At 48.4% G+C, this 71241-nt stretch overlaps 1 protein-coding gene and 1 long non-coding RNA gene across 2 annotated transcripts; both read left to right on the top strand.

The window, feature by feature from the left end:
• Window positions 1–19258: 19258 nt before the first annotated feature.
• ZNF217 (zinc finger protein 217) lies at window positions 19259–29741 on the top strand (the record flags this gene model as incomplete). Its single annotated transcript, XM_061125723.1, has 4 exons — window positions 19259–19283; window positions 22300–23892; window positions 27503–27619; window positions 28495–29741. Coding segments are annotated over exons 1-4 (2982 nt in total), but the record flags the coding sequence as incomplete, so codon positions are not given.
• A 31-nt stretch (window positions 29742–29772) lies between these two features.
• LOC133045230 (uncharacterized) lies at window positions 29773–35232 on the top strand. The gene is made up of 3 exons (XR_009690152.1): window positions 29773–29862; window positions 31036–31167; window positions 33036–35232. It is a non-coding gene; the product is annotated as an uncharacterized LOC133045230 (long non-coding RNA).
• Window positions 35233–71241: the final 36009 nt, after the last annotated feature.

Raw genomic sequence — 71241 nt, 5'->3', positions numbered from 1 at the left:
ATCGAGCTAAATATCCTGTGTGCCAGCAACTTCGACATGGAGGAGAGCGGCCTTCCCTCCGAGGGGCCTGCAGTTTACACAGGTGGGCTCAGCCCGGTCCAGCCGGTGTCACAAAGGAGGGGCTGAAGGGTGACGGAACAAAGAGGGCGGAGGCCTCTGCAGCGGCCTTGGGGGGCGGGCAGCGTGGCTCCGGAGGGCCTTGTGCACGCGGATGGCATGTGCGTTTGGAGACATTCAGGCTGACGGCTGCCGGAGCAGGGAGGCGGGTAAGCAGAGTGCTGCACCTCCTGTACTAAACATTTTATTGCCTGTTTTTTTTTTTTTTTTTTAATTTCTGAGGTTATTCCACACAGTTTGGAATTTCTTGTTAGTAGGCATATGTGTATGCTTTACATGTAAAGAGATTAAAATTTTAGCTATCACCAAAATGCCCTGGATCCTTGCCCATTTTTGAGAATTAGCCAAATTTGGTGTATTTGCATACGTATATATATATTTATTTGTTTATTGAGATATAATGACGTGTAACATTATATTAGTTTCAAGTGGTACAAGATAATGATTTGGTTATGTATGTTGAGAAGTGATCAGCATGGATATATCTTACGATGTGTGTGTTCATAAATATATTTACATTACACATACATACAAATATACGTGTATATGTATACACATGTGTACACATACACAATGTAATACATATAAATACATTATTAAATATATACTATATATGTAAATATATTTATATGTAAATATATGTGTAAATATAAATATATATTTACTTATATAATACACACATAAATATCAATATACATGTATTTCCTTTGGAAAATACATTAATGTGTACATGTTTTTAAACAAAAGCATGGCATTACTTTTTGCAGGTTTTTAAACAAATTCACTTTTTAATTGAAGAATAGTTGCTGTACAGAATGTTGTTTTCTCAGACATCAGCGGAACTCAGCCATAGGCAGCAGCTTTGTTCTCTTGTTCCACCACGTCTCCATGATCTAGCCATACGACTTCATTCTTTCCAGCTGCTGTCTGCATTCTTCAGTTTGGATATAGCACTGTGTATGCGGCCATTTCCTTTTGATGAAGACCTAGGTTGTTGCCAGTTTCTCACTCTTATAAACAATACTGCAGTGAACATCCTTGTACATGCTTCTTTATGTAACTGAGCGATTATTTCTCTAGAGTAGGTATTCTAATTACATGCTTTTCTGCTTATGTCTTAATTTGTTTATGATTTCTCCTGTTAAAATATAAGCTCCACCAGGGTAGGAATCCAGTCCGTTTTGTGTCTCACCGCTTAAGTACTATCTAGCTGGGAGTGCTAGAGTGCCTGGGACAGAGGAGTGTGCCCACATAAACACTTGTGGAATGCATCTGGCCGAAAGGTCGGCTGGGCCGTGTGTAGTGTTGTTCCTTGAGAGAGGGAACTATGGTTTATTTTGGTAAAACTGGAGATTTTACCGAATCTCCACTGCACAGGGCGGTGGCAGGGGGTTATTTGCGGGGCTCAGCAAAAAGTGTTCTGGCTTAAGAAGACAGGGACAAGAGGATCGGTTATGAGATTGTTACACAGATCAGAATGAAACAAGAACCAAGGGCTCTGGAAATGAAAAAGGGTGCATTTGAGAGATTCTGAGATGGCAGGAGCTGTAAGACTTGTGAACTGATCAGCTCTGACAAGCAGGGTAAAAGGGAGGCATGGAAGTTTTTGAGACTTCATCTTACAAACATATACTGCCTCCCAGCTCTGAGAAAAGCACTCTGCTAATTGCTATTGGGACATAATTTGCATGACCTTTTCTCCTTAGCTTCAGTACCTTCACAGGAGACTAGCAGACTGCTAGGGAAGCTGGCCGGGACACCGGAACGCCAGGCAGTGACTGCGCTGGGAGGGGAGCAGCCCCTGGGCAGCCAGGGGCAGCCAGCGAAAGAAGGCTGTTCCAGAACGGGGGAGGGGAGGCTGGCTGGGCGAGGAGGTTTCAACCTTGCCCCAGAGCCGCGCAGGACTGAACATTCAGGAAATAAGTGTCAACAGTGTGCATCAGGGTTCATTTTTAGAAGAGCTTTAGGTTGGTGACAGAGCTGGGGTTTGACGTTGGGTTCAAATGGTCCACTGACCTTCATCTGGAAGATGGGGAATCAGACTGTTAGCTGTGTGACCTCAGGCAGCCTGCTCAAGGCTCCTGAGCCTCGGTTTCCTCTTTTTTAAAAGAGAGGCATAAGATGGTTAAGTAACAAGGACTTACTGTGTCATACAGGGAACTCTGCTCAGTGTTATGTAAAAATAAAATTTTATTTTTATAAATAGAGCATCTATCTGATAGTAAAAAAAAAAAAGGCAGGGGGGGTAGAAAAAAGGAAAGGCAGTAATAACTCAAGGGGTGAAGATTGATCAGATTACAGCTGGTGCCAGGTGTGGTAATCAGGGAGGCAGGGCTGATTCTGAGATCTTACCCTCAAGGGGAGGAGAATGTGGTCTTGAAGTAAGAGGACTGTAGTAACTTCTTCGCTTTTTGCCACACTTCTTTAAGTGGGATGAAATCCTTTAGGAGACAATCTCTCGAGGAAGAAACACTTGAAGTTCTATAGTTCTTCCAGTCTTACGTTTTTTTTTTTGGTGGCAGACTAGTGCTCTAGAACAAAGTCCAAAGTCTTCAGAGGGCCCACTAGGCCTTACCAGAAATTCTGTCTGTCTTCTCAGAGACACTGGAATTTCAGGGCAGGCCCTGATATGATCAGACTTGACTTTTTTTAAAAAATAATATTTATTTATTTATTTGGCTGTCTTGGGTCTCGTTGTGGTGTGCCAACTCTTTGTTGCAGTATGCGCGATTTAGTTCCCCGACCAGGGATTGAAGCTGGGCCCCCTGCACTGGGAGCCACTGGACCACCCGGGGAGTCCCCAGATTGGACTTTTGAATCGTAAGGAGCTTGGGGTGTGGCAGAGACGTGCTTGTCGGCGCCCACTTCCCTTACAGTTGTTTCCCCAGCACATGGGGAGCACGCCCGGCTCACAGTAGGTGTGCGTGCCATTGGCTGGATACCTGTTAAATGTCTGCGCTGAAACCCACGCCGAGGACAGCCGTTTCATCGTGTTACCAGGAGAACGTCCTGAGACAGTAGATGGCACGTGCCTGGCACCCAGCATTCATCCTCAGTCTGCATCTAGTATTTAATGAGCATCTTCTGTGTGCTAGCAGTACATAGGGTCTGGCAGTACATCCGCAGGGTCCCGGGGAGATACCATGAGGTGCTGGGGTGAGGCCTTGCTGGTGTCTGCACAGGAAAAAGAGGCCATAGTGATGAAGGTCACTGGGGTGAGGGGGAGGGGAGAGAGGCGCTGAGGGGAGACCTAGGCAGGGGACCCCACTGTGAGGGAGGCTCTGTGTATGTAGACGGGGACAGAGGCCCTAGAGGCAGCTGCTGAATTTAGACACCTGGCTCTGCTGCTTATTACCAGCTATTTAATCTCTTGGTGCCCAGGTTCTTTGTCTATAAAAATGGGAAAACACAGGCTGTGCCTTGCAGGACTGTTAGGTGGATTAAGTGAGTTACCAAGTGAAAAGCACACGTGGACCCAGCTAACGTCCATGCTTCTCGGCAGGTTGGCCCGTTTCTGGCATGGAAGCTTTTTAAGTCTTGGTGGTTTAGTCCACACAGCCCATCCCAAGGCAGAGACATGCAGGAGGCTCTGCTGGCAGTGAGCTTAGGCAAGTCCCTATTTTGATGGAGTTAACAGTCTGATTCAGACCAAAAAAATAAAATAAAATTCATAACTAGCCAACTATATAAGCCATTCCTACACCGATCATCTCATCCAAACCAGAGAAAAGTGAGTTCAGAGCCTCTGAATACTCTTCTAGCAAAGTATAGGACCTGTTGGGTTTCAGGTCAAATGGACATGAATTTGAGCAAACTCCTGGAGACAGTGGAGGCCAGAGGAACCTGATGTGCTGCAGTCCACCAGGTCGCAAAGAGTAGGACAGGACTTAGCGACCGAACAACAAAAGGTCATCAAGGGGGCCGAGTTCCAAGAATATTCAGAGTTGAGTCCAGACAAAAGTGGAGCCCCCTGCCGAGTTGATACTCAGTAGTCAAGACAAGAGTTACGGTAACAATCCTTTGCTGTTACAGGTTCCCTCTGGTATGACACAGGGCAACCCAACCATCCAACTAGGCAGGTCGAATAGCGGTTAGAAGCCCCCTTGTACATATGAGGAAACAGCCCAGACCCCTATGAGTGGCCTAAATGCTCAAACTTCAGGTCCCTTTTGGCTGGATCTCACTGCGGCTGAGTTCTGCTGTTCGGTCCCAAGTCCTGTCCCACTCTGCGACCCCATGGACTGCAGCATACCAGGCTCCCCCGTCTTTCATTGTCTCCTGGAGTTTTGTTCAAACTCACATCCACTGAGTAGGTGATGCCATCCAGCCATCTCATCCTCTGTCACACCCCCTTCCCCTCCTGCCTTCAATCTTTCTCATCATCAGGGTCTTTTCCAATGAGTCATCTCTTTGAATCATGTGAGTTCTGTACATTAATGTTATTTCTATATTCATTTGTCTGGAACACATTTATTGATTTCCGCTGTAGACAGACATCATACTAAGACTTAGATGTCAGCGAGAACAAATCACAGTGTCATGTATTTTTACGGAGTTTAGGCTCTAGTGGGAAGGGGCGAGGAAGGGATAATTGCTATAATGGTGAGTGTGAGGGCATTGGTTTGAGCTGGGGGGTACCTGGCAGGGATGCGTGATCCAGAGTCGGTGTCAGTGGCTGACCCATCTCTCTACCGGATCTTTCTTCTCCATCTGAATTCCCTTCCCGGAGAGCCTCATACGATTCTATGGTCTTACGGATCTGTTAGTGGTGGGGGATTGTGGGAGAAGGTCTGAGAGTTGAAATCCAGAAATAATTTCTGGACATCTAAATGGAGCTGGAGTGGACAGCTGGAAATATATTTTGGGCTTTGAGGGGAGAAGTCTGGGTGGGAAATACACAAATTTAGGCGCCTTGTAGATGGTATTTTGAGCCATTGGCCAGGATGAAATACTTGGAGAATGCGTAGGAAAAAGACCAGTCTCCCGTGTTGGACCCTGGAGCACGTCAGAATCTGGAGTCAGGGGAACAGAGCTAGCGAAGGCATGGAGAAGGGGCAGCCAGTGAGGACTGGTGGGAATCAGGAGGTGAGGCGGTGTCCCGAATCAGGAGAGAAAGTGTTTTGAGGAAGGGGTTGACTCTGTCAAGGGCTGCAGATGAGAGAAAATAAAGCGAGAGCAGAGAACTGACCATCTTTGATCTCCTGCTACCAGTTTCAAAAACCAGGCCTTGCGACTTCCCCGGTGGTCCAGTGGTTAGGACTCTGCATTTCCACTGCAGGGGGCACAAGTTCCATCCCTGGTCCAGGAACTAAGATCCTGCATGCTACCCAGTGCCACCAAAAAACCCAGAAAAAGCCAGTCCTTGCCTCTGACTCATTATTTCCTTGCTTCCCAGTTCTCACTCACTGGGCCCCTTGCAGTGGCCTCCCCAGGGCAGCCTGTCCTCCGCCCTGAGCCTTTTCACCTTCTGCGCCTCATCTTAGACAGCTTTCCTGGCGGGGTCTGCTCCTCAAGGAGCCCCAGTCCAAAAAACAGCAGGCTCTTCCCGTCTCCACGGAGCCGGGAGCTCCAAAAGGGGCAAGAGCTTCGTTTGCTTTGTTTACTGTAAGCTAGGCTCCAGCGCCTACAACAGTGCCAGGCCCGCCAGACTGTGGGCTTACAAGCTTCATGCAGTGTCTCAATTCTCTCGTCTTATGTAAACAGAAATACTTATATAAATAATTATATTATTACATAGTTCTTCCAGTTTTATTGAGCTATGATTACCATATGTGCTCAGGAGCAGTTGTGTCTGACGCTCTGCAACCCCATGGACCTTAGCCCGCCGGGCTCCTCTGTCCATGGGATTCTCCAGGCAAGAGTACTGGAGTGGGATGCCATTTCCTTTTCCAGAGGATCTTCCTGACCCAGGGATCGAACCCATGCCTCTTGCATTGGCAGGAGGGTTTTTTTTTTTTTTTTACCCCTGAACCACCCGGAAAGCCCAAATTATTACCATTATAGCATTGTATAAGCCTAAATTGTACAATATAGTAATTTGATATATGTACATATTTCAGAAATGATGACCACAATAAGTTTAATGAACAGAGTTACAAATATTTTTTCCTTGTGATGAGAAAGGTCTGCTTCTACAAGAATATACAGAGAATATAGCCAACGTTTCAAAACTTTAAATGAAGTAGACATGACTGACTAGGCACACACATAACCTATAAAAATGTTGAATCGCTGTGCCGTGTACCTGAAACTCACATACTATTGTAAATCAGTTATACTTTTTGGGGGGAAGGTCTTAGTTCCCCAACCAGGGATTGAACCCTGGGGCCACTATAGTGAAAGCTCTGGCTCCTAACCACTGCGCTGCCAGGGAATTCCTTAACTACAATTAAAAAAAATTTTTTTTTAAGATTTACTTCCCTCTCTCTCCCTCCATCACACCATTTTATGGATCAGGAATGGAAACCCATGGAGATGAAATAGTATTCTAGGATTAATGCAACTGTCTAGAGGTTGAAACGGGAATATTTGAGCCCAAGATTGGATTACTGGAGAGAAGACATTCCAACATCTTGCCACGGCTCCCTGCCCAGAGAGAGTTTAAACCTCTCAGGAGGAACAGAAGCTGATTTTTTGAAAGGCTCGGAAGAGAGAGCTAGGCGAAGGGAACCCAGGGCTGGAGCCTCTGGGTCAGAGAGAAGGCTGCGGCTTAGAGCTCTGAGTGACGGGCTTGCCAAGACTTGAGGCTGGAGAGTCAGGCAGGGCCCAGATCGGCAGGCAGGCAGGCAGGCCCTGGAGTTTGTTCTTTTTTCCTGAGGCAATAGGAAGCCATTAAGCAGGGTGGTGACACCATCTGATTTACACTGTAAAAAGATCTCTTGGGCTATGGGTGGAGAACATATTAAGGCAAACCTAGAAAGGAAGAAGTTTGCAGACACCGTGGTATATTGGCAGGAGTGAGAGCTCACGGTGCTGTGGGGTAAAGGCTACCCTTGTGTTGGAGATGAAGGTCCGTGGGCAGGTTTGAGATATATTAAGATAGAAGCTACAGGCCCTGCTGATGGATAAAGGCGGGGGGGGGGGGGGGGGTGCGTGTGTGTAGGGGGATGGAGATGAAATACCAGTTTGATTTCTAGATTTTGGCATAAGTGGGTGGATGGAAGATGGTTCCCTGTTTTGAGATGATGATGAAAACTGGATTTCAGGACACACCAGTTACTTTCCTCTCCTATCGTCACCCCCTCCTCACCCCTTGGGTCCCCATCTAGAATATTCGACGAGGACAAATGCTTTAAAGAGGTGCTCCAAAAGTTATATGACCCATTTAATTTATTTTTCTTCTAGTTTTATTGTGATATATTCCATGCACGGTATTGCGAAAGGTTAAGGTGTATAGCCTAATGGTTGACTTAAAAAACAATCATGAAGTGATCACAGTAAGTTTAGTGAACACCCATCATCTCATACCGACACACACACACACAAATTTTCTCTTGTGATGAGTACTCAGGATTTACTGTTTCGCTTTCATAGATAACATTAACTACATCAATCATGTTAATTATATCAATCGTGTTAATTAGATCAATCATGGTGCATACTACATGCCTAGTACTTGTTTTTTTATATATATATATGTTTGAGGTATAGTTGATGTATAGTATTACGTCTCAGGTATACAAAGTGACTCAGAACTTGTAAGGGTCCATTTCTGGTGGCTCGAGAATATGGCTCTGTCCCCTTACTTGCACATACATCCTGGTAGCTTGTTTACTTCCCTGCGGAGTAGTTTGCAGCCTTCATCTTCCTCCCCCCGTCTTGCCCCTCCCCCCTCCCCGTCCCGCACTGATAACCGCCAGTTTGTTGTCTATATCTGAGTGTTTCTTTTTTTTTTTTTTTTTTGCTATATCCTCTAGTTTGTTTTATTTGTGACCCGTGTAATTTTGTCAAGAACGTTTAATTGACATCCTGAGTGGAGACCTCCTTGGGCCAATCGTGCAGGATAGTGGAGGGGGGTGTGAATAAGTTGTGCTTGTAGGGTGGGGGAGGGTCCTCAGCCGAGTTACCAGTCATGATTGGTTAGTCAAGTCGGGATTGCATCTAAACCTCTATTTATATTGAGCCTTATTCTTGGCTCCTCCCTTTTTTGGTTTGCTTATAAAAACCAGCAATCACATCTCTTCCAGTATTGTTCAGAGTCAGGTGGACCGGCCAACTCAGGGAGAGAGAGGCCCCCCTGGTTCCAGACCCTGTCTACCCTTCTCAAAGGTAATTTCTGCTATTTGTTTTCTATCATGTACTGTTGTGAAGTTTTACAGGGCATTTAAAATTGTGAGATGACTGAAGGGGATCAGGAAACTTCATAGAAAAGAGAAGTTTCGTGTTCCCTGGAGTGGTTGGTGATCCCTGCTTCCTTCAGTGCATTCAGTCTTGTTAAAGAGCTGCCCCGGCTTCCTTCTCAAATGTCCCTTGTAGTTTGCAGAGCTGGCAAAGGGTTTGCCTAACTTTTTCATTTTCTTTTCCTGCTAACTCCTCACTGCAGTTTTTCAGGTTTTCCTGCTCTGAACACTGAATTCTTTTAAGTCTGTCTTGGCACCGTTTCAGCCCCTGGATTTACATAGTTTCCAAATCGCTTCTCTATAATAGTTCCACAGTAAAACAAATACTTGCGAAAGTAAGAAGATAGTACCGGCATTCTCTTCTTCTCATTAAGGCTAACTCTCAAATGGTGATTCCAATGGATGTTAAACATAGCAAATCAGAAGGGGTTTGGTTTTGTTTTGTTAGAAAGCTGAGAATGCGGTGGCAGGCAGGAGGAGCTGGAGAGAAAATCAGAAGTTAGCTAGAGGCAGAGGGCTCCTATCACGAGGATTAGATCGGAGATAATGGTGCGATTTTATAAGCATACACTGGGAAATAGATCTTAAGGAAGGCTGCTCTGTTTGGATAACTGTGAAAAATGAGGTGTAGCTGATGTGTGCGGCATTAGGAAGGGGTGAAGTGGGGTCTTTCCCTCTCTCCCCGAATAACGTGTGACCAGGAGCATCAGCTCACGTTGGAAGGGACATTTCTGGCTCCATTGTTTGTGTCGCCTGCGTCTCTGCAGCACCTGACTCGTTTAGAGAGAGTCTAGCTGGGGGGTGGCGATGGCAAAACAGGATTACGCGTGGGCGGAGCTAAGTATATGGAGCCCAACGTTCGATTTTCGATTTTCATTTCATAAGATAATAATGAGTTCTTAGCTTTACTACAAAACCGAGTGTTCCCAGTGCCCTCCTGTTGCTTCTGGAGTTTTCATTCGTAATTGTTTTAACCATACATGCTTTCTAAGGAAATCTGAAGTGTGGGTCTCCACCATCTATAAGGGACGAATGTGGCTCACGAGACGCCCTTACGGCGCATTCAGCTCACTCTGTGTCCATTTAAAAACACAGTACGTGTTTGCAACCCAGCTCTCAGACACTGGCAGAATTTTGCAACGACTTCCCAGTTTTGTTGGCACGTCTCCAGGAACAAGGTTCTTTGTAATTCTTTGCTCAAACATAAGGGTCGCCTATAAAACTCTTAGCGGACAGTTTAGTTAATACAATTATCTTTCAGTTTTAAAAGCCACAGCATAATAAGGTTGTTTTTTGTTGTTGTTACTGTTTTGGCCAGGCTGGGGGGGGGGGGGCGGAGGAGAAAGAAACAGTAACTAACAAACCATATGATGCTATTAGGCTCCCAAAGTAGTAACTTTGTGAGGGCATAGGGAAAAGCTCCATTTTTTTTTTTTTTTTTTTTTTTGCTCAGAAAATAATTCAGCAGCAACAAGGTCTGAGAGCCGGGAGCCTCATTGTTCTTACTGAAACGATTATTTGTCAAACATTTTGATTGTTTCCCTATTCCTACTGAAAAGTCTGGACTTTTCTTTTTGCTCCATTTTGACACTAGGAGTTTTAACTATCAGTTCTATTGTGTTTACAGCATTCAAGGTTTCAGAGTTCAAAGGTTATCTATTAACATGTAGAGTGAGGCTACGCTTAGGTGAAGACTCAATTTGGTTTCACTTGTTCATCGTTTCTTTGTTTTGTAGTTTTGCCCAGAGTCATTTATTTTGATAAGTTAAATGAAGTTTCTTGTTTAGGAAGAGTGTGTGTCTTTGGACTGTGTTTGGGATGTGACTATAAAGACTTTAAAAAATATTTTAAAGAAGGATATTCATCTTTCCTGAGAAAAGGAACTTTAGTACTAGAAGTGATGAAGTGATCAATATCAGTGTACTTGAGTGAAAAAAAAGTTTTAGCTTAAGACTCTACTTCTGGCACTGCTAATTAATTAAGTGTGAGTAAGTAATTGGTTCACTTCCTTTTTAAAAAAGACTAACCAGACCGTATGTGGGGTTAGTAGTTATATATAAAATGACAGCAAAACATCACACTTGGGCAAATTCTTCCCCTTTGCTAAGAAACTGTCTCTCAAATTCCATTTCCTATTTTATTTAAGGATTGCATTGCTCACCAATGGAGCATTTAGGTAGAGCTTTTGGGGGTACTGATTTATTAAATATATACTTGAAGGGCCTTTCTTGATACTTTTTAAGTTTTTCCATTTTGGATACATTGAAGGCCAATAAAAATTAAAAAAACAAAACCAAAACACATAGCTATTCGTTTGTGGCGACTTGCATAGCTTTTATTTTTGCATTCGTTTGCATCTTGAGGCAGAGAACTTGGTGGATGTGATTATTGCTTCTGTGGTTCCTCCTTGGGATTTACGTAAACTGGGGGGGGAATATCCCTGGCCTTCGGAATCATAACCTTTGTGCGTCTGTGTGAACAAATAAAAAGAATAGTTGGGAAACGCTTTCAGTTAAGGAGAGGGAGGAGGCTTATTTTGTTTTTTTGATCCCCAGCTTTACGTCTGATTTCACCCATGTGGATTTCTTTTTTTTTTTCCCATGTGGATTTCTATCAAAGCCAAGATGATTCTTGGAACCTAGGCCAAGTTTAGACATTTCAAGTTGGAGCAGCGCAAGCTCAAGCCCTTTCAGAAAAACAGTGACAGTTAAAAGATAGTTTTGTGCAGACGCACATTTGAGAGACATTTTAATCATCTCATCTCATGGACCTTTCTCATGCCTGAGGAAAACCTGAACAAAACGTGCACAGCGCCTCCTAACCCCACGATGGGCGTCAGGGCCCGTCCCGGCCGGGGGCAGCGCCGCTGACCCGGCGTCCGGGCACACCTTGCGGGGGCGGGGCGGCGGCACTGCGCCTGCGCGCGGCTCTGGCGGCCCCCGCCCCGCGTACCTGTCACTGAACCGCCGGCGCGAGGGCCGCGTGAGGCCGGATGGCGGGAGCGGGGGGGCGGGGCGGCGAAGGGCGCGCGCGTGCGCCAGCGGCGCGGGGCCCGCGCCCGCGCGCCCGCGCACGGGGGCGGGGTCCGGGACGGGGGCGGGACGGGGGCGCGCCGTGCGCGTCACGTGGTCCGGGGGCGGGGCCGGGGCCGGGGGCGGGGCCGGCGGCCGGCGGCCGGCGGCCGGCGGGGCGGGGCGGGGCGTCGCGGAGCCGCGGGGCCGAGGGCGGGCGCAACAGCTGCTCCGCGAGCACTTTCTGACCCAACAGTCCCCGTGCGCCGGACGCGCCGCGGCCCTGCGGCCCTGGGGACCCCCGCGCCTGCACTGTCCCCGCGCGGACGAGTAGGGGGCGCCCGCGCCTCGGCCCCCCGTGAGCACCCCCGCCCCGCTCACCTTAGCCCCGCGCCCGAGGTGAGCCCGGCCCCCAAATTCTCCGGGCGGGGGGTGGGCTGGGGTGGGGGCCGCCACCTTTGGGGGGGCCCTCCCTGGCGCCGGGTCCTCAGGCGGTCTCGCCCGCGGGCTCCGGCCCGGCGGGGGGCCCGGTGCGGGCGCGGGGCCCGGAGGTGCCGGCACAAAAGGCCGAGGGGGGCTCGCCGTGGCCCCCGCCCTGGCCTCCCCACCCCGGCTCCCGCGGACCCCGGCCGTCGCAGGTAAAGGGGCGCTGCGCCCCCGAGCCCGCCCCCCACCCCTGCCCTCTACCCCGCCCCTCTCGGGCGCCCCCTCCCCGCCCGGCTGCGCGAGATCCTACCGGCGCGGTGCCGGGGAGCCCCGGGTGTGCACCGGCGGTGTGGCCGTCGCGCTCACTCCGGGGGACCTCAGGACGGCCGGGGGCGCGGGGAAGCCCGGGGCCCCGCGGGGGGCTGGGCGGGGGGCTACTGTGAAAAGTTGGGTGGCTCCGCCCGGCGTGTCCCCACGCTGGTCGGCCCGGCCGTGGGGGGCGGGCGGGCGGGGGGCGACGGGCCGGCGCGGGGTCCCCGACGATGGCCCGGGAGGGGCCGGCGCAAGTTGGGAACGGGCAAAACAATGCGTCCTAAGAGGCGTCCCCCGTAGACAATGGCCGGGACCGAGTGCACGGGCCGGCGGAGGGCGCGTCTACCGGGCCGAGGGAGGGGCTTGGCCGCGCCGCAGACCGGGGCGCCCACCCCGGCCAGGCCCCCGGGCGCCCCCAGACCCGTCCCCGGGCATCCCGGGCTTCTGCCCATCCCAGAGCAGGCGGTGCACCGGGCCGCGTTTCCTGGATGTGTGTGATATGGTTTTTAATTTTTTTTTAGTTTTCCCCTTTAATTTTGAAAGATTTTTTTAAAAAAGCAACTTCAAAAAAGTAACCCTTAAAAGCTTTAAGACTGTATCACTCAATTCTAGTGGGACGCGAAAAGCCAGCTGGAAGCAGAACTAGGAACTCTATAAAGGGCAGGAGGGATTGAAATGTTAGCCTAAAAGTGTTTCTTTTTTTTTAAAAGGGAAGTTTCTGCCAGGAGGCGCTGAGTGGCGAAACCGCTCAGTTTCAGATGTAGAGCCCTCTTCACTCTTGATTTGGTCCCAAAAGGCGAGCCCCAGGGGGTGGGCAGGGGGCGAGAGGGGAGGGCGCTGCTGGGGGCCCCGGGAGGCTGGATTTGGGGCGGCCCGGGCGGTCTTGCTCGGAGGGGACCAGACCTGGCCTGCGGGGTGCACAGGCCGAGACCGGCGACCCGGGGTCGGGATAGATGTCCAGGTCCGGGGTTGGAACCCACGTTTTAGGATTCAGGGTAGGGCCACCGAGGACGGGAAGCCGCATTCTTGGGCGGGTGGGTGGGGGTGGGGTGGGCCGGGGTTGGGGAGGGGAAGTTTTCGAGCGAGGCTTAGTAACGAGAGCAGGAAAGGGCCATCAGTGGCCACTTCTGGGCCCCCAAGTAGCCTGTTCACACTTGGAGCAGTGTAAACTTTCCTTCTCTTTTTGTTGTGTTTTCCAAGGAAAGAATAGTCACTTCAGAGTGTGAGGCTTTGGTGCGCTGGTTCCACTTTGAAATTCCTTGAGCCTCAATTTATCTTTCTGGATCAGCCTGTAGGCCTTGGAGTGTTGAGCTTGAACATTCCTTAACGTGTATTGAAGACATGGCGGCCCCAGTGCTGCTTTGGCAGGTCTGGGGGCCTGTGTTACTTGCCCTGTGCAAGCTAGCTGGCTTCCTAGTTTTCTGAATCGTTTGGAAACGTTGAGCTGCATGTTTTCAGAACCCGAGGTCTGATTTAGTTCAGGTTGATTCAATTATGTCTTCATCGCTTTCGAGTTGGTTGAATGAGTTGACATGAGATTAAGCTCAACAAAAGAAAAGGCAGGGTAACAGCAGCTGCCCGCCAGGCCTGGCCACTAGGTAGGGGTCTTGAAGGAAGCCTTTCACCTTCTCTTTTGTATGTGTCAGGAAGTACATTTAAAATTTTCCATACTGTACTTTTTTTCCCCCTTCTGGGATCGATGGACTGCCTTGATTGATTGATATCAAATAAGATTTAAAATAGTGAATTTGGTAATAACTTTGAGAATGAGTAATAGACCTAGATTTTCCATGAAGCCTTTAGAGCCCTAGTGACAAGTGCAGAGTGGTAACCTAATTGCTTTTTGTCTGAAAAATATAACAGTCAAACCACTAGTTTGTGCTTGCTTAGTTAATGTGTGCTAAGGACTTTGTAAGGTGTGTCCTTAATGGCAGATGACTTTTTCTGAGAAGTCTTATTTATTTTAGATACTGTTTTGTTCGGTATTCTAAAGACTGCAGTGATGTGTGTGTATGTGTTTAATACCCCTGTTTTAGTGGAAGTCGACCCCCACCCCAAATTGCTGCCATCTTGAATCAGTTATATAAGTACTGAATTCAAGAGGCAGTGACTTATTTAAAAATTCAGTGGTTCGTTAGTTACAAGCCAGATTGATCACTTGTTTGGTAGAATAGGGTTTATAATCTCGTCTGGGATTTTAATTATTTGGTGAGGAGGAGGAGGCTGCTCCTTTAGAATTGCACAGTGATTTGCATGCTGCAGGAGGAAGTGGGGAAGAGCATGGCTTTTCTAGGTAAAGGACACATTTTTCTTTCATGTCCAACTTCTTTCAGTCATTTTCTCTTCACAACACCATCAGACACTGCTGTTTGACCTTTGCTGGTTTTTTTTTTTTTTTAAATTTGTGAGACCTAAGTTTAGTGTTTGTCTTGGGTTCATATTATTCCCTTTCACTTGTTAATCAAAAAAAGGAACTAATACACCATTCAGATAAAGCTTGTAGAAAATATTCCCCCGGTCACCCTGAAGAATTGATTTAGATAACAGCTTGATCCCCGCCCCCTCCCAGGTAAGGGAGGAATATGGAGGGTTAGGGTTAGCCTTTGCCAGTAAAGGTTTAAGCAGAGGCTGGTCTGAGTTCTCTTCCTAACCCTCCATTTTTGGCCTGTTTTAATAAAAGCCCCTTCCAGTGGTCCTTTTCAGAGGAAATCTGAAAATAGAACTCAGTCATCAAGTCACTTTCAAACTGATGAAATAATTAAGGAATATAATGGCCTGGCAAGGACAGGGTCCCTCTGTCTCTTCATTTCAGATAAATGCTAATCACTTCTCTGTCTTTTAACAACAACATTTATGATGAAATGGCCTGTTTTTGCCACAGCAGGGTTGCCTGCCCAACCCTGGAGCACTCTTAATTCTGATACGCTTGATTAGAGCCTTGGGGGTCCCAAAAGATGTGCTGTTTTCCCACTTTGTAAAATTCTCTTTTCACAGTTGTTCCAAACATGATATTGGTTGATAAGAACTTTTGAGTAGTTTTAATGACTCTTGACTGCTTAAAATCTACTACTTAAAAAAAAAAAAAGACCTTAGGACTGTAAATGATTGGATCTTTTTTTTTTTTTTAATGTTTTACATGAAGCTTTGTTTCCACTTGGTTGAAAAAAAAAATTCAGATTGTTCCAGCTCACAGATGCCACTATTGCCTGTGTTTTAAATTGTTCATTTCTAATTTATTATTTTAGCTGACTTGTGTAGCAGTGTGTTTAATAGGTGAATTGGAAAGGTGCTGTCAAAGAACTGAACAGTGGCTATATATTTTCAAGCTTAAGAATTACACAGTAAGAATGAAACACAGGAGACAGTCTTATCAACTGATGAGTATTTGTTCCACTAGAATATAATAAATGTAAGGAGATTTTAAGTTAAATGACTTCATGTGGGATACACTGAGTAGTTTTCAAATGACCGAGATGTGTTACAAAGTAAAAAAAAAACAGCCTGGAAGATATTTACAGAACAGCCACCGAAGTGGCATTGAAGGAATCCCAGCCATATTAAATATTCTAAATAGTGAAGGGTTTAGTTGCATGTAAATGAAAGGTCCCCGGAAGAGTCCTGATTCGTTGCCTCCTCTCCAGGTCTTTGGGGGAGGGGTGCTGACTGGTTTAAATGCACGTGGAAGAAAGGATGAGTTACACAAAGACAGCAGGAAATTTCTTAAATTTGGGGGAGGGAAGCTTGATCTTTATAGCTGAGTAGCTTCATTTTGAGGGGGCAGTGTTAACCCTTCCGACGTGTTGATGAAATGGTGACTTTGCAGAGGAAGGTGATGTGGATTTTTTTCCTCCAGCTTTTTTACTATAGTTAGGCAAATTGGCAACGGTATGTAGGGCGGAGGATTTGGAATGGAGACCGTAAGGGCAGATAGAAATCTGACTTTGAGGAAGTGGGAGGGACGTGGGGGGGGTGGGTAGAGAACCATCCTTTCCTAAAATCTGCAGCTCATGGTGAGTAAGCTCAATTCCCACAGAAATCTTCCCAACACACAGGGCAGCCTGGCGGCCAGGTGCCACCACGCACCCCTCCTTATAGCTCACACCCGCACGCTCACGGACCCTTAGAGAGTTGGAGCGTTTGTTGGCGGGCTCTTCCGAACAGCCTCATTACTTCCTGCCCAGGGTCACAGCATAACTGAGTTACTGGAAATCTGGGGCCAGTTTGGTAATTTTATGATAAAGTTGAGAAATAAAATTACTAAACCCGAAAAGACAGCGGAATAAGTTGTGTAGAGAGAATGAGTTGAATTCTGTCGCCTTTGGCCTGTGGGGTCCCCTGCTGCAGGAGAGCCGGCCTGCAGTCAGCTGCCAGTTTCCTGACGGCTCCCGGGGCTGGCCGAGCCACTGGCTCTGGTTTCTAGAGTGTCAGGGAACCTCCTGAGTTTAGCAGACGGTTCTCTGGGCTGGAAATGGAGAGTCCAGGTATGTTTGTTCCCCAGTCAGCATTTAGGAGAAACACTGTTTCTTGCTGTATTTCCTGCCTGTGACAAGTCAGGATAACCTCAGAACAGTTCAGTTACACCAGAAGTATTTTTGTGTAGTTTTTAGGTCGGCGGGTAAGTTCAGTTCAGTATATAAGTCTACTGAGCAGTGATTGTATTAACTGAAGGGAGACTTTTTCTTCTTCTTTTTGAAAGCAAATAGGTGATTTGAAAGAGCCAGACTTACAGCTTTAGTATTTTACTCAACAGAGATAGGGAGGGGAATATTTAAATGTGGCTAAAGAAAGATCTCATGCCTTAAAAGGCATTGCCCTTGTTTATATATAATCTGAAGTTGGGTTAAATTGGGTATAATTAAGAACACTCACCATTTGGCTCTGTGGAAAAAGAGGTGTGGGTGTGTGGGGTAATGGGTAATATAATGGTTATGGTGATTTGTATATCTGTGTGTATATGTGCACATACAGAAATATATATATATATATATATATATCTGTGTGTGTGTGCAGCATTTTCTCTGTAGGGTTAAAAAATACACTTTTTTTTTGGTTTGTTGAAATTGTCTTTAGTTAGTCCTGTTGAAAATGTTTTCAAAATACTTAAGGTAGTACTGGTTAAGTGGTAATAATAGAAACTCACTGATAGCAATGCTTCTTGCTTAGTTAAAAATTAAAAAAAATTAATTTCCCTTACAGTTCTCTTTCACGTCTTTTCCCTTATAGTTCTCTTTCACGTCAAGATGGAATTTTTAAAAGCCAGTTTACAGGCCATAGTATCTGTTAATGCTGGTATTACTGAAACTAAAGCTAATACGTGGTGCTTTAAGTTCATAGTAAGATCCTTGATGGACCTTAATTGATTGAGGAGGAATCAGGCTGGATTTTGTCATCATAACCTGCAAATGTGCTAGTAGGATTATATTTTTATCCTATCTTGGTCTCCCATGTAGAACTGAGCACCTACACTGAATTTCAAGAAAGGGAGACTGTCTTGTCACAGATTCTCAGGCTTTGCCTTTGAATAATCATTCACTTTCGAATAGGTTGTGGTGTTGAATATAAGCTGAATATTTTAATCTTTCTCTTTAGCTTTTAAACATCCTTCCACAGCTATATTAGGAAAGTCAGGTTGACCATCTGCTTAATGGGTGTGACCTTGGTGATTTCCTTGAAATAGTGTTGAAGGATTTAGTCAGTGGGTTTTGATCACCACTGTAGGTTGCTATGCAGAGTTCTCTTCACTTGTCAGACTAAGGAAAAAAATAGTATGTGTAAAAGAGAGAAGGGAAACCTGTAGAAAAACTGTCAGTTTTCTAACCAGATCTTGGAGATAATTTTGAAATTTAAAGGATACAAATGAATCGGCCAGAGACTAGCAGTTTGTTTAGATTGAATGTTTCAATGATCATTTATTTGGATACCTTGGTAGCTTGGATGACTTGCTGGAATACTGCAAATTACTTGGCTGTAAATAGAATTTTCTGTGTTTTTAACAGGTTTTGAGGACTTTGAATACCTTATTGCTGCACACCATGGTAGCAGATATTCCATGTCAGATAGCCTGTTCATTTGGGGTGTGCTTTCTTTGAGGTCACCGGTTTGAGAACAACTGTACATAAAGAAAGGTATTTCCAAGTCACTTGGTCAGCAAGGTGGCATTCACCTGTAATTTATTGTGCGTAAGCACAATTGTGGTGCCTTTCATTAAGTATGATAGAATGGGTAGTATTTGCTAATTTCCAGGTCTGTAGATATTGGCAGAATTCATAGTAACTTTATTCACAAATGAGTATGTGCTTTTTAAAAAAATAAATGGCTTAAAGAACACCAGACTTGCATTTTATTTTAGGTGGTTACAGCAGTATGGTTCTTTCTTTTCAAAGCTTATGTTGTGGTAAATTTAAAAAAAAGTATCTACTGAAGTGATCACAACATAACTTAGCTAGTTTCTCTCCAAATAGAAGGTTCTACTGAATAACCTGTTGCTTTAGGTGCCTGAGGGGTAAATGGCTGATGGTTGAGTGCTGTCGTTAACCCGAGGAAACGTTAAAACATTTTTAATTTAGATACTGAAAAACTTCTTTGCTGAGCACCTTTCGGTCAGCTTGGTGTGTTCAGAAGGCTCCTTCTCGTGCAAACTAAAAGCGTTTAGAGTGAGAGTGTTGGTTTATGACGTCTCCCCCCATCTCCAGTTCTTTGTCAAGGCAGACAGGTCTCTTTGGCTCCACGTGAAACCACGAATTCCGGAGCCTGTGCGCTCACACTCCCATCCGCTGGGGTGGTGATCTGTCACCATGAGCAGGACGGAGGTTAGGACGTCTGTTTTCCATACGTCATTATTCAAGTCTTTGGTATTACAGGCGCTCTATAAAGATTTTTGACTTTTTGTTGAGCAGTCTAGTCTTGGTAGTTACTGGTTTATAGCTAAAGTCTGCATTGAGTGTCTGTCAAGAGTTGAGGGCAGGGACTTCCCTGCGGTCCAGGGGTTTAGACCCCGGACTCCCGAGGCAAGGGGTCCGGGTTTCATCTCTGGTCAGGGAGCTGAGGTCCCGCATGCCGCCGCACAGCTTAGCCAAAAGTAAATAAATAAATAAAGTGGAAAAGAGTTGAAGGCATTTGCTGTAAGAGGTTACCCTAGTCGGCCTTGCATTTTGGGTTTGGTAGGTCAATAAGAAAAGTGGTTATAAATCCAGATGATGCACTTTTGCTTCTACTAGTCAACTTTATGGTATGATTATATGATTCATTTTTTATTATCCTCTTAACAATGTAGAAAATGGTCATTAGATGGCAGCCACAGACAGCCATGTAGAAGTCTTGATGAACATTCAAATTAATTTTAGTATCAAGTCAGTTACGGTTGGTAAGCGTGGCCAGAAACACACACACACACTCTGCTCACCTGTCCTGCTGAGCCGGTGTTTCCTGGGAGCCTGAGCATGTGGCCCTTCCTGGGCACTTGGGGGCAGCAGTGAGCCAGCAGGCAGGAGGTCTGCCCCTGGGGCTGAAGGCATGGCCTGTTCCGGGCATCTTGAGAGAACAGGAAGAATTGCTGTGTCCCTTCACTGGAGGTTTTGCCCCCAGAAGACTCCCTGGCTGGGACTTCCGTCCCCCAGCTCCCACCCCATCCTGTTCACCTTCTCGAGCAGCACTGAAGCTCTTCTTTCTCCGAAGGTTTTCTCCAGCGTCCTCTTGTACCACCCCTTTGGGTCTTGTGTTGGAAGCTGATGACGACTTACTTAACCCAGATATTTGAACGTTTCAAAGATAATAAGTTGAAACTAACTGTCAGAAGACAGGAATGTCCAGTCTATGCCGTTACGCACTGTGGGAAGTGTACCCACATCATGCTTTTCATCCAGAGTTGTTGGAGTTTAGGATTGGTGTCTTTGGGGAAAGGTTATTTACAGAAAAGTGGAGTTTCCCAAAGCTTACAAATGTCAGATTGTTGTCAGATTTCTTAAAAAAAAAATGTTGAGGTCTGACATGCAGGACTTTGATTTTTGTCAAATCAGGACATTAAAAAAAAAAAAAAACCCTTTCCTGTTGCCACTCTTTGATTTTATAAGAAGGGTATTTTGGCACCCAAGAAGTAGAAAGGGTCTTAAATAAAGGGCAGGCTTTATTCAGATTGAGATGAACTCCTGTAGCTGTGTGTGGTGCTCAGAGTCACCTCTCTTACTTCTCACTCAGCTGTCGGCCGGTGAAAAGTGTCGTCAGGGCTTGAGAGCTGCTTTTCCAGAGGGTGTGCTCTTCCTTCTTCAGTTACAGTATTACCTGGGACACTCACGCTCAGTGAATGTTTGCTGAATGAGTAAATGACCACACGGAAACCTAAAGTATCACTCAGCAAATCCAAATATCATCTCATATCTTGATCAGCATGATCAAGGAGTTACGTCTACCCATGAAGTGTGTCTAACCCCAGGACCATGGATATTTTGAACTCTGCAAGTGGTCCTGTGATCTAACCACCCGCATTGAGTAGACGGAGGAAGACAGGTCCGCGGGGGTGACAGCTTCAAGGCTGTAACTCAGCCAGGACTGGAACTCGGGCCTCTGGAGTGTTCTCTGCTGCCCAGCAGCTGGCAGCCCAGTCTGTGTGTTTCTCCTCCATTGTGACTGCAACAAAAGGCCAAGAAACTGAAGATAAAACACTTCAGTCCATTCTTTTTTACCTTAAACTTTGATCTGCAGGCTTCCTTAAAGCTTAATGTTAAAGATTTCGTTTACTCTGAACTAAAAGACAACAGGGAGTAGAGGATTTTCTTTTTCTGAGTGTGAAGAAGAGGAAGAAATGTTTCCTCCTGTTCTGAGCCCACTGGCTCCTGCTCTTTGAGGAAGTGGAGAGAAGGAAAGGAAAGTTGTGTGTGTGTGTTTTAACTGTTGACTGTGGTGGGGGCAGTTTGCATGTATCTCTGTTTTCTTGGGTGGACTTGACTGACCTCAGGTAAAGTAGCTGGGACTGTGTGGAAACAGTTCCTGTGCTCAGCTTGAAGGTGGAGGGTGTTGGCTTCACAGGCGGATCCTTCTGCAAGTGTGAAAATGCTCCCAGCTCAGAGCCTGCAGTTCAGTCAGGTCATCTATTTTGCACCTGGCCAATGCATACGTGAAAGGTGGATTAGAAATGAGAGTGTCTGTTTTCTGATGGAAGTCTAAGCCATGTTGAACCAGCCGTGTTGAGGATCTTATTTAAAATGTGTGCATTCACAAAGTAGCTTTGTGTCTTTATTTCCTTATTTGTAGTTTGGGCAAGGGAAGTCCTACCCCGGTGCCCGTTGAACGCAGAAAGTTGTTAAAAGCAAACGGGTTTGGGCAGTGGAATGAGGAGCATGGTGTTGAAGGTTCTGCGTGGCCAGGATGAGAAACTATTCCAAAATGTGTTTCTTGAGTGGGGATTTCAGGAAAGGTTCCTATTTTTCAGTGCTTCTGTTGGTGATTTAGGTTATGTGTATCCTCCAGTGTGCTTTTAGGCGTCTGGGTTTCTTGTGTGTTTGTCTATAAGACAATGTGAAACTCTTGACTTTTAAAATTTTGCCTCAGGTGCTTTCATTGTTTTTTTTAACAATTCTTAAAGTCTCTAGACTTGTAGAGATTGTAAGGATACACATGCACTTTAGTGGCAGTTAAAACAGATTAAGCTCAATTTGATCGTTTCTGTTCTGAAACTTGACATTTCTGATTTAAATCATTGAAGCACCAGGTTTTCAGTTTAACTGTGAATTTCTCGCAGTTTGATAAGGGTTATTGGATAAAACACTAATGGTTTAATTAATGAGCACGTGTAGCAGGATATTAGCTAAAAGGGAAGCTACCGAATCGGGTACCTTCTCTGCTTCGTGGGGAAGACCACTGTGAGTCATCACCTGCCTTCTCTCCTCTCTGACTGGAGCTCACCTTTTTTTTTTTTTTCCTCCTCTAGGTTTTGGAAATCCCTTGTCTCCAGGTTGCTGGAATCGACTTCTTGCTCAGCTGACTCACTCACTCTGTGAAGACAGAGAACTCATGCTTTGTGTTGACTGGGCTCTGCATCCACGCACTGGGGAGTCTCTGCCTGGTCGGAGAGAGATCCCACGATCGGCTTTGTGACTGAGCTTCCTGGACTTGTGAAGAGAAGACGGTAGAGGAATACACACTTTCTTTTGAATTTTTACAACAAATATTTGCTCTAGTTTTGAAGCCTCGGGCTGCTGGGTGTGTGAGTGACAAGTCTTTTACAAGTGGCCTTATTCCAACTCCAGAGATTCCTCAAGCAGATTCTAATTTTATATACAGTCCTCAGGAGACAGGAAACATGCCAACCCAATCCCTCTTGGTGTATATGGATGGACCGGAAGTTATCGGCAATTCCCTTGGCACCCAGATGGAGCTCGATGACGCCATGACGATCAAAGGGGCCGCTGCGGTCCCCTTCCGACCCACGCCGGAGAAGAGCATCATCCAGATGGAGGGGTGCATGCCCCTGGACTGCATGTTCTGCAGTCAGACCTTCACGCGCTCCGAGGACCTCAGCAAACACGTCCTCCTGCAGCACCGGCCCACCCTCTGTGAGCCCGCCGTCCTGCGCGTGGAAGCGGAGTACCTCAGTCCTCTGGATAAAGTTCAGGTGCGCGGCGAGCCTCCCAAGGACAAGAGCTGCAAGGAGAACGAAGAGCTGAGCTGTGAAGTGTGCGGGCAGACCTTCCGCGTGGCTTTCGACGTCGAGATCCACATGAAGAAACACAAGGACTCGTTCACGTACGGGTGTCACATGTGCGGCCGGCGGTTCAAGGAGCCCTGGTTTCTGAAGAATCACATGCGGACGCACACGGGCAAGTCGGGGGCGAAGAGCAGGCCGCAGCCCGGCCTGGACAGCCCGGCGACCATCAACGAGGTGGTGCAGGAGCCCGCGGCCGAGGGCGTCTCCTCGCCGTACAAGATCTGCATGGTCTGCGGCTTTCTCTTTCCAAATAAGGAAAGTCTCATTGATCACCGGAAGATGCACACCAAAGAAGCTGCTTCCGGGCCCCGCGGCCCGCAGACCGAAGCCCCGCTGGAAGGCGCGCCGTCGCCGGGGGCGGAGCTGCTGCAGTTCCTGAACCTGAGACCCGCGTCCCCCGCCGAGGTCGCCAAGAAGCCAGCCAAGTGGATACCTCAGCTGGACCCGTTCACCACCTACCAGGCCTGGCAGCTGGCTACCAAGGGCAAGGTGGCCGTGTGCCGAGAGGTGAAGGAGCAGCAGCCGGGCCAGGAGGGCAGCACGGACAACGACGAGTCGTGCTCCGACAAGGAGGAGCCGGGGGAGATCTGGGGCGCCCGCAGGAGCCAGCCCGAAGGCTCCGGGAAGCCCAGGACGAGTAAGGGCGGTTGCCCCGGCCTCTCCCAAGACAAGGAGAAGTCCAGACACCCCCACGGCGAAGTGCCTTCCGTGGACGCGGACCCCAGGTTGGGCAGCAGTAAGGAGAAGCCGACGCACTGCGCCGAGTGCGGCAAAGCCTTCCGGACCTACCACCAGCTGGTGCTGCACTCGCGCGTGCACAAGAAGGAGCGCAGGGCCGACGCCGGCTCGCCCCCCGCCGCCGACGGCAGGCAGCCCAGGACGTGCTCCCCGGAGCTGCCGCCCGCCCTGGAGGACAGCGGGGCCCTGGACCGGGAGGCTGGCTCTGAGGACGGCTCCGAAGACGGGCTCCCGGACGGGCTCCACCTGGGTGAGCTGCCCCCCGACCCCCGACCCCTACCCGGTCCTGCACGGAGGACCGGGCCCACTGAGGGTGGGTCTGGGTCCTGGCTCCTGGTCTGTTGTAAAAGCCCCTAAGCTCCCAGGGCCTTCATCTCCTCTCTGTGACAGTCGGGTGGCCTTGAAAGGCCAGTGGAGGTTGCTTCCTGCTCTGAGAGCGATACCATGTCATGTTTTGCTAACAGAGGCCTCACGTTAGCTCACCTGGCGCGCGCGCTGCGTCCCGGGGGCGGAGGCCTGGGGTGCTGCATGTCCCCGGGCGGCCCACAGCAGAGGGCACCCCGGCCCCCGATGTCCGCAAGGGGGTGATGGGGGCCTCCACTCACATCCCAGCATCCCAGTCCTAGTCTGTTGAAGCAGGGTGCCCTGAAAGGCAGTACACTTGCCTTTCTGCCAAGAGCCAGCTCTCACACACACTCCACGTGGTGTCTGCGGGCACAGATCAGGATGGGAGTGACCCGTGGGCCACTGGGCGCTGCCTGGGCCGACTGTGTCTGGGGGCAGGGGCTTGTAACTGAGTTACTCCAGCTCTTGGTAAAATATAGAGAGTGAACACATCAAAGCCAATGAAAGATCTCACCTGCTCAGTCACAATTCTAGTGTTCTGACGGCACTTACAGGGAACAGAGGCTGTCGCCGAGGGCCTGTTGGTGGGTCTTTTGGGTCCAGGGGGCACCATCCAGGGCAGAGCGTCCCACCTGTGGTTCAGGTTGCAACCCTCTTCACACAGTTTTTCTCTCCGTTTAGTAATCTTTTATTTGCCTAGGGAACTCTGTTACTGGAGGTCGGTTGATAAACCCCTGCAAAATCAGCCGGGGAATGATGAGAACATGAGTTAGTCTCAGAAAAATACTGACGTTGATAGAGGTGGCTGTGCTTTTAAACACACGCTGCCGTCTGGTGGTGTAAGTCGGCTGTGTGTTCACGTCTCTTTAAGAGCCCCATGTATGAGAACCCGGGGGACTGTGACCGGATAATACATCTTTTCTCAAGCCGGTGTCCAGCTTCTTTTCTGATTCCATGACGGGTGTGAGAGCGTAGTCTTCACAGCAAACACTCAGTGTGTTTGAGTTTCCTTGGAAGCAGGAAACATAGCATTTGGCACGTGCATAAACTTCAGGCTTAGAAATCCAGAAAATGCGTTAGGTGTCTTAATGACGTCATAAAAATGACTTTAAACATAGCCTTCTAGTCTTCTAAGTGACTCCTCAGAAACAGTGGCAGTGCTGTGCTGTTTGTGGTGAGAGATGCCCCAGTGCCTGAGACGTGAGCGGACGGTCACATCCTGCCTGTAGGTGGCGTGGGCAGGACCGAGTGGACGGTCACATTCTGCCTGTAGGTGGCGTGGGCAGGACCGAGTGGACGGTCACATTCTGCCTGTAGGTGGCGTGGGCAGGACCGAGTGGACGGTCACATTCTGCCTGTAGGTGGCGTGGGCAGGACCGAGTGGACGGTCACATCCTGCCTGTAGGTGGCGTGGGCAGGACCGAGTGGACGGTCACATCCTGCCTGTAGGTGGCGTGGGCAGGACCGAGTGGACGGTCACATCCTGCCTGTAGGTGGCGTGGGCAGGACCGAGTGGACGGTCACATCCTGCCTGTAGGTGGCGTGGGCAGGACCGAGTGGACGGTCACATCCTGCCTGTAGGTGGCGTGGGCAGGACCGAGTGGACGGTCACATCCTGCCTGTAGGTGGCGTGGGCAGGACCGAGTGGACGGTTACATCCTGCCTGTAGGTGGCGTTGCCAGACTGAGTGGAAAACTCGGGCCCAGTTCGTGGGTGGCTAGGATGGCCCGTAATAGCTGGGAGCGCCCAGACTTGTGTTGGGTTTGGTTACGTCTTGCTTAACCTTTCTTTGCCCTGATTTCCCTGTTTACACAATTGGTTCATCGACCCTTGTCTTCCACCTCCCAAGGATGATTTCAGCTGCCTATTTATTAAAAAAATTCTTTAAAGGACAGCACAACAGAATCACGGGTGAAGCTAAAGGAGCAGGAACCAGGTAGACCGGACGTTTCACGTCCTTTGTGTTGGAGTAAAGGCATTTCGTAACTCTGGATGTTACGCAACATGCCATAAATCCCGACACACAGCTGGAAGCAGTAAACTGCTGTGACATGCCGGCTCAGCTGCAGGCTTGGCGGGCTGGGTGTGCGTGTCAGGGGGCGCCGGGTGCCCTGGGAGGGGTTGGGTCCTCCTGAATCCACACTGTGATGTGGCCCTCTGGTCGAGACTTGACTTGCTGTCATCTGCTATCAGCCTGGCTTTCTTTAGACTTACTTTTACGATCAAAAAGCAAAGTAAATGATTTATCGTTTTCAACTTTTATAAACTGGATGGATAGCAGTGATTTTTTAAGTCCTTGTGACACCTTTTTAGACCAAAGGTTGTCTCTGTTGTCTTCTGCCGCAGTGTTTGGAGGGGGCTGTACTGTCTTCACGGAAGTTCAGGGGTGACAGAAATTACATGGTCCTGTCTCTCTTGTTTTTAAGTCGTGTGCCCCAAGGCGTGTGGGGGTTCAGTTTCCCCATCAGGGATTGAACCTGGGCCCTGGGCTGTGATAGTGTGGAGTCCTGACCACTAGACCACTGGGGAATTCTCTATTTACTTCTGTCTTTATGGTACCTGGAGGCTCACCAAGGTTTCTTATAAGCTGTTTTTTAAAATCAGTGAAGTCTATCAATCTAGGCTTGGAGTGTGGACAGGGCCAGGCAGAGGCCCTTCAGTTGGGAGTTACAGGGTTTCCAGGCAAAAGGATGAGTTATGCTGACTTTACAGATTTCCCGTCCTCTGTGTGATGTGACCAGCGATGACAGGAGGTTCACGCGGAGCTCATGGTCCTGCTGGATGAGCTGGGCCGTGGCTGCGGCATCTGGGCCTCAGTGGACCTGCGTCCGCTCCACCGTCCTGATCATGGACAGAGTGGAGTTTAAAGTCTAAGCCACTGTTTCTTGGGGACAGATTGTGATTCGTCAAGGATGCCCATGTGAGCACTTGTGAATAATATGATCTGCTTTCCAAAACCTGTTCTGCTAAGTTTTGACCAGCTTTCCTAGGTGTTGGCCCAGGGCCAGACTTTTAAAGATTAGGCTGTGCCTGCTGCCCTCTAGCGGTGACTGGCTTAACCTTAAGGGGGTTAACCTTGTCCTCTGGTGGTTGGGAAAGTTGGCGTTTGTGTTGGCTGGGTTTCCTAAATTACTTATTCTGAAGAAGCTGGTTATTCCAGCTCGTGTGCAGGTCCAGCTCAAGTTGGCCAGATTCTGTGTGTCTCAGGCCTGGGAGCGCAGAAAGCAGAAAGCTGCCTGTTCATTTCAGTCTATTAAATGGTCTTGTGACCGAGGCCATGAAGAAGGGAATCTTCAACAGTGAATTCTGCTGTGCTCAGAAAACAAAACTGTCGCACACAGGCTTTAATGCTGCACACAGCCTCAAAGCAGCAGTTGGCTGTTTTAGCCAATACCTAACATAAAAATTATTTTAGACTGTCCAAAAAATGTTCTACTAAGAATCTTTAAGTCAGCTTGCCCTGTTCACATCCTTGAGCTGTCGTCTTACATGAATATTTTTGTTTCTGTTTTAAGATAAAAATGATGATGGAGGGAAAATGAAGCATCTTACATCCTCAAGAGAATGTAGTTATTGTGGAAAGTTTTTCCGTTCAAATTATTACCTCAATATTCATCTCAGAACGCATACAGGTAAGGAACTCCTTAGATTTGTTTACTGCATGTATTAGCTCTGAGGATTGTGATGTAATTCTGTGTCTGGTGGTTGTTGTTGTTCAGGTACTCTTCTAGATCTTTGGGATATCTTAAGAATATGTGTGTAGTCTGTTGATTTGTAGCTGTTGATTTGATTCCTTTAGTAGTATTGTAACTTGATCTGTTTTCATGTGAAGTTGGTCTCTTGTTTAATGTCTGATTCCTTTATCCTTACTCTTTTAAGTAAGTATCCTTACTCTTTTAAATGTCACAGCTTTGTTAATTTTTATGATTTAGAATGAAATTAATAATATTTAATCATCTTTGGTTTATGTTTATTACTATCACTTTTTGGCCACGTTGCTTGGCTTGGGGGGTGGGGAATCTTAGTTCCCCCAGTAGGTGAGTAATCCCATGATCTTGGCACTGGGAGCTTGAAGCCCTAACCACTGGACTCCCAGAGAATTCTGTCCTCTTTTCTTTAGACTGTGGAAGCAGCTGTGACATGATGGTTTGGGAGGCCCTGTGGATTTGAATTTGCATCTCTTCTACTCACTGGCTGTGCACCCATAGGCAGATTAACTTTTCTGCGCTCTCATTTACTTAGCTGTAAAAGTGGGATAATATTCACTCCCGTAGGGCTGTGATGAAGATTAAATGAGAGCATTTTAAGGTGTGCTTTTTAATTTTGAAGACACATGTTCACGTTTTCAAATATTTGGGGTAGAAAGAGTGATAAAGCCACAACTCCTGACAGCTTCTGGATGAGAAGATTCACAGACAAGAAGGGAAGAGGGACGAACTCTGTTCTCTCTGTCCTGTGTTGATGCTCTTCATAAGCCTGTGTAGTAAAGTGACACTTATCGTTTTAGGTGAAAAACCATACAAATGTGAATTCTGTGACTATGCTGCAGCGCAGAAGACCTCCTTGCGGTATCACCTGGAGAGACATCACAAGGACAAGCAGACGGACGCTGCTGCAGACGGCAAGAGCGACGGGAGACCCCAGGAGGCCGAGGATGCACTCCTAACTGCAGACAGCGCACAAACCAAAAATTTGAAGAGATGTTTCGACGGTGCCAAAGATGTTAAAGGCAGCCCACCCGCAAAGCAACTGAAGGGAATGGCCCCCGCTTCTCAGAGCGTCCTGGGCGGCGCGGTGCTCGCGCCAGTGCACAGGGAAACTCAGGATTTCAGCAAGGATGCAGCGGATGACGGTGCCGAGAAGCCGAGCAAGGCCCCCGGCCCCGCTTGCTTGGACGCCTTGAAGAAGAGGCCGCCTGCGGACCCTCAGGCCAGCCCCCTGGTGTGCAGGACAGAGGCGGCCGAGGCGGCCCGCCATGCGCAGCTCGGGCCCCGGGAGGCGCGGGCGGACGTGGGCTGCCAGGAGAAGCCCCTGAACCTGTCCCTCGGCGCCCCGCACGGGGGCGCGGGGGTGCCGCTGGGCAGGAGCGTGACCGCCAGCAGCACCTGCCCGTTCTGCACCTTCAAGACCTTCTACCCGGAGGTGCTCACGATGCACCAGAAGCTGGAGCACAAGTACCACCCCGACGCGCACAAGAGCTGCCGGGGCAGGGCTGTGCTTCGCAGCCGGCGGACCGGCTGCCCGCCGTTCCTGCTGGGCAAGGACGTGCCCCCGCTGCCCGGCGCCTTCAGGCCTAAGCCGCGGCCGGTCGCCCCGGCACAGCCCAAGCCCGCGCCGGCTGAGCGACCTGCGTCCGGTGCCCAGGGGTCCGGCAGAGCTCCGCCGCCTGCGGGCGCCGACGCCAGCACTTTAGCCCCCAGCAACCTCAAGGCGCTGAACGCCCGGCCACCGCCAGGCCTCGGGGTCCCGGGGCCCGGCCCCGCCCGCACACCGCCCGAAGCGCCGCCCTGCAAGGCGGGCCCAGAGAAGACGCGTCGGACGGAGCCGCAGCCCCCCGCCGACGCTGCCAGGAGCGACCACGCTGCCAGGAGTGACGGCCCTTGGGCGCCCGCGCGGGACTACGCATGCGGTCGCAGCGGCGCTGAGCCGGGGGAGCCGCTGCCCAAGCGGCCGCGAGTCGCGCCCGAGCCGCCCTGCGCGCCGTGCCGCCGGCCGCCCGAGCTGCCGCAGTACCGCGTGGTGCGCGGGCTGGCGTCCCTGCTGCCGCCCGAGTGCGCCTGCGCGCCCCCCGCGCGCCCGCGGCCCGCGCCCGGGCCCGCCTTCGCCGCCTTGCTGCCCTGCACGCCCGCCGCCGCTGCAGCCGCTGCGCTAGAAGGTGGGCGTCTTCGGGGGGCCTTAGGGGGCGGGGGGGCGTGCTGGGCACAGCGGCCCCTTTTCCAGCTCCTCCTGGGCTGGGGGCAGCAGGGCCCGGGGGCGGCACCCCCTTGCCATGCCAGGTCAGTTGGCCTGGGCGCCCGGCTGCCCGCCCTCGTGACCAGTGCGGGTCAGCCGCCCGCACAGGGGGCCCAGGGGCCCTCGGAAGCGCTCTGCAGGCGCGGGGACCACCGGGCCCCTCCCAGGCTGCTGGGTCCCTTTGGTGTCCAGACCTAGAGAACTGCCCTGCCGCCTTCTGCCGGGGCTCAGCCTTAGGTGAATCTTAAAGCACAGTCTTCTCCGTGTTACCCTCGATGCCCACAGGTGCCTTGAAGGCCCCTGTCCCCGGGAGGCGGCTCTAAAGCCCCCGCTGCCCCCGCTGCCCCGGGCGCCCCGCCCTAGAGGTGTCTAGCACACACCGGAGCCTGTGAGAGGAGGTGACGCTGGCGTGGGGCCTTGTCCCACTCGGCCGGCTCGGTGAAGCCGCAGTGCCTTCTCTGGTTGTAAGCTCTGCAGGTTTCTCCGCCCAAAGGGACAAATCCATTTTAAACATCTCTGTACCTTCGAAATGAAAGGTTCTGGGTGGTGACTGTTCTGTATCAATGGCTTGATGCCAGTTGATCTGGAGATAGCTAATTAGAAAACAATCGCTTTCACACAGTCCAGTGACTTTTATAAAAGTTTTGGTGAAAATAATTTCTGCAGCCTTATGATTAGAAGTGTTCCTCCCCCCCTCCCCCAGCACTTAAAATGGACATGAGTCATAACTGTGTCTTTTACTTGAAGAGAAAAGACTCTGCTGCAAGTAAATCGGTCTTTTTTTCCCTCCACACAGTTTTGGTTCATGATACACAAAGGCTTAAAATCTTTATGCTGCCATTTTGGCTTTTAAATTTTACTAGCACTTAGATAATTTTACCATTTAGTGACTTAAAATTCTAAGCTAAGAAATGTCTTCCTTGTAATTAAAAACATTTTACCTTGTAACTAACTTTATAATAAATATGCATCTTATGTGTTCTGCTCACATTATCAGGAATTTTGAAAATTGACTTCGGACAACCCACATACATCTTACCTAATTGTTGAGCTTAATTTTAAATGCCCGTTTATGCTTGTTTTTTTCCCCAACCAGGAAAAAGGCCTGTATCCTATCAACACTTATCTAGCAGCATGCTGCAAAAGAGGAACTATGAGAATTTTATTGGGAACGCACATTATCGACCAAATGACAAAAAAACTTGATTTCCTATTTTGGGGATGAAAGGTGAGCACATACACTGTATTGATTTTACCTAATTGAAAACAAACCATCTAACTTATCCACTATAATATTACAAAGTAAAATTGCTTTTAACTTGAATTTTGAAGTGTTTTTAAAACAGAGCCCTCAGAGTCTCTGGATATCAGTGGTGATGATCATGGTAAAGGAGCAAAAGCTACTGAAAGTTACTGAGGGTTTATTTCATGCCAGGGGTTGAATGAATTGTTTATCATCATGAACTAGTTTAATCCTTAGAGCCTTAGGCCAGGTGCTGGCCATCAGTTTTTGTTAAGAAAGTTTTATTGGCACACAACCACTTCCTTTCCTTTACATATTGTCTATGGCTGCCTGGGGCCACAAAAGCAGAAGTGGGTAGTTGTGACAGGGACTTCATGGTCTGCAAAGCCGAGAGCTGTCTAGCCAGTTATAGGAAAAGTTTGCCACCCCCAAGTTAGGAGGCTCTGTGCCCACTTTACAGATGTGGAGACTGGGACTTGGCTTATGTAACTTGCCCAGTGCCTGCCTTTGCCTGCTTTTGGTCCTAGGTCTGCAAAATCCAAGGCCTGTGCCCCAACCCTCCAGTTTAAGTGCTTGTTCAGAACCTTTATAAATCCTTATCAGAGTAGGAGCAGGAGTAGGCCACAGCAAGGAGGTTTATTTTGACTTTCTGGTTCACACGGCAGATGTATCTAGTGGTAACTACCCAAAAGCTTCAGGTGGCACTCTTGGAGTTGTGCACACGTTAATTTAGTTACTTCCAAGTGTGGGCAGAGGGCATGACTTCTATGTGAGAGTTAACAATAAAGTGAATGGAAAGACTGAGGCTCATGGACAGATTTCATTCCCTCCCAGATAGCTCTTGTTCTGCTAAACCACTACCATATCCTTGTGGAGCAGACTCTTGACCCAGTGCCTGCTAGATCTGGATTCAGAGATAGAGACCCGTGGACCTGGGCAGAGTTTCTCCTGCCTGTTTTCCCTGGGACTCCTGGGGCATACGGGCCTGTCCGTCTGCATCCTTCTCTCCCGCTCAGGTGATGCTAGTGGTGTGAGGCTGGCGGCATCGCAGAAATGGGATTAGATCCTCTCTACCTTGAAACATGAACACGGTTTCTGGCTGGTTATCTGCACTGTGTGTAGCGGCAGGTGGGGGCCGTCGCGTGTCTGTCCAGCTCCCGCCTCTCCCTGCAGCCTCTGGGCTTCTCTGCTTGCCTTTCTGTCTACTCTGGAACGTCCTTTCCACACCTTCCTGGCCAAGCGACCTTGTTCTGGTACTTAAGCTCACGTATTTCTGCAGCATGTTTGCAAGGAGCTGGGGCTTCCGTTTGTGTTCTTCTGTGCTGTTGTGGTTCATACCTTTATGCCCACCTGACCTGTGCCCCCGACTTCCACCCTGAGCGGTGCTGAGGTGGTGCCTGGCCCAGGGCTGGGAATTTCAGCTGTAAAACTCCATAGACATTGGCCAAACAGTGTTACACGTGTTTTATGCCCTGTTCTTCTCATGGAGGAGGTTATTCTATTCTGAGTCCTATCTTAAATACCTGTGGTCTTGTGCCATATATTTTCCTTTCATTAGGTATAAATTTCCAGAGTTTCCTATAGGTGGCAGTTGACTTGACACGTATCTGATGTAAATTCTGGTTGTTGGTTAAATCATCTTCATTAAATCACTGTTCATTGTAAGCATCTCCTAAATAGTGCAGCTTATTTATTCAGACTCCTGAGACTTGGTTAAAAATTTAAGCTTAAATGGAATCCATTGCATTTCTAGACCCTTTTAGTTCTGTGTATTTATTACACTTTTTAAAAAATTTTGTAAACTGTATTTAGTTTTATCCTAATCATGTTTTAAACCTTTTTTCCCCCCTTAGGTCTTGATGGATATAAATGTGTACTCTCCATGAAATTAAATTAGTTTCATCCTTTGAAAAAGCAAATGTTGAAAGCTACTGAAATAAGCTGTGATTGTACTGTATGTATAACACATAAAGGAGCACTACGGTTTTCTAAAGTTGTTCTGTTAACTTTTGTACCAAATAGCAATAAAGACTATAGTTGGAAGATTTGGGTTGTACACAAATGGAGACTGGACATCATCTCTATTTTGCCCTGAATAATATGTTTTTTTAGAATTGACCAAATAAGAAATGGAGGTTTTTTTTTTGTTTGTTTTTGTTTTTGCATACTTGAGCGCTGCTGAAAAGAAATCATTTGGGTTGGGGGGTGGGGTGGGGAGAAAGTATATAACGCTTGCACCTCAGGTAAAAAATTTTGTAAATATATGTTGTAAACCTGCTTGTTTAAATACTGTGTGTATTCTTTTCCTCTAATGTTGCTCATCACTTTGAGCACATATCTGCTATTTGTCCTCTTTCATCTAAAATGTACGGTTTTTGTTTTTTTTTAATCTCAGTGATTTGTATTATGTTAAATCTTCCACAGTCTCTTGTCTTAATGGAAAGATCGACCCCCCCCATGAATAATGTGCTGCTTGTACCAAGATCAGCCTTTCTCTAGTTGGTTCCCTTTTATTGCAAATTTCGGTAGGTCGTCTGAGGAAGACCCAGACCCATAATCCTCTTCTCAGGGGATTGGCGGGGGGATTTTTAAGTGTGTGTATCTATAGAGAAGCATTTCCTCTAGGCCAGCCACACACTCAGTAAACATACCAAATTGTATGTGGAGTTACTTAGTTTTCTAATCAAATGAATCATTTTTGTTGGAAAATTCTATAACTAATTCTGGAATTAGTTATAAAAATATAAAGGCTAAATTATACATGTGGATTACATATATTGGAAGCAGTTTTAAAAGAAATGAAAGCTGAGGGGTAAATTTTAGGTTTGCATCTGGTAGTCTCGGTGTGTCTGGCGCTTGGGTTGCCTGTGGACACGCTCAGGTTAATTACAGACACATGGATTGTGCAGGGGTGCTGACTGAGGCTCCTGGTACTCCGGGGAGTTCCCTGGTCTGGAGACCTCAGCATCTTCCCATTTTTGGTGGTTTGGAGGCAGTACCATTTTCTCAGTGTACAGGACAGTTTGGGTTTTAAAGAGAGACTAGCCACCAGCTGGCTAACTAAATGTTTTATTACACTTCTGTTCCTTAATCCACTGTCCATGGCTGACTGTTACAGGCAGCACCTGGGTTTAGTGACCACAACATACTTTATTAAGAAAACTGTTTCAAAAATAAATTTGCACTGTTAATTTTTCTTGCCTTGCCCTTCTCCATTAGAACAAGGGTAATGTCCTCAAAAGAATCCTGAATTTTTGTTTGTTCTCATTATGCAACACGACGCTCACTTGATAGAAAAGTCTTAACTCCCAGGTGAGAAGGGAGACCTAATCTGAGCTGACTCTGCTGGCATCGTGATGAAGTGCTTTGTATCAGGAAAGTGTACACTATTGACCTTTCTTTCTGTTCACAAGCTGAGCCATATGTACATAATCTAGATTTTTGTTTTCCTAGTTTTGCACTTTTATAGCCTATTTTTGAAGATTAACACATTGAGAAAGATGATTGACATGATCCTTACCTAATCCAATAAGTGTTACAGAAAGAAAGCTTGCTGTGACGATAAATATAAATCTTAAAAGGGGATAAACACGATGATAGAGGGCTGAAATTTAAATCTGTATTTAAAAAAAAAAAATCACCAAATCTATTTGAAAACAAGTCAATTCATGTTATGCTGAAATCTGGGTACCTTTCAGATTTCTCCTTTTTAGCCACATTTCTGAATCCTTAAAAATAGAGTTGTTTTTCTTTCCACAGCCCTTGTACTCCAAAATGTTTTTTTTTTTTTCCTTTTTTTGTCCATCAGTATTAACTATTGGGATACTACTGGTTCTGTATGTTTTTTCCCTTTGAGACAACAGCACATATACTAGAGGTACAATCTGTTGGATTTTTGTTTATGTATTTATTTCATTCCAGTTTGATTTATTTTAATTGTTGATACTTAAGTTGTCAAACAGTAGACATTACTTGTTTTATTTATGATATATTTCAGCTTAAAGTTATGTTATTATATGTGGATGTAAATATAGATTTGGTGTTTTGCAATCTCGGGCTTTGGTCTTTATTGAGTCCCCGGTGTCTGACTTTTAACTTTCCGTGAACATACACAGTCATAGAAAGATGCAGGCACTGAATCCCCATGGGCTAACCTCCAACACTTAGTCTCTGAGTGACTTCCCAGCTCTCCTTCCTTGTTAGAGCAAATCTTCAACATGTTTTAATTTCATTCCTCAAATGCCTCCGCGAGTATCTGTAACAGATAAGGTGACATCTAACTAAATGGACAACGATTTCTCATAACTGATCTCCACTGCTGCATTTCCAGTTGTGTCAGAAACACCTAACAACTAGGAAGTTGCAGTCAGGATCCAAACAAGATCCACTTACTCAGTTTAGTTGAGAGGTTTCTTAACCCTATTTTAATGTTAACCTCCTCCCCCTCGACACCCACACGCACGCTTGAGGACATTTTATTTATTGAAGAAACTGGGTCATTTGTCCTGTAGAAATTCTCATTTTCATGTTTGGGTTTATTGGATCTTGTGGTTTCATCTAACCTGTCTCTCCAGCCTCTGTATGTGATCCTATAAGCAGGTGAATAGTCTGGAGGTTTAGTTTTGATCTCAATTTTGGGGAGATGGGGTCTTCCTCCCCCAATTCCAGTTCTACCCCATCACTCCTAGACATGTACAGTGTGTGACTGTTAGTTACTTGCGTGTACTCAAGCCTTTTATTCTGTACGGTTTATCAGTTATCTAGGGTTCAAAATTTTTTGCGTGGGTAGACTGACCATATTTTAGCCCGGCTCAGACAAGTGCTGAAAAAGAAATAAGGCAAGGGCCCTCCCCACCCCATGGCTGTGAAATGTCAAGAGGGTGAGAGAGCTGAACTTCCCAGCGACTGCACCGTCTCCTTGGACAGAAGAGGAGCCCAAGGTCCCCAGGAGGCCACGTGCGTCCCCAAGGCCAGACAGCTTAGCGGGAGCGGCTGGGTCTCCTGTCCCAGTGTGCGCTCCGTCTCAGGACCAGAGAGAAGCGTGGCATCTCGGGTACATTTTCAGGCTTGCTGAGACCCGAGTCTGCTCCCCCCTCAGCCTTGGGCAGGCTGTGGTGCCCGGGGTTTGCTGTCGGTGCCCGTGTCTGGGACGGGCACCCGGGGGCGAGCCAATCGTGTGGCCCTTCAGTGAGACTCTGCTAAGCAGCGTTTTTATATATATATATACACTTAGATTTTTGTTTTTAATATGGATGTGGGCTTGTTGAATTTGTTTTTGTTTTTTGAATTTGTTGCAATACTGTTTCTATTTTATGTTTTGATTTTTTGGCCTTGAAGCATGTTGGATCTTGGCTCCCTGACCAGGGTTTGGATCCACACTCCCTGCATTGAAGTTCAGTCATTTCAGTTCAGTCGCTCAGTAGTGTCCGACTCTTTGTGACCCCATGGACTGCAGCACGCCAGGCCTCCCTGTCCATCACCAACTCCTGGAGTTTACTCAAACTTAATGTCCATTGAGTTGGTGATGCCATCCAGCCATCTCATCCTCTGTCGTCCCCTTCTCCTCCTGCCTTCAATCTTTCCCAGCATCAGGGTCTTTTCCAATAAGTCAGTTCTTCGCATCAGGTGGCCAAAGTATTGGACATTCAGCTTCAGCATCAGTCTTTCCAATGAATATTTAGGACTGATTTCCTTTAGGGTGGACTGGGTGGATGTCCTTGCAGTCCAAGGGACTCTCAAGAGTCTTCTCCAGCACCACAGTTCAAAAAGCATCAGTTCTTTGATGTTCAGCTTTTTTATAGTCCAACTCTCACATTCATACATGACTAGTGGAAAAGCCATAGCTTTGACTAGACGGACCTTAGTTCGCAAAGTAACATCTCTTTTTTAATATGCTGTCTAGGTTGGTCATAGCTTTTCTTCCAAGGAGCAAGAGTCTTAATTTCATGGCTGCAGTCACCATCTGCAGTGATTTTGGAGCCCCCCCACCCCCCGCCCCCGCCAAATAAAGTCTGTCACTGTTTCCACTGTTTCCCCATCTATTTGCCATGAAGTGATGGCATTGAAAGGTGAAGTCTTAACTACTGGACTGCCAGGGAAGGTCCCTACTTACTAGAATGAGTGGGACATACTCATGTGACAGAAGATTTCCGACCTCTTGAGTTTGTGAAAAGTCATACCAAAGAAGGAAAAAGAAAATCACATTTCTTTTCTGCCTTTTAGCCTTATCTGTCACGGAACTTTCATCGTGGCCTTTGTGCACACGTCAAACTCCGCACGTCTGTGGCCCCCACAGGCTGTAGCGGGCAGAACCGGGCAGTCTGCAGTAGGAGGGAGAAGGCTGAGTGCCTCCTGAGCACACCAGTGAAGTCGCTTAGTCGTGTCTGACTCTTTGCGACCCCATGGGCTGTAGCCCACCATGCTCCTCTGTCCATGGGATTTTCCAGGCAAGAGTACTGGAGTGGGCTGCCAGTTCCTTCTCCAGAGGATCTTCCCAGCCCAGGGATCGAACCCGGGTCTCCCACACGGTAGTCAGATGCTTTACCGTCTGAGCCACTGGGGAAGTCAGAGAAGTTAGCCAAAGCATCAGAGCCACTGGGGAAGTCAGAGAAGTTAGCCGAGGCGCCTAGACACTGTTTGGAATTCTGAGTGACCGAAAAGAGCCTCAAGAGGGCAGCAGGGATCCCATCACACGCTTGCTCAGTCATGTCCGACTCTGTGACCCCTTGGACCGTAGCCCGCCAGGCTCCTCTGTCCGTGGGATTTTCCAGGCAGGAATACTGGAGTCGGTTGCTGTTTCCTACTCCAGGGGATCTTACGACCCGGGTGTGGAACCCACGGCTCCTGCATTGGCAGGCAGATTCTTTACTGCAGAGCCACCGGGAAGCCCTAAAACAGAGGGCAGCCGCCTTGCAGAGGTGACCCATAGTGGCCCACATGGGGATCGAACCCTTGACCTTGTCACTAACTGACTTGATCTCATCAGACGACTGTTACAAAGCCTCTGCGCTCCCTGCCTCACAGGCGGATGCCCAGTGGACTGATTACATTCTCAGCGCCCCAGGGCTTTTCACTCGTGCCCCAACAGTAGCAGATGGATCTTTTAGTTCCACGCCTCTGACCCGGCAGGCAGCAGCAGAATCCTAGGGTTCAGGTCTCTGTCCACACTGGTGCCGCCCCAAGCCTGGTGTGTCCCTCACCACTGCCCCGGAGCCCCCAGCTGGCATCTGAGCTCAGCATGCGCCCCCTGATGGCAGCCGGTCACGGCCTGTGGCCCCCGCCCCCTGCCCGCCCAGGGATGGACCAAGCCCTTTCAGTGCCCCGGGCCCCTCTTTCATTTCCTGTCCAATCCAAGAGGAAACCTGCTCCTTCTGTTCGCTTCAAAACACGCTCGGATGCGGGGCTGTCTCCAGGCACCCCCATCGCCATCACCATCACCGTGAGCCAGGCCGCCAACCGTCCCCGGACGAAGCCATCCTTCCAGCCTCCCCTCTCCCCTCTTTAAGCTAGTCCCCTTCAGCCTCGCCTCCACGTGCGGCCACACCTGTCTTCCCCGCAGAGAGACAGTTCTACCTCTGTCCTTGCTCGAACCATCGGTGACCTCACATGACTCAGACTGAAACCCAAGCCTGCCCGCGGCTCTGCTCTCTTCCTGAGCGGGATCCCCCAGCCCTTCCCGTTGGTTACGGCAGCCACAGGGGACTCCGGGTTCCTTCTGGAGCCTCCCAGACTCCTTTCCACCATCGTCCAGGTAACCCACACTCACGTGCTCACGCGTCCCTGACCCCCGGTCTCCTCCGTCCCTGGATCTGGTGGTATTTTTCTTGGCAGCACTCAGCACTGCCTGCGATCACAATGTGCATTTGTTTGACTGGTCTTCCCCATCTGAAGGTGACCCCCTGGAGGGCAGAGATTTGTGACCAGTGTATCCCCTGGGCTTCCTCAGAGCTTGGGATATTTGTTGGTAGGATGGACGGATGGATGGATAATATATATGGTTTATTCTAACGCAGCAAGTCATGAAAGACAGGTGGGTGCTTGGAATTATCTCAATAACCTCATACTTTTGAAATTATTTGGAGTTTCTCGACATAAGCATTTCCATGGCAACAAATGTAATGTGCACTCGCCACTGGTTAGTTTTGTTTTTTCTTATGTGCTGTTCTGAGTCGCTCAGTCTTGTCCAACTCTTTGTGACCCCGTGGACCGTAGCCCACCAGGCTCCTCTGTCCATGGAATTCTCCAGGCCGGAACACTGGAGTGGGTTGCCTTTCCCTTCTCCAGGAGATCTTCCTGACCCAGGATTTGAACCCGGGTATCCCGCATTGCAGGTGGGTTATCTACCATCTGAGCACCAGGGATCCCTCCCCGCTCCTTATTTTCCTTATACGGCGGTATATTGAGTGAGAGGAGTTTTACATGGGGGGTAACTGTGGGTGGTAGAGGCACTTTAGAGGAATGAAAGGAAGCTAGGATTGAGAGAGCTTTGGTATGGAGTACTTAAATGTGTTTTTTACTGGGTGTGCATGTGGGTGGAGGTGGAGGGCGTGGAGATGGTTGGAGGGCGAGAATTTGATAAGCAGATTGTAGGAGATTATAGAGAAAAGAATATGCTTGGAAAAGGATATTCATATCTGAGAGGCTTAAGCGATTCACAAGTCACTGATAACATATGCAGAAAAAACTGCCAATCCAAGAATCCTTCATTGTAGGAAAGGTTGACATCAAATGGTCATTTCTATGGTAAAGAATCCACCTGCAATGTGGGAGACCTGGGTTCTATCCCTGGGTTGGGAAGATCCCCAGCAGAAGGGAAAGGCAACCCACTCCAGTATTCTGGCCTGGAGAATTCCATGGACAGTTCTGGCCTGGAGAATTCCATGGGGTCGCAAAGAATCGGACATGACTGAGCGACTTTCACTTTCACATGCTAAAGGACCCGTCTGCCAATGCAAGAGACGGGGGCTTGATCCCTGGGTTGGGGAGAGTCCCTGGAGTAGGGGATGGCCACCCACTCCAGTATTCTTGCCTGGGACAGTCTAGGAACAGAGGAGCCTGGCGGGCTGCAGTCCGTGGGGCCATAGAGTCAGATGTGACTGGGTGACTGATCACGGCACCTCTCCATCTACATGTAGTGTAGAAAGTGAAAGCCGTGTGCCGCAGGGAAGATCCCGCATGCCGGAAGTGAAGAGCCCAAACAATCAAATAAACATTAAAAAATACATATGTTAATATATGAGTATTCCTTGAGTGTATATCTAGGAGTGGAATCGCTGAGTCAAAAACCATTTAAAAAGAAAAAAAAAATAAGGGACTTTACATGCATTATCTTAACATGGAGAGTTTATCCTCACTGTCGTCGATGAGGAGGCTGAGGGGCAGAGAAGTCAGTGAGTTGCTCTCGGCTGGTAAAGGGGCTGAGCCAGCTTTGTGCTGCTAACAGAGAGCTGGGTCGCTGGCTGCGTTTATACACGAGTTTTGTGAAATGCCAATATTTCTGTGACTTAAGCTACTGCCATTCCTGGAATTTGAGTATATTTGGAGCCAAACCAGCCTCTAGTCATGAGGAAGGTGATTTCAGCACATTCTCGCCAAATTGTGACAGGTGCGTTCTTAAAGACAGTCAATGACTGAACACTTTGAATGATTACAGGTTGTTTTCCCAGTGGCACTGACCAAACCCCAGACATCTTAACCCTGAAGTGAAGCGAAAGTCGCTCAGTCGTGTCCGACTCTTTGCGACCCCATGAGCTGTAGCCCGCCAGGCTCCTCTGTCCATGGAATTTTCCAGGCAGGAATATTGGAGCAGGTTGCCATTTCCTCCTCCAGGGGATCTTCCCGAACCAGGGATTGAACCTGCGTCTCCTGCTTGGTGGGTTCTTTACCTGAGCCCCCAGAGGACACTGGAAAGTGTAAAATAAACCACGCCACCAGGTGGCACTCTTTGTAAACAAACTTCATTTACTCGTCCAAGCAGCTTTGCTATTCAACCGTTGGTAACAAAATTTCTAAGACAGAACAATAATGATCTGTGTTATAGCAAATGCTGTAGCAACTATGAGACTCTATTAATAGGATTTAATTGAAATACTTAACAATTCTGTAGTCCAACACCCCATGAGCTAGGCTTTATGTTCATTAGTTATTGATTGTAACCCTGGAGCAGAATGACAGCGCTTCTGTTTTGATGTTTTTTTTTTTTTTTCCCCAGGAAATGCCCCACACTCAGTTTAATTTTTAAAAAAGTAAGAAAGAGATGGGTCTGCATCGTCTCCTCCACTTTGCCTCAGAGCTGGCTTCTGAGAACGGGCACAGGTGGGCCTCTGCCTCCTGGGTTACCGCGAGGATGGGGGTAGGAAGGTCCAGGGTCGTCGGTCATCTCGGCAAGGGGGTGGGGGGGTCAGTCTTCCATGCAGGGAGCCTCCGTCTCCTGCCTGCTCGCTCTCTCTAGACCCCCTCTCCAGCCCTCCCGTCTCCCCACTCTTCCTACCCCCCCCCCCACCCCGGGGACTCCACCAACAACCTCCGGAGGTAGATCTGGCCTAGTGCGGTCTGTACAAAGGCCCTGGGTTCCTCCAGAACAGGGAGGAGGTGCGGGCGGCGGGCAGGCCCGGCGGCTGAGGAGAGGGGGACAGGGCCCTGCGGGGGGGGCTCCGGAAGGATCGGGCTCCTGCTCTGAGGGCGACGGGGAGTCACTGGGGGCCCTGAGCACAGGATTGGCCTGCTTGGACTGATGTTCACGCCACAGCCTCAGCTCCTAACGTGGCGTCTGACCATCCTGCTGCTTGGTCACTGGGTCGCTGATGGGACCTCCTAGTGGGTCTTCCCAGGTGGCTCAGCGGTAAAGAATCCTGCCCATGCAGGAGACTCGGGTTCGACCCCAGGGTGGGGAAGATCTCCTGGAGGAGGAAATGACCCACTCCAGGATTCTTGCCTGGAAATTCCGATGGACAGAGGAGCCTGGTGGGCTACAGTCCTGAAGAGGGTCACAAAGGGTCAGATGCGACTGAGCACACACCTACGTGCCTCCACGTGAGGCTAAGACTCTGTGGGGCGGCTCATGCCGCCGTGTTGAACTTGAGTCCCAGTTCCTGGAAGACCTCACTTGTTGGCACATCTGAGCCCCATGAGGAGGGTGGGGAGGGCTTCCTGGAAGAAGTGTCATCCAATCTGAGACTCACATGGAGCTCAGAGGGTTTGCATCTGCTGTTACCTTCCAGCTACCCTCTGGAGGTTGAAGGCAGCAGGACCCATTTCAGGCTTCATCAGTAGGTAGGATCCACTTGAGTAGGAGAATTTTCTGCCAGGGTAGGGACTGAAGAGGCTGCAGAGGTGCTACTTAGCTGGTTAAGGAGTTTCCATCATCATGTGACCGACAGATGTAGGGCACAAAGCTGTAGAAAGACAGGATCCATGGTTTTATCAGCCAGAAGCAGAAAGGTGATGTCAGGAGCCGACAGCAAGACTGCAACTTTGGGGTGAACTTGTGTTAACTCTCTCTCACTATGATCAATTAGATTCTGAAGGTTAGCAGGCAAGTGTAGCGATTTGGAAAATGGAATCCTTTAATGACTCTTTTTATTGCTTTTTGCTGATCCTTAATATAAAACAAATAATCATAAATCACGGCCAGTTCATTGGCCTCCTTCCATCTGCAATATAAACGACGCCAGGGCTTGAGAAGTTTACAGATTTTCTGAAGTAGCATCCTCCTAGCTGGACCCCAGCCGACACAGCGAGGTCTTGTTTTATGCAAATTTGAATTATGTAAATCTAACACTGTGAACTGGATACATGTTAAGAGTTCCCTTGTACGCACCAAATTTCCAACAGTGTGAATCCTGCAAAAGCAGAAATTCTCCTATAATCTCACTTATGGCAGCGTGGGTGGACAGCCAGGAAACATCATTGCCACAAGGTGGCGCCCGCCCTCAGGTAAACAGAAACGTGGGCGCTCCTTTGTTGGGATGAGATGTGAGTTATGTGGTTTCAGATGATGCGTTTTCTTCCCACAAAAAGCAGGCAGCTGCTCTGTCGTTCCAGGCTCAATTTGCCTTTGAAACTGAAGTCCATGTGGCATTAGAGAACGTTAAAAATTCAAGTGAAAGACAGTAGCTGATAGCATGCCCTTATGATAGTAGCTCATAGCCAGTTCCCCACTTCTCACAGGGCCACTTCCATAAAAATGAACAACATAATTTATGCAAATGGTGAACACAACCAAATAGTGTTTATAATGTAAAACGAGGGTCTTGCACCGCTTCCTCCTGTCCTTATGACGCAAGAGCATTTACGTTTCTACCTGCATTACCAGCGAAATGGCTCCTAGCTCTTGAATCCTCTGCGTTCTGTTACGCTGGGATTTTTGCGTTGCCCGTGGCGATGCTGCTCAGTGGCGGCACTAGTGGCGTTTTGGGTGGGACAATGTTGTGTCGTGTGGGACGGCATACGAGCGTTCCTGCCCCCAGTCCTGCCCGAGGTGGAGGGTCTGCCACTTACGCGAGGAAAACACCTCCGAGTGTCCTTGCGGGCGGGCGGCACCCGCTTCTGTTGAGAACAGTGGCTCTACTTGCACCTTCAGAACCCTGAGTGGTGATGATGTCTCATTTTTATTTCCTCACACGTGGTTTTCCTGGCCTCCTTTCTTTGTAAAACGACGATAATGATGGTGCTCCCCCGTCTGTCTCATCCCATCTCTCACTTACGCTTCTCAGTTTATGCCATTTGTATTGTTTCTGTTCCATGTTCAAAACCGGCGACACTTAATCTGGGCTCTGGAACTGCAAGAACATTGTCCATCCTTATTTGTTGTTGTTGTGTCTCTTTGTGACCCCGTGGACTGTAGCCCACCAGGCTCCTCTGTCCATGGGATTCTCCAGGCAAGAATACTGGAGTGGGTTGCCACTTCCTACTTCAGGGAAATCTTCCTGAACCAGGGGTCGAACCTGTGTCTCCTGCGTTGGCAGGCAGAGTTTTACCACTGAGCCACCTGGAAGTCCCCCATCCTTATTTAGCTTTATTTTAAATGCTGAAAATCAGTAGTAATAACTATACAAATGTCTCTATGCATTTTCCTCTCCTGGATATTTCACGCAAGTGGAATCATATGGTATGAGACCTTCTTGTCTGGCTTCTTTCACTCAGCATTACTTGTTTTTAACAAAGTAAGTATTTTATTTGACTGCACCAGGTCTTAAGGCAGCGTGTGGGATCAAGTCCCCTGATCAGGGATTGAACCTGGGCCCTCTGCATTGGGAGCGTGGAGTCTTAGCCACGGGACCACCAGGGAAGTCTCAGCGTCATTTGGAAGGGTTGTTCATGTGGCAGCAGGAAGCAGTGCTTCCTTCCTTTTTACAGCTGGATACTATTCCGTTGGCAGGACAGAGCACACTCTTTGTCTCCCGCCCTTTGATAGGTGTCTGGGGTGTTTCCCCCTTTTGGCTGTCGAGGATGGTGTTGCCGGGAACGTCCATGTACGTGTTTCTCTTTGAATATCTGTTTCCAGTTCTTTTGAGTGTGTCTGTACTAGTAAGTGGAATTGTTTAGTCATGCGAGTCACTATCTCTCACACTTTATTTTTCAGAAGGAAAACCCGTTTTTACTGTGCTGCTTTCCCCGACTTTAGGTCTAAATTATAGTAATCGAACTTTATGACTGAGTCACAAATGTTTGGAACAGTGATAAATAGGAGGCGATAAATATATTTTGATGGGAATTCCCTGGTGGTCCAGTGGTTAGGACTTGACACCTTCATTGCGGTGGCCCAGGGGTTCAACCCCTCGAGGGGGAACTAAGAGGCTGCAAGCCAAAATTTTTTTTTTTTTTTTTTACTTTTTGACTGCACCTTGTGGCATGCGGGATCTTAGTTCCCAGACCAGGCTTTGAACCCCTGCATTGGGAGCTTGGAGTCCCAACCGTTAGACCCCCAGTGGAAAAAAAGCAAAAACATATCTATATCTATATATATCCTAAAGGAAATCAGTCCTGAATATTCATTGGGAGGACAGATGCTGAAGCTGAAACTCCACTATTTTGGCCACCTGATGTGAAGAACTGACTCATTGGAAAAGACCCTGATGCTGGGAAAGATTGAAGGCGGAAGGAGAAGGGGACGACAGAGGATGAGATGGTTGGGTGGCATTGCCGACTCAATGGACATGGGTTTGAGTAAACTCCGGGAGTTGGTGAAGGACAGGGAGGCCTGGCGTGCTGCAGTCCACGGGGTCGCAAAGAGTCGGACACAACTGTGCGGCTGAACTGAACCGAATATATATATATAGACAGAAAATGAATGAATAATAGTCCCTGAAGCAACTCTTCATGGTGCAACACTCCAAGACTTCTATCGTGCTAGTTGTGAACTAGTACTTTATTAATGATAAGCTTTGAAAAATTGTTTATATGTAATACATATTCTGGGTGCATCATTCTCTACAAGAACGGACTGCAGTGAATGTTTGTTGACCTCTTATTCATGCCAAGGAGCACTGGCTGTATTTTTAGTTTTGTATCTCCGTCTCCGGGTGTGGGGCCCGCGGGCCCACTGTATTGAAAAGAAAATTGAGCCTGGAAGGGGGTGTCCTCTTAGCAGTGGAGCCTACACCGTGCCCACATCTTAGAGCAGTCTCTAGGCCATTGGACTGCTTTCTCTGCAGCGCTCTGGGGCCCTCGGACCCCGGACCCCGTGGAGACAGAACCCGAGTTCCGTTCTTCCTTAAGCGGTGGCCCCAGGCGGTTCCTTCCAGGCGGTGGTGCCGCAGCTTCAGTCCGCGGGGCGGCGGGCTTCTCCCAGAATCACACCTGGCGGGGAACAAAGGCCGCAGTCTCCCGCCGCGGCGCTGGCGGCCAACTTTAGGGAATTAATCAGCAGCTGGAGAGGCTGGGGCAGCAAATAGGAGACAGAACAGCACCCAGGGCGCGCCCCTCGTCCGCGGAAGGGGAAGGGCGCGCAGCACAGGCCCCCAAACGCCCCCGAATGCGGCCCCCGCGCGGCTGGCCGCAGACGGACGGACGGGACCCAAAGACAGGCCGCCGGTGCCGAGGAAGAACCTGCTGCCCGGGGGCAGCCGGGTGCGGGACAGCAGCCGTCCCAGGAGACACGTCGGGCGGGGGCAGGGTGCTCAGATTTTTTGAATCTCATTCATCAATAAGATTGACAAAAGCTGGTGACATCATAGGGGTGGATATCCAATTTTGATCTTGCCAGTTAAGGGAATTAAAAAAAAAAAAAAATACAGTTGGCCTTTACTATTACCTTCATATAAGACAGGGAAAGATAGAAAAATATAATTGAAAACTAAAGGGTAATCGCTTAAACTGACCAAAGAAAAGCTTCCGTAAAAAACAAATCGATGAAAACTTCATTGGCATCCTCAGTAGCTCGGCGGTAAAGACCTGGCCTGCAATGCAGGCGCCAGAGGAGACCGGGGTTCGATCCCTGGGTTGGGAAGACCCCCTGGAGGAGGGCATGGCACCCACTCCAGTGTTCCTGCCTGGAGAACCCCATGGACAGAGGAGGCTGAGTGCTGCAGTCCACGGGGTCGCGAGAGTCTGACACGACTGAACTGAGCACGCAGCGTGTGAAAACCTCACTAAGACTCCAGGAGGCATTATTCTAAAGGTCTGATTCTTTTGGTTTGGAAGAACCTGTTAGGGAAATCAAGATTCGCAGAGCAAGTAAGTCATCTGTATTTGCCGAAGTGCGCTTCCCGTTCCCAGCACACGGGAGGAGAGCCCGCCTTTCCTGAGCGCTTGGAACAGCATGCTCATTTTCCTTTTCTTTCTCTTTTTAAAATGTCAGTATGGCTGACTCACAGTATAACATTAGTTTCAGGTGTACAACACGGTCATTCCATATTTTCATTTTTTTCTACGCCTTGACTCAGGTAATTCTCAGGCCTCCTCTTTGAAAGAGGACCTTGATATCGCTCCTATTTTACAGGAAAGGAAAAGGGACCTTGATGAGGTCTCACTGGACGGCCCCCTGCCCCCCAACCCCGGGCCGCCGGCTTTGCTGTTCTCTGGTTGTTCCAGGTGGGTCTGCAAAGAAGATGAGGGTTTCCTAATTAAATTAAAAACAACTATCACCCCAGTAGACCATCAGAAAGGAAAATCATCCATACGTTCCCATCTTCGAGGCAGCTAATGGCAACCCACTCCATATTCTTGCCTGGAAAATCCCATGGACGGAGGATCCTGGTAGGCTACAGTCCATGGGGTCGCGAAGAGGCGGACACGACTGAGCGACTTCCCTTCAATGTGCGAGCATGGCTGTCTTCATTATTTTTTTAAAGGGTTATTTTTTAAATTTATTTTTAATTGGGGGATAATTGCTTTACAGTGGTGGTTGCTTTCTGCTGCACAACACCACGAATCAGCCAAACGTGTGCGTATGTCCCCTGCGTCTTGAGCCTCCCTGCCTCCCCCGCAGCCCACCCCTCTAGGTCATCACAGAGCCCGGAGCTGAGCCCCTGTGTTACAGAGCAGCTTCCCGCTAGTTATCTGCTTTACGGCTTCCAAGGTGGGAGAGCATCCGCCTGGCAAGCAGGAGATGCGGGTTCGATCCCTGGGTTGGGAAGATGCCCTGGAGGAGGAAATGGCAACTCACTCCGGTATTCCTGCCGGGGAAATCCCATGGACGGAGGAGCCTGGCGGGCTGCAGTCCAAGGGGTTGCGAAGAGTCGGACACGCCTTAGCGACGGAGCACCGACCGCAGCCGGCGTTACTCGTGGCGGTGCGCATCTGCACGCTGCGCTCTCGTCTGTCCCGCCCGCTCCTGTGCGCTGACGTGATGGACACTGCCGCCTGCGTGCCATGGAGACGACAGAGCTTTATTTCCCGTGGTTCTGGAGTCGGAGGCCGGGGATCCAGGATCAGCGTGCCGGGGTGAGGGCCCGCTCCTGGGGGGCAAACTTCTCACTGTGCTCCCGTAGGCTGGTAGGGCCTAGGATCTCCTTGATAATGTGCCCTCGCACCCAGGAAGGCTTTCCCCGGGACAAACCGCCTCCCAAGGACCCCACCTTCTCAAGTCATCACACTGGGCATTAGGATTGCCACATATGAATTTTGGGAGAACACAAACATACAGCACTTTGAGTTGTTCCAAGTGTTCATTGTTTACAGAAAATATTGCACTGGACATCTTTGTGCATTAAACTTTTTTTTCATATTTCAGATTTACTTCTGGTTAGATTTTTCAGAATGAGATTATTTGCTCGAAGGTTAGACTGTTTATTAAAATTTTTCCCTAGTTTTGTTGAGAAATAATTGACATATGTCACTGTATAAGTTTAAGGGCTACAGCGTGATGGTTTGATCTGCATATATTGTAAGGTGATTACACAGTAGGTTCAAGCCACATCCATCTTCTCTTGTAGATGCAGTAAAGTTTCCTGAGAACACAGTACTCTCCTTTGCATGCTGTCTGTGGCTTTTGTGTTACAATAGCAAGGCTGAGCAGCGGCAACACGGACGTGTATTAACCCCACCAACTGCACCCCCAAACCCCCTCCCCTGCCCCCAGCAAAACATTTACTGTCTGGCTCTTCACAGAAAGGTTTAATCCTGATCTCGCAGCTCTTTAGTTAATATTAATTAATTTTTACTGATGTACAGTTAATTTATAATTTTATGTTAGTTCAGGTGTATAGCATAATGAGTTCACATTTTTATAAATTATACTCTATAGTTATTATGAAATACTAGCTATATTCCCTGTGGTATACAATATATTCTCATAGCTTATTTATTTTATACACACTAGTTCGCATCTCTTGGTCCCTCACCTCTGCCTTGCCTCTCCCCTTCCCTTCTCTCTCCCCACCAGCAGCCACTAGTTGGTTCCTGTATCTGTGAGGCTGTTTCTGTTTTGTTATAGTCATTCATTTGTTTTATTTTTTAGATTCCACTTGTTTTGTAAATGATAGCACACATAAAGTATTTGTTATTGGACTTATTTTACTAAGTATAATACCCTCCAGGTCCATCTGCTGCTGCTGCTGCTAAGTCACTTCTGTTGTGTCCGACTCTGTGCAACCCCATCTACACTGTTTCAAATGGCAAAAATCTCACTCTTTTTTATGGCTGAGTAGTATTCCATTGTATGTACACATATATCTTTATCCATTCATCTGCTGATGGACACTTGGGTTGCTTCCCAATCTTGGCAATTGTAAATAACGCTGCTATGAACATTGGGATGCATGTAGATTTCCAAATTACTCTTTTTCTTTCCTTCAGCTATATCTAGCATCTCTTTAGATAGCCTGTGAGTTCCCCTAAAAGTATAATTCTCATGGAAACTTTCTGAATATTAACAAAGCAGAGTCTGAGTTAAATAATTATTTCCATAAAATATGTCCAAGTTTCTGTTTTAACTCCTTTGTGAAATGAGGCAGAACAGAAATTTTTAAATGTCACAATAAAAGGCCATATGATTTAATCTAATATACATAGAAATATCATCTATAAATTTTCTTATGAAGGAAGAGAAAGAATCTCTATTTAGTCATTTCTACAGTCTGTTTAATTAGGAACATTTTTTTAAATTTTGTTTCATTTTTGGCAAGAAATTCTGAAGGTAGAGAGGAGGCTTATCTCTCCAGCACGCTGAAGCAGGGACTGTCTTAGCCTGTTCTGGCTGCTATAACAAAAATACTATAGATCAAGGGGCTGAGACAACAAGCATTTGTTTTCCTACAGTCCTGGAGGCTGGAAGTCCCACATTTATAAATGTATCAGTGACAACAAGTAGGCTGGAAACCCAGAGGCCTGGGGTCCGGCTCCAGCCACATTGCACCTTGCTGTGTGGCTTCGGGCGGGCCACACGACTTCTCTGAACGTCCCTGGGGAAATGGAGGGGTGGGGTTAGAGCTGAGATGACAGACACTGAGGCTCTCATGTCCGTCAAGTGACTCAGATGTGAGTGGGTCTGGGCGCCTGTGAATGCAGGCATGATTGGGGGCAGGGGCGGGCTTCCCTGCTGGGTAAAGAATCCACCTGCAATTCAGGGGACCCCAGTTCGATTCCTGGGTCGAGAAGATCCCCTGGAGAAGGGAAAGGCTACCCACTCCAGTATTCTTGCCTGGAGAATCCCATGGACAGAGGAGCCTGGTGGGCTATAGTCCTTGGGGTCGCAAAGGGACTGAGCGACTAACCCACCACCACCACTGGAAGGCATCTGTGGATTTCCAAAGTATTTCACCAAAGTGAACTCTAAGTTTCCCCACCAAATCTCGCTCCATCTTTGACCTCTCTCTCTCACCCCAAACCTCAGGTGCTTCCATGAGGCATGCGGAAGGGTCTCGCAGGATTGCAGCCAGCAGCTGACCCCTCAGAGCAACCTTCCACCAGCATCTCCACCTGCTGGTTCCTGCCTCCTTGGACCCTTCAGTCTTAATCAGTGAACAACACCTGGACCAGTGGCGTCCCCGTCACCTCCTTCAGGGTCTCCCTGCCCCCCGCCCCCGCGGCCCACAGCCGGTCTTTTCCACCAGCAATGCTGGTTTGGAGCCAGGCAGCCTGGGTTCACTTTTGGACTCTGCGACTCCTCATCACGTGATTTGGGACACGCCTCTTCATGTCTGTGAGTCTCAGTCTCCTCATGGGGTGGATGGAAATAATAATGGGACCCAGAAGCATCTTAGGGGATTAAATAGGTCCATCCATATACAGTCAATTAATATTAAGCAGTAGCATTGTGGTTACTATGGTTTTGAAATGTATTGTCACTGTTTATTTGCAAGTTTATCCATTTCAGACTGAAATGGTCCCATAAGAATGGGTATCCGATCTAAACCAAACTCTCGTTTCCCCAGAGTCTGGCTTTATGCTTATTTAGTAGGTGATCAGTTAATGTTTGGGAGGGAAACAGGAGGGGAAGAAGGAAGGAAAGAAGGGAGGGAAGAGGAAAGATTTTTCTCAGTGGAAAGTTAGGATGCACCTTAAGCTATCAGGTGTGAAAGGGGGTCCCTTCTTGGGGTCCCTGGATAGGTGAGGTCTCCACTTTCACCCCAGATCATAGCAGTCCATCCCCTTTCTGTTTTTGCCCAGTAACAAACACCCCCAAACGTAGTGGCTTAATGCCACAAGCAGTGTTATGTCTCTTGGTTTTGTGGGTCAGGATTTGGGCCAGGCTCACCGGGCAGTTTTCCTTATGGGGTTGAATGTCGTCCTTTGAAGGATGGATGGTCTGGAGGTGAAAATGGCTTCACTCCGTGTCTGATATCCTGCAAAGCGGGCTGCAAGGTGCACCCCCCGACACTATCTGCTCCACGTGGCCTCTGCCTTCGGGTGATGTCAGGGAGCCAGAGTCCTTACTGGAGGCTGGATTCCCCCAAAACCAGTGTCCACAGCCAGAGCTGCAAGCCAGGCTTCGTAAGAGCAGCCTCAGAAGTCCCAGGCACTGCTTCTGTTGCCTCCTACTGGTCACAGAAATCACTGAGGCTTCTCAGATTCCAGACAGGGTAGAATCAGACCCCGCATCTCCAGGGAGACGCAGCAAGGACCTGTTGGCAGGTTCATCCACCATAAGCTGTCCCTCCATCCCAGGTCCGTTAAACCAGGTGTCACCCAGTCTCATGGACACTTTTCACTGAAACCCCATGAATGCAGTTTTTTACAGGTGTGCAAAATGTGCATTTGTTTTTTTTCCGGTGAGATTAGCTGTCAGGCAGATTATGAATCACTGCATGGTGGTCTTCCTTCTTACCAAGGTTTATCTAATCCCAGTGCTCTGTGATAATTTCCCAAGCAAACATGCACAATCTTGTAAGCTATTCGAATAATGCAGAAAAAACTAGTCACTCTTGAGTTCTCTGCCCTCCCCACCTCACTCCCCTCCTCGGAGATAATCCCCACCAGCACTTTGATGAGCGTTCTTCATGGGGTTTTCCCGTGCGTAACGTGGACGTGGAAGGTTTTTAAAAATGCAGATAGCCTCATTCTCTTTGTATTTTTTCTGTAACTTGCTTATTTTTCACTCAAGATTATGGAGAGGAGATTGTTCATGTCGGTACCCTGGACTTAGTCTGTTGTTTTCAGCGTGTGAATTGTTCTATCTGATGGTGAATGTATGTGAAGTGTGGTGCCTGGCGCCCAGTAGGCGCTCCCTCCATTGGACAGAATCCACTCCATCTCTGATCCGGGTAGGAGTCTGGGATGCAGGGTTTGGCGATCGGAACCTCTTGGCCCGCTGGCCACTGTCGCTGGTTTGGGGACAAGCGTGTGACATCATGGGGACAATGGTCAGGAAATGCCGTGCCCTGAACACCTGGGGTTAATCTCAGACGTCTCCAGGTCACCTGTACGACGTGGGAGGTGAATGAGCTCTGCACCAGGATCAGGGTTCTGTGGGTGAAAGAGACAGGGCGATGGGTGCTGGGCTGATCACAAATGAGGTCCACACCATGCTCTGCTCGTTTTCAGAGCCTGAGGGTCTGAGGAGCAGAGAGAGGAGGAGACTCGCCCAAGAACAGCCGGCTAACGCCAGACCCATGTTTGTGGCCAGAACCCAGTCTTTTGCATTTTTGCTGGAAGCAGTTTGCTGTTGTTGTTCAGTCGTGTCCACCTCTTTGCGACCCCATGGACTGCAGCACGCTGGGCCTCCCCGTCCATCACCAACTCCCGGAGCTTGCTCATACTCATGTCCATTGAGTCGGTGATGCCATCCAAGCATCTCATCCTCCGTCGCCCCCTTCTCCTCCTGTTTGAGTTGGGTTTTTCTATCGTTTTCAACAAAGAGGAATCTCCATGGAGGCATGAAGCACGGAAGGACCACTCTTCAGTTTATCCTCATGACCCAGCCGGGGCTTGGCACAGAGCCTGACAGACAAATATTTGATGAGTGGAAGAGAGAGTGAATGGAGAATGCCATGGAGATCCTAGTGATCTTTAGGCCCCTGAGGAATCCCAGAGCAGCTTCTCAGACTCTGGTGTGCACAAACCACCCGCTAATCTTGTGGAAACACAGGTTCAAGTTCAGCGGCTCCAGGGGGGTGGCCTGAGATTCTGGCTTTCCTGCAGGGTTCTGGGACCACACTTTGAGAAACAGTCTGGGTGGCTGTGTCCTCCCGTGGTCACCAGGCACGCGTGGCCACTGAGCGTCTGAAACGTGACTCAGCTGAACTGAGGCACGCTGGAAGTGTAAAACGCACACCAGGTTTTGAAGATTTATTTTAAAAAAATCTGAAAAACATATTTGACAGTTTTTAAATTTATTATGGGTTGAAATGACAATAATACATTATTTTTATATTAGTACTTCAATAATATAGTTACATGGACTCTATGGGGTTTCCCAGTTGCAGCTCGTGGTAAGGAATCTGCCGGCCAATGTAGGAGATTTAAGAGATGCAGGTTCTATCCCTGTGTTGGGAAGATCCCCTGGAGGAAGGCATGGCAACCCACTGCAGTATTGTTGCCTGGAGAATCTCATAGACAGAGGAGCCTGGCGGGCTACAGTCCATGCGGTCACAAAGAATTGGACATGACTGAAGTGATCTAGCATGCACGCATTTACACTATATTATTAAGTAATAATATCACAATAAATATGTTATTAAAACTCATTTTCACCTGGTTCTTCTTGTTGTTTGAAATAGGGCTACTGGAAATTTTTTATTTTATTTTATTTAAAAACCTGTTTATTTTTGGCCTCATAGCGTGCAGGGTCTCAGGTTCTCCCACCAGGGATCAAGCCATCTCCCAAGCCCTGGAAGGCAGAGTCTTAACCACTGGACCACCAGGGAAGTCCCAGGGTGTCTAGAGATTTTACAGTGTGTGTGTGGTTCACACATTTTTCTTGGACAAAACTGGTCTCAAGTGTGGGCTCCCTGCAGACAAGGAAATGAGTCTCCAGTTGCTGAGATTTTTCTCCCCACCAGACCGCAGGCCAGTGAAGTCTGACAGGGCAGAGGAACGAGGAGGAGGAAGGCCGAGCAGAGACATGGGCGCTGGGGTTTTCTAGAAAGAGCCACATGCTCACTATGCAGGAGAGGAACAGTCACTGCTGGGGAGAGAGTGAGTGAGGCTGGGGGAGGTGAGGTGAAGACTCCCTGCTAAGCAATCTGATGAAATTTTTGTTCCAGGTCTGAAAAAAAACTGTCAAAAATTTTAATTTTTATTAGCAGGAATTAGTTGGGATGGGAGCAAAGGGAGTTTTCACGGACGTGCTCCAAGACTCAGCGATTTCACTCCTAGGTGGGTACCTAGGACAGCACACGTGTGGATGAGGCGTCGACTGCAGAAGTGTCTGTGTTTCCAAACGCTTGAGACAAGCACGAGGGTCAACATTAGGAGACGGAATGAATGGACTGTGCTCCGAAACCGGAAGCCACGTTTCCCTGGAAGGAAGGAGCAAGGGCTACACAAACCAGAGGCTGCCTGTCAACAGTGACAGCCTGGGAAAAGCAAGCTGCAGGGTAAGCACAGATTGACACCCTCGGAATGAAGCTTAAAAAACATGCAGAAAACTGTATGTAACACAGGGATAAACATATAAAAAAACATGAAACATCAAAGGAAGACACACAATTCAGGATCATGGTTATCTTAGGGGAGAAGGAGGGAAATATGATCAGAGAGACAAGATGTTCACAGGGGTCTATTATAAAAAAAATGGATGTAATTATTTATTCATTAAAGAAAAACAGCTACTTAAAGACACAGTCCATTGTCAGCACGTAAGATGCTGCCACTGTAATTTTATTCTTAAATTTTCTTCTATTGTTCTGTCTACTGTTTGTTTCATTTTTTAATAACTTGTTTTCATTTTTTATGTTTATCATGGCCAGAGTTTAAAGACTCCTGTCATTCTACCTGGTTTGTTAATTATAGAAAGTTTTTTTTGTTAAAGCTGCATGGTAGGAACAAAGGTGTTTGCATTATTACTTTCCAACACCTTTTTATAAATCTGAAACATGTCATTAAAATGTACCAAGACATTCATAAAATCATTATAAAAATGATTCAGAATACCTCTGCGTACAAATTTGGTGATCTTACTAAACTTTTCTGAAAGTGGGATTCGTGCTTCTCTTATCCCACTAGTTTCTTGGTTTTCTTTTTGGCCACACCTAGAGGTATGCAGGATCTTACTTCCCTAAGCAGGAATTGAAACTGCACCCCTTGCATTGGAAGTAGAGTCTTAACCACGGGACCACCAAGGGAGGTCCCAGTTTCTTTGTTTTCTTGGAGTCAATTATCATCCTGACTTTTCTTGCCCCTTTCCCACCCACTGGATCTGACTACCCTCGTGAATTTTCCTAATCTCTGTTAGGTGTGGTGGTGGAAACAGTTTGAAAATCATGATCAGTACTATAATGGCAGCTTGGATGAAAGCCGGAGAACTCCTTGCCCCTTGCTATCTGAGTAAAAACGCCTCGAGACGCTCATTCTCCACAGACATCTGCTGCTTCCTGTGGGGTAAGGGGTTAGGGCAGCTCTCTCTGGATCCTGAGTGTGAGACCCTCACTCTCCGCAGACGTCTGCTGCTTCCTGTGGGTGTAAGGGGTGAGGGCGGCTCTCTCTGGATCCTGAGTGTGAGATCCTCACTCTCCGCAGACTTCTGCTGCTTCCTGTGGGGTAAGGGGTTAGGGCAGCTCTCTCTGGATCCTGAGTGTGAGACCCTCACTCTCCGCAGACGTCTGCTGCTTCCTGTGGGGTAAGGGGTGAGGGCGGCTCTCTCTGGATCCCGAGTGTGCTGCCTTTCTCCTCCTGCTTCCCTGAAACTCAGTCTTCCCTTTGTTCAAAACTATAAAAATCCACTCCGACCGATCATTTCAAACGCTCTCTTGGCCGTTTCTTAGGACAAAGAAGGGTTTGACATCCCAACATGTAAACGTCTTTTAAGGGGTTGGCATTGCTCTATTTGAGACGTCTGGAGGGGCATCTGTTGGTTTTGTCTAGTTCCCTTCCTCTTTACCCTGGGGCCACAATTTGTATTTTCTTTGGGAGACCCCCCTACCTCACTTTCATGTTTTTTGAACATGAAATTCATTATGGACCAAAATTCATTATGCACCAAAATTCATTATGGACCAAAGCCCCCTGGGGAGAAGATGGGGTGGGTATTCTTATTCCCATTTTATGAAGAAGGAAAGTGAGATGACAAGAGGTTTGCATGTGGCGGTCAAGGTCAAATAGCTAGTGAGTGTATGGTTTGGAATTTGAACTCAGATCTAACACCAAAGCTTGTGCTCATAACTGCTATAATATAAGAATATAATAATAATTATAATAACCATGAACTATCAATTCCCAGACTGTATCTCCATTTAAGACGTCTCTACTGAGCTCCAGATTTATATAACCAGCTGCATATGCAATAGCTGCATTTGAATATCTAATAGGCATTTATGATGGTTTAAGAAAAATGCTCGTGAAATCTTTGATACAGTGTCCTCCGGGAGTGAAGTCTGATTTCTGTCTCCCTGAGTGTGAGTTGAACTGATGACTTCCTCCGAACAGAATGCTATGGAAATGACAGTGTGTGATTTTCAAGGCTAGGTCATAAAAGGCATTGTGACTTCTGCCTTAGTCTTTTGAGTTGTTCATTCTGGGGGCAGCCAGATGCCGTGATGGGTGAACACCTGACAAGTCCCAAGAAAAGTTCTGTGTGGTGAGGAAGTGAGGACTCCTGCAACGATCACTAAGAAATCGGGACCTCTTGCCAATAGCCATGTTGAGTGCGCCATCTTGAAACTGGCCCCCCCAGCCCTCATCAAGCCTTCAAAGGCAGCAGCCCTGACCGACATCCTGTCTGCCACCTCGCGGGAGACCCTGAGCCAGAACTCCCCCGCTAAGCTGCTCCTGAGTTCCCGACTCACAGCGACTGTGAGGTAATAAATACTTGTCATTTTAAGATGCTAAGTTTGGGGAAAATGCATTATGCAGCAATAGATACTCAATACGGCATCCCAAACATGATGTGTGAAGAGCGGAGCTCCCACTCTTCAGCCTGCAAACATGATTTTCCCTCTGCCTTCTTGGTTCAGAAAATGGCCATGTTATGATTCTCGTTACTAAGCTCTCCTCAGACACGTCCTCCTCAAAACATCCTCGGAACCCGTCTCCATGTCACATTCCAAATCTAATCTGAGAGCAGTTCCCATCGTTCTCACTGTGACCTGTAACCCACATCCCATCAAGTCTTCTCAGAGCCTCAGTTAGCATCCTGGTCCCCCCCACCCTCTCGCACTAGCTTGGCTGCAGTTGGATCTGCCTAAATTCTCTTTATCCCTCGTTTTCCTAGAGTCAGTTCAGTATACAATAGCCAGAAGGATGCTTTAAAAAATGCAAGCTGGACAATTCCTCTGCTCCGGACCCATCATGATTACTCTCCCTCTAGACCTGTGAATAGCTCCCTCCCACCACTTTTTTTAGATCTTTGCCAAAAAAGCACCTTCTTTCTTAATGAGGAATTTTCTGACTTCTGAGCAGTCTCTATAGTGTTTATATTTATATGTCTATTTGCTTTCTCTCTCTGTTCTCAGAAGACAGCTCCTTAGAGAGTCTTTTTTGTCTAGTTTGTTGACTGTTGTGTCCCCAGCATCTAGAATGATTCTTGCACACAGTGGGTGCCCTAAAATATTTACTGAATCAACACATTGTTGTTTTCCTAAGAACTATTGACCTTGGTGTGTGTATCAGAACCACCTGGGAAGCCAGTGAAAAATAAAAATGCCCATTGGGTCCCCAGGGATCCAATGCAATCCTGGGTACTCAGAATCTGATGAAAACCAGGTGATTGGAGATGCATCCCTGGAAACATCTATTGCATTTGTCTCCTAATCTTTCAGCAAAATTTGTTATTTCTGCTTTAACAGAGGCAAGGAAAATAGTAAAATATATTGAAATTGGTTTGTATTAAAAAAAAAACTACTTTGTAGTTAGGGCAGTAAATTATAGGCATAGGATTCAATATAAGCCATAAATTGAATATTTTAGTGTGAGTAGAGTTGTATCGAGTGTTCCTTTGGGGATTAGAGTTTATTTCCTAAGCTTTTGTTCACTACATCATGAGTCTTTTCGATAAAACGATCTCATTGCCTGACAGCCAGACAGGGCTGTCAGTGATGCCGGAGGATTTTATTGGGTGTGGTTAGCTCAGAAAACGGTTCTCTGAAGATACTGTATGACCAAATATTTACTAATGTCCCTTAGCAGCCCTGGTTAATTTCAGAATACCTCAGAAAGTCAATAAATGTGGACAAACTAGGATGTGTGCACACACATCCACTGTGGCCCCTCTGCTTCAAGTAGATAAAAGCCCAGAAACGTAACCGAAACAGGAAACTTGATGTTATCATGAGCTTGCTATTAAAAGTTGTTAGGCAGATGAAGGAGGTTGAGACTGATGGGCCGTTACTCAAAGATCCAAATCCATGCATCCACCCGTCATCCCGCCCTTTGGCAGGTAGGCATTTGTTTGGCAATAGTTGGGTTTAGGGGTCTCTCTGGTGTCTGGTGGTCCAGTGGTCAAGACCCCGCCTTCCAGTGCAGGGGGCGGAGGTTCCATCCTGGGTCAAGGAGTAAGATCTCACATGTCGCTCGGCCAAAAAGAAAAAAAGAAAAAACAAAACAAAACGGCCAACCAAAACATAAAGCAGAAGCTATATTGTAACAAATCCAATAAAGACTTTAAAAATGGCCCACACCAAAAAAATCTTTAAAAAACAGTTGGGCTCAAGGTTTATAATTCATTATTTTTTCCAAATGATGGAAAAATCATTTCCTACTCTATCCATTAGAAATAAAAAAAAAATACGTTTGATCTCTTTGTAAAGGTTGGGTCTGCCTTTTGTAAGAACTAATTCATGTGTATGTATTTTATCTTGATTGTGCCGGGTCTTCCTCATGCTGCATGATGCGCGGCTTCCCGTTGCGGGGCGTCTCCTGCTGGGGAGCGTGGGCTCTGGGGCGCTCACGCTTTAGGAGCTGTGGCTCACGGGCTCAGTAGCAGAGGCACACGGGATTAGTTGCTCCACGGCAAGTCAGATCTTCACGGCCCAGAGATTGAACCGCTGTCTTCTGCATTGGCAGATGGGTTCTTAGCCACTGAGCCACCATGGAAGCCCTATCCATTATAATTTGATGATGCAAGAAGCAGAAACGACTCTTCTGAAACGGTGCGGGAGAGCTGACGAACCACCAGCTGAAGGACCGGGCTTGAGGGGCCTGGGGCCCCAGGGGTCAGAAGTGAGTTCAGTCTCACTGAGATGAGAAAAAAAGCCAAAGGCCTGCCCACCTGCCCACCCCTGGGTCTGGGAGAGGGTGGCAGGCAGCCTCTGAGATGACCCCACTGATACCCACCCCGTGGTACCCATGACCTTGTGTGACCCCTTCACTGAGAGCTTGGCTGGAGCGGATGGCTTGCTTCTGATGGATAGAGTGAGGCAAGAATGCGGGGATACGACGCCGGTGACTGGGACACAAAGCAGTCTGGCTTCTGCCTCCTTGCCGTGTCTTGCTTGCTTGCTTCCCGTGATGGAGTAGCTGCCGCACGTGGACCAGGTAAAGAGGGTCCCCCGTGGCAATGAGCTGGCTGAGGCCTCCAGCCAGCAACCCGCGAAGAGCTGAAGTCCTCAGCCCCACCACCCACGAGGAGCTGATCCTGCCTGCAGCCACGGATTTCACCTGGAAGTGGACCCTGCGACACTTGAACTTTCTTTTGAAAAAATAACATCCCTTTAAACAAATTATTTATTTGCCTGTGGCTGTGCCGGGTCTCTGCCACACTGCGGGACCTCGGCGGCCCTCCAGCCGCGGTGTGCAGGCTTCTCAGGCAGCGGCGTTCCTGGCGGCTCCCGGGGCCCAGAGCACGGGCTGCCTGGCTGTGGCTCGGGGCTTAGTGGCCCCGCGGCACGTGGGGTCTTCCAGGACCAGGGATCGAACCCGTGTCTCCTGCACCGGCAGGTGGCTTTGTTACCACGGAGCCACCGGGGAAGCCCTTTACTTATTTTATGTGTGGTTTTTTTTGCGGTGCTTCTCTAGGTGTGGTCCTTAGGACAGAAGCATCACGTGGGGGTTGGGAAGACATGTACCTTCTCCGGCCCCCGGCCCCAGATTTCTGAGCCCAGGACAGGCAGCCATCTATGTTTTATCGGGCTCTGCAGGCGGTCAGATGCATGCCTGGGTTTGAAAACCCCTGGTCTGCGAGTGTGCCGGTCTCCTGTGTGCGGAAGGCCGGTCTCCCGCCTGCTGTCAGCCACTTCACCGGACCGCCAGGCTCAAGCCGCCCCGTCCCACAAAGATGGGTCTTTACAGCGCTGGAGCCCCCGCTTCCACGACCCGTGTTCAGAACCCTCTCCCTGCGCCCCCCACTCGACAGGCACACAGAATTCAGCCGTGATGACAGGTGGCTTCTCCCGAGACGAGCAGACGGGCCCTCTCCCCGGGGCGTGATTGACAGCCCCCTAATCAGAGGGAAGAGAATGGCGTGCCTCTAGAATGATGTTTGCTCTGTAAATATTTGACATTATCCACCCTGCAAACCTGAAAGAGAACTTCATTTTTCTTTCTTTTCCGGGGAATACAGCAAGTCGGAGAACACCCTTAAATAGTATAATTAGTCTGATAAGGGAGCTCCCGATCGGGGCTGCGGACCCGGCCTGCGGGAACAAAGTGTGGATGTCTTCGTCTCTCTGCTGTTCGAGGCCGCTCACCTGGAGTGCGGGAACCCCGGCTCCCTTGGCTTCTGGACGGGCAGGCTGTCCTCTGGGCGAGCTGTGGGTTCTCCGCAGGCAGGTCTGGGGCAGGGCCTGGGACTCTGCCTTCCTGCATTTTTAGCAAGCTCCTGGGTGATGCTGCTGCGGCCGGTTTAAGGCCCACACTTCGCTGAGTAGCGGGGTTCGCAGCCCCTTCCCGGTGCTACCTGGAACTTAGTGTTTGGAGACAGTGTTCAGACGTCACTTAGGGCCTGGCTTCCGTGAGTAGGCTTGGCCTTGCATTCTTGCTGCACAGATCAGGAGCCGTGTGCCCATGGGCGAGTTAACTCACCTCTGAGCCGGCACCACGTTCATGGGGACCTTCCCTTTTAGGGCCGTGTGACTCAACCTTGAAAAAAGAGCTGCCTCTTTGAGCAGTGTTTTTACACGCGCCCCTCCCCATTGCCTCCCTCCCCGTGTTGAAACTTTAATGCCACAGACCCAGAGCACATCTGTTTTTGTACTTGGCGGAGGACCACAAAGCATTAACAGCCTAAGATCACTCACCCCTCAAGAGCTTATGGTTTCCCCAGTTGGGAGTGATGTCACTCTGTTGAGAAGGCTTACTTTAGGGCAATAGTAAAGGTTAAGAGAAGGTCCTTTCTGTCAAGCCCCCCTATACAAAGTAAATGCTCAATAATGGTTATGTATTTGTGTGCATTATATAAACTATGTTAGAGATCATATACTATTATTAACACAATATACCGTTGACCCTTGAACAACACAGATTTACTACGTGGGTCCACTTATACACAGATTCTTTTTCAACAGTGAATACAACAGGACGACGTGGTCTGTGGTCACTTGAAGCCACGAATGTCTAGAACCTCGAATATAGACAGCCAGCACCCGCAGTTCAGGGTCAGCTGTTCACTATTTATTGTTATGTTGTATCATTGGTATGTTATTGCTGTTGCTTAGTTACTGAGTCGTGTCCAGCTCTTTTGAGACCCCGTGGACTGTAGCTCACCAGGCTCCTCTGTCCATGGCATTTCCCAGGCAAGGAAGTGGAGTGGGTTGCCATTTCCATCTCCAGGGGATCTTCCTGACCCAGCGCAAGTCTCCTGTGTTGGCAGGCAGATTCTTTACCATGGGGCCACCAGGGAAGCTCATTATATCATCCTGTATTATCCCTCAGTCTAGTGCCTGCAGATCGGGTAGGAATGAAAAGTCAAGGGAGAAGAAGGCGGAGAAGCAGAAGGGAGCTGAGGTTTCTGTAAAACATCACAGCTGCCTGGGACCTGAGCCCAGGCCGGGGTCTCGATCCCCGATGCGCTGGCTAGCGCCTGGGTCTCTGCGTCTTCATCTCTCCCTGGACACGACCCTCTCCCCTCAGACACAGGGGCAGGTCACTGCGGGGGCACGGAGGGTGTCCACCACGTGGGTGGCTGTGTGGATTCGGCCTCCGGGGCTCTCACAGGGCGAGGGCCTGGGGCTGGGTGGCCCGGTGGGCAACGTCGGTCCCCTCGAGGGCAAAAGGGCCGTCCAGCAGTGATCGCAGGGCAGGTGGGCTCGTCCCTCCTGGAGTGCCAGAGGGGAAGGCCGGTTACCGCCGTGCAGAGGCCGATGCAGGGGGGCTTGGTTGGAGGGAGGAAAGCGCTGGAGGACCCAGGAGCCCTGGGCTAGTGGCCGGGCCAGGCCTGGTCTCTGGGGGCTGAGGCAGGGAACAGGCTCCAGGGCCTCAGGGACCAAGGACAAGAATCAGTCCAGAGACGTGGCCAGCGGAGGGGCCGGGGCGCAGCTTGCTTTTACGCTCTGAATTCTTTGTGTGTTCCCAGATTCCTCCCACTTCCCTTGGCATGGGAGGAGCTTAGTTCTGGAGTCTGGGAAACAGACCCAGTGGGCCGGATAACCTAGGGGGCTAGTGAGATACCAGCTCGTATTTCAAATATCTCTACTGTCACATTTGCATTGGTGGCAGTGTCTTTTCTGTTCCTCAGCCTGCAGATTCCAGGCCTCTGGCTGGCCCAGGAAGCCCAGAGTCGCAAACTGCTCAGACTCAGGACCTAGGCCCAGTGACCACTACTTGGTGACCAAACCATCAGCTTTTTTTCTTTTTTTTAAACAAACAGAATTTTAGTAGCATATTTACTGCCTGATGAAGAAGGAAATGAACCCACTCCAGTATTCTTGCCTGGAAAATTCCATGGACAGAGGAGCCTGGCTGGCTACAGTCCATGGGGCTGTTGCAAGATTCAGATGTGACTTAGCGACTAAACCACCACCACCATACCTCCTGAATATGTGGGACCTAACCGGGAAAACTGAGTCATTCCCTGAAGTGGACCAGTTCAGTTCAGTTCAGCTCAGTCGCTCAGTCGTGTCTAACTGTTTGTGACCCCAGGGACTGCAGCATGCCAGGCCTCCCTGTCCATCACCAACTGCTGGAGCTTGCTCAAACTCATGCCCATTGAGTCCGTGATGCCATCCAACCATCTCATCCTCTGTCATCCCCTTCTCCCCCTGCCTTCAATCTTTCCCAGCTTCAGGGTCTTTTCAAATGAGTCAGTTCTTCACATCAGGTGGCTAAAGTATTGGAGTTTCAGCTTCAGCATCAGTCCTTCCAGTGATTTCCTTTAGGGTGGACTGGTTGGATCTCCTTGCAGTCCAAGGGACTCTCAAGAGTCTTCTCTAACACCACAGTTCAAAAGCATCAATTCTTTGGTGCTCAGTTTTCTTCACAATCCAACTCTCACATCCATACATGACCACTGGAAAAACCATAGCCTCAACTAGTTGGACCTTTGTTGGCAAAGTAATGCCCAAGCCATCACCTTAAGTACCATCTTTAGCCAAAAACGAAAGAAAGACCTTAGGTGAGGGGGGAAGCCAGTTATGGCACGTTATCACACAAAGCCCAGTCAACAAGGGTATAAACTCTCAACTTTAAAGGGCCTGCTGTTTGCCAAGCCTGGTGCGGGAAGCAGGCGTGTGGCTTTCCCGTTACCACAGCTCAGGTCTGAATCCCAGGCCCGCTGTGTTGAGCGCAGTGTGGGGTTGCTGGGAGGACTGGGATGTTTCCTCGCATCATGTCTGGCTACCTGGTGGGCATCCGTACATACGACATGTTGAGGTATCAGTGAGGGCTGGTTCACGCACTCACTGGTTCTTTTCGCAAATATTGTCTTGAGCAAGTGTGCTGTGTGAGGCGAGATGGGCTGTCCTAGAACTTGGGGGCATGACGGTGAATCTAGCAGGCTCTGGTCCAGCCCTTATGGGGTCAGCTGTCTAGTGACAGGGTAACAGGGGCCTGCAAAGGTTTTTGGTAAAAGACCAGATAGCACATATTTTTGGTTTTGGGTGGGGATGGGGGGTCCGTGCCAAGAAAAAATTGAGTTATAACCATGTCACTCCGACTTGAAGGGTATGGACAGCCCTGTGGAATGAACAGGCTCCACAGACGTCTCCGACGTAGCTTCTGAACTTGGCTGTTTTATCATGAGAGCAGCCACACTGTAAGTACACACATGATTGTGGCTGTGTTCCAATAAAACTTTATTAAAAAAAAAAAAGAACAGGTGAGTGGTGGACTTGTTCCGTGGGCTGCAATCTGCTGGCTGCTGCTAGCAAACGTCCAGGAACACATGTTGGAGCCAGTCTGCCTGGCTGAATCTCAGCGATCCCACTTCTTAGCTTGAGCTTAGCTTAGCTTGAACCCAATCTTGAGCAATTTACTTTCCCCCTCTGTTTTCAGCTTCTTCCTCTGTAAAATGGGGGTGACAATTGTGCTTACCTCCTAGGGTTGTTTGTTGGGATTACATGAAATAATATATGTAGAGTGCTTAGTACAGCATTTGAAGTGTGGTGCCTGCCATGATAAATGCTAGCTCTTCCTTTTTTTTTTTTTTTTTTTTAGCTCTTCCTTTTTATATAAGTGAGAAGGTAGGTGTTAATCAATTATGATCATTGATTAGTGATGAGTCAAATTACCACTGTCGTAAGTGCTGCTTGACCAGGTCCTGGGGGACTTCGGCTAACTGGGGACAATCGCTGAGTTATATCCTGAGAAATTCCCCCGGTTTCCTGAGTTGAACACGTACCGTGGCTACTGCATTGAAATGATTTTTTAAATCACTTTTTTGGTTTCTTTTGTACATTGTCATTGTGCTACATTAAGATGTTGCTTTAAAAATGAAAGGAAAAAAAAAAAAAAAAAAAAGCTCAGCCCTTATAAGTGAGGTCTTGCAGTGTTCCCCTTTCTGATTTATTTCTCTTAGCGTAATATTCCCTAGGCGCGTCCATGTTGCCACAAATGGCAAGATCTCCCTGTTTTTGAAGGCTGAACAATCTTCTGTTGTCCCTGTAAGCCACATTTTGTGTCTCCGTTCACCTGTCAACGGACCTTTGGCTTGATCCCGCATCTTGGCCATGTGAAGCGAGGCGGCATGAACACCCGGGGACAGAGGTCTTTGTGAGGAGCTGATTTCGTTTCCTCTGGATATGCACCCCGCGGCGGGACTGCTGGATGCTAAGGCAGCTCTTAGGTTTAATTTTCTGACCAGCCTCCGCACCGTTTTCTATACTGGCTGTACCCTCTCACCGTCCTACCAAAGCCCGGGTGGCGCTGCTGGTGGAACCCGCCTGCCGACGCAGGAGTCCCGTCGCTGGGTCGGGAAGGGCCCTGGAGGGGCGCACGGCAGCCCACTCCCGCGCTTTGGAGTGTTTCTTTTCGGCCGTGCGCGGCCTCGTGGCTGCGCGGGCTCCCTCTGGTTGCGGCGGGCGGGGAGGCGGTCTAGCGGCGGCGGAGGCTCCTCGCCCAGCGGCTTCCCCCGCCGGCGGCACGAGCTCCAGGCTGCGGGGCTTCAGGACTCCTTGCGGCCCCCCGGGCTTAGCTGCTCCGAGGCGTGTGCGGTCTGCCCGGAATCCGGGCTCCAGCCCGGGTCTCCTGCTTTGGCAGGCGGGTGCTTTACCCCCGAGCCCCCAGGGAAGCCCCCCCAGTCTCCCTGCCTGGAGAACCCCTGGGCAGAGGAGCCTGGCAGGCGCAGGCCACAGCGTCTCGGTCCGAGGGGACCGAGGCGGCTCAGCGCGCGCCCACACCCTTTACGCGTGTGTCTCGCCTTTGGCTGCTGCCCTGCGGTCCTTGGTCCTTCTGTTCTTTGTTTCAGCCTTTGTTCTCTTTGCTTTCCAGTTTTGGAGGATTCTCGTATTACCCTCTAGCTCAGACGTGCTCTCTTCAGCCACATCCAGTCTACTGAAAAGCCCACGGCCCTCCATTTCTGTTACTGGGCTTTTTTTGTTGTTGTTGTCGTCGTCATCTTTTTAAAATCTCTAGCATTATCTTTTTGGTTCTTTCTTAAGATTTTTGTCTTTTCGCTTACATTGCCCATGTGTTCTTGTCTACTTCATCCATTAGAGCCCTTAGCATGTTAACTGTAGTTGTTTTAGATTCCACATCTGGTTCTGATGCTAACTCTGTCATTTCAAATTATATTTTTTGCCCTTTGGTATGCCTTAATAGAGCTTCCCCTGTGGCTCAGCGGTAAAGAATCCACCTGCAATGTGGGAGTCACAGGAGACACAGGTTTGATCCCTGGGTCAGGAGGATGCCCTGGGGGAGGAAATGGAAACCCACTCCAGTGTTCTTACATGGAGAAGCCCACGGACAGAGGAGCCTGGCGGGCTACAGCTCATAGGGTCGCAAAGGGTTGGACATAACTGAAGCAGCTTCGCACACACACATGGGCTTCGACAGCTGGATGGTGCGGGAGAAGACTCCTGAGAGTCCCTCGGACTAGAGGGAGATCAAACCAGTCCATCCTGAAGGAAATCCAGCCTGAGTGTTCATCGGAAGGATGGATGCTGAAGCTGAAGCTCCAATGCTTTGACCACCTGATGCAACGAGCCGACACACTGGGAAAAGCTCTGATGCTGGGAAAGATTGAGGGCAGGAGGAGAAGGGGGACAGAGGGTGAGATGGTTGGATGGCATCACCGACTCGATGGACATCAGTTTGAGCAAACTCTCTGAGATCGTGAGGGACAGGGAGGCCTGGCATGCTGCAGTCCAAGGGGTCGCAGAGTCGGACATGACTTGGTGACTGAACAACAACAAGGATGTACAGGTAAAAGAAACCGCTGTAAACAGGGCTTCAGCAAGGTGGAGGCGAGGAGTGGGCGCGGGGAGGTGTTCTGGAGTCCTTTGATTCAGTCTCGGTTTTCCAGTGAGACTGTGCTTTGGACTGTGAGTAGCGCCAGAGTTTCCTGGTTTCTCCCTCCCCGCTTAGGGGAGATAAGAATCTGGAACAAGTTGCATGGAGTTGGGTGTTTCCCTCCCCCAGATCAATGGAAGCGTGTTTGTTGCTCAGTTCATGTCCAACTCTTTGCAACCCCGTGGCCTGTAGCCTGCCAGGCTCCGTGGAAATCTGTGGTTTGCCTTTTTTTTTCCCTCTGGGGCCATATGGACAGCATGTGGAATCTTAGTTCCCCCACCAAGAATTGAACCCAGGCCCCCTGCATTGGGAGCTTGGAGTCTTAACCACTGGACCTCCAGGGAAGTCCCTCCCTGTTCTTGCCTGTCTGCCTCTTTGATCTTGGGGGCAGAGCTTTGCCCTCTTGGGGGGCAGAGTCCTCCCCTCTCTTCTGGATCTCAGAATTGTTGATTTTTCAGTCTGTTCAAGCTTTTTGCTCATCATTAGGATAGACTGGTGACTCCCAAACTTACTTGCTAAGCCAAGTGTAGCTGCTTTTAAGCACACACGTTTTGTGACTGTGTATTGTTCTACCACGTAGGTGTAAGGGAGTTTATTTCATCAATCACCTATTTTAGAACATTTTGGTTCTTCCCAGCTTTTCACAATTACAACAATGAATTCTTATCAAAATACATCTTATCAAATACATCTCAGTGAACATCTTTGGTTGTTTTCTGAGGAAGACCCTTCAGAAGAGTAATTAATCAAAGGGCATGCACATTTTAAAGAAAGTGATAAATATGGCTTAATCTTTTTCTAGGAGTTCCTGCCTATTTTAGCATCCAGCAGCAGTGAGTGTGGACATTTCTTCCTTGACCCCTCTCCAATAATGGTAATATTATGTTTTATTTTTGTCAGTTTGATAAGCAGGAATGCTTTCTCCCTGTTTTGATATATGTCTCTTTGGTTATTACTGTCATTTGATATTGTCTTAAATGTTCACTAAACATTTCTTTACATGCATGTTGTCAGTTCATGAGATTTGCCAAAATTTTTCTATTCGGCTTTTTATCTATTTTTCTTATATATATATATAAATACTACACCATTAATTATGCTAGTCATCATTAATCATATAGTAATGTAATTTCCTCCTGTGTATGACTTCTCATGATACTTATGGTGAGTTTTCTTTTCCAAATTTTATTTATTTTTGGTCGTGCTGAGTCTTGCCTGCTGCTCGGACTTTTCTCCAGTTGCGGCGAGCCGGGGCTGCTCTCTAGTAGCGATGCTCTGGTTTTTCATTGCTGTGGCTTCTCTTGTTTCGGGCTCGATAGTTCTGCACTGGCTTAGTTGCTCTGTGGCAGGTGGGATCTTTCCAAATCAGGGATTGAACCCGTGTCTTCTGCATTGACAGGTGGATTTTTTTTTTTACCATTGAGTCACAACGGAAGCCCCTTATAGTGTTTTTTGTTTTTTTTGACTCCTGGCATTTTAGTTTCTATGATTCTTTCTTAGTATTTATATCTGGAAATAACTTCCTTGACTGCTATCAGGTAACTGCTGACATTTTCCTCCAGTTGTTTTGTGTTTTCATTTCTAGATTTAAGTTTGACTCATCTGAAATATGTATAGCATGAGATATTTAACTTTTTTTCCCCCTGAAAAATTTACCAATCATCTGAGCACTATCTTATTGTTTATTAATGTACTTTTTCTCTACAAATTAAAAATTCTACTTTTATAATATGCTAAATTCTTTAAATGTTTAACATATTCCTGGGCATTATTTTGTTTTACATTGAATTGCTTTACTCTTGTGCCAGTTCAGTATTTAAAAATATTAACTTTATAGTATATTTTCATACGTAATAAGGATATTTCTTTTCTATATATATATACACAGGGTGTGTGTATGAGTCGCTCAGTCATGTCTGACTCTTTGCAACCCCATGGACTATAGCCAGCCAGACTCCTCTGACCATGGGATTTCCCAGGCAAGAATACTGGAGTGGGTTGCCATTTTCTTCTCCAGGAGTTGCAGGAAGGGGGACCCCTTCCAGGCCCAAGAGTGGGCTCTTGGCCAACACTCAGAAATGAGTTGTCCAAGGAGACACATGTGCTGAGAAAGCAGAAGATTTTATTGGGAAAGGGCGTCCGGGTGGAGAGCGGGAGGGTGAGGGAGCCCAGGAGGACAGCTCTGCCACGTGGCTCGCAGCCTCGGGGTTTATGGTGATGGGATGAGCTTCCGGGTGGTCTCTGACCAGTCATTCTGACTCAGAGTCCTTTCTGGTGGTGCACGCGTCGCTCAGCCAAGATGGAGGCCAGAGAGGGTTCTGGGAGGTAGTGGGATATGTGGGGTCACCGTGTGACCTTTCCCGAACTCTTCCGGTTGGTGGTGTCTTATTAATTCCATGTTCCTCACCAGGACCTCCTGTCGTGAAACAACTCGTGCAGATGGTTGTCATGGTGCCTGACCAGGGTGGGCGGTTTCAGCAGTGTGCTTCCCCGGACACAGAGAATCTTTTCGACACAGGGATCGAATCCACGTCTCCTGCATTGGCAGGCTGATTCTTTACCTGTGAGCCATCAGGGAAGCCATATATATATATACACACACACATGCATATAAAGATACACTATTTATCATCTTTGTTTATCTTTTAATTTTGAAAAGTCAATACATACACTTACTAAAACATTCAATATGACTGTAGTGTTTTTAAATGTCCAACTTGTTGAATACTGTTTAAAATTTGTAAGATGCATAATAAATTAGATACATTTGGAGCTTGTTGATGGACCTCTGCTTGTCCTGCCTGACCCTCTCGTGTTGGGAGCTGTGTCTTGGTCTCCTCGGGGCTTGTCTATGTCTAGCTTCTGCACTTGAGCTTCTGAGGTTCCACCTTGAGTCGACAGGCTTTAGAGGAAACACTCTCTTGGGCTCTTGGTTCAGCCCACTGCTGGGGGCAGGTCTCATGCTCTTGACCCCTTCCTCTCTTAGTTCCTCCCTGAGACTACTCCCAGGAACTCAGGTGAACCTCACCAAAGCCCCTGGCTGCTCAGAAAGTTAAGATGGCTCACCAGTGTATTCCTCAAGCTAGTTGATAGTGGTCTTTGATCTCATGAAATTCTTAAGAGATGCATTGCTGCATTGTGGGCTGGATGGAAGAAGTGTATCTGGGAAGACTCAGACAGTGGGTAGGCAGGGGTGAGGAAGGGAGCCTACCTCTTCCAACCTTTGGGCTGCTTGGAAGTTCTGGGAGTTCAGCCATCTCCCCCTGACCCCCCACCCCCCCACCCCACAGTAGCTGTCCGCTCATAACTGAGAGGAGGTGGTGTGTGAATATCCCAGCTCCCTACTCAGTAGGCAAGATACCTGAAGCCTGTCCTGCACCTTCTCCTAGGTGCCCAGGGGGACTGGGCCCCGTCATCCATGGTGGGCATTCTCCTTAAAGCCCCCTTTTGGCATCCTCTCTCTCCCATTTCCCTCCCCGATCCCCCATTTGTGTTTCTTGGAGTCACCTCCCATTTAAACTATTTGTCCTCATATTGTCATCTCCAGACCTGTTTCCACAGGAAACCAGTCTAAGACAAATGGAAACCTGAGTGTTGGAAGATCCTGAGCAGAAGTCAGAAAACTATAGCCCAAGGGCCAAATCTGGGCCGTTGCTTGTTTTTATAAATAAAGTTTTATCAGTACACAGTCCTGACCGTTTGTTCACTACCGTCTATGGCTTCTTTTTACTACAAAGCAGTGGGGTTGTTGGGTTAGAGGCCAGATGGCCCATAGAGCCAAACATATTCACTATCCGGTTCTTCAGCCGTCTCCAGCTGCTGGGATAAGTACCTTGGTAGCTCTGGTCTTAGGAGCAAAATGGCATGATCTGATTTACTTTATTAACATTTCACTCCCATAGCTGTGTGGAGAATGGATGTGAGGTGGAGGTGCTCTGGGGCCAGTTCGAAACCTTCCATAACCCTCCTGCCAATGCAGGAGACGTAAGAGACGCAGGTTCAATCCCTGAGTTAGGAAGATCCTCTGGAGAGGAGCATGGCAGCCCACTCCAGTCTTCTTGCCTGGAGAATCCCATGGACAGAGGAGCCTGGTGGGATATGGTCTGTAGGGTTGGAAAGAGTTGGAAAGAGTTGAAGTGACTTAGCAAGCATGGATGTTTAGGAGAGACAGTGAACAGATATGAGCTGTATCTTAAACCTAGAAAC

Source organism: Dama dama, chromosome 23 (assembly GCF_033118175.1).
Source record: "Dama dama isolate Ldn47 chromosome 23, ASM3311817v1, whole genome shotgun sequence".
NCBI lineage: Eukaryota > Metazoa > Chordata > Mammalia > Artiodactyla > Cervidae > Dama > Dama dama.
Note: the sequence above shows the minus strand (reverse complement) of the source record. Positions and strands in the feature narration are given on the sequence as shown.